Source organism: Podarcis tiliguerta (genome assembly GCF_965153285.1).
Source record: "Podarcis tiliguerta genome assembly, chromosome: 14".
Lineage (NCBI taxonomy): Eukaryota > Metazoa > Chordata > Lepidosauria > Squamata > Lacertidae > Podarcis > Podarcis tiliguerta.
In genome coordinates, this window is record NC_139547.1 from 18,642,843 (window position 1) to 18,702,862 (window position 60,020).

At 44.1% G+C, this 60,020-nt stretch overlaps 2 protein-coding genes across 5 annotated transcripts; one reads left to right on the forward strand and one right to left on the reverse strand.

Moving 5' to 3' along the window:
• The first annotated feature begins 2,643 nt into the window (after positions 1–2,643).
• POLG (DNA polymerase gamma, catalytic subunit) lies at positions 2,644–32,220 on the forward strand. The gene is made up of 23 exons (XM_083411847.1): positions 2,644–2,979; positions 3,902–4,523; positions 6,208–6,394; positions 8,081–8,248; positions 10,310–10,456; positions 10,763–10,842; positions 12,070–12,252; positions 12,947–13,098; positions 14,001–14,124; positions 15,262–15,486; positions 16,996–17,116; positions 17,433–17,498; positions 18,038–18,142; positions 18,843–19,003; positions 19,469–19,522; positions 20,594–20,711; positions 21,121–21,256; positions 21,941–22,187; positions 23,663–23,785; positions 26,492–26,660; positions 27,811–28,019; positions 28,618–28,778; positions 30,522–32,220. The coding sequence occupies exons 2-23, from the start codon at positions 3,940–3,942 to the stop codon at positions 30,584–30,586; spliced, it is 3,585 nt and encodes a 1,194-aa protein (XP_083267973.1). The 5' UTR covers positions 2,644–2,979; positions 3,902–3,939; the 3' UTR covers positions 30,587–32,220.
• On the reverse strand, positions 30,234–59,397 carry FANCI (FA complementation group I). Of its 4 annotated transcripts, none has more exons than XM_083411844.1 (39): positions 59,312–59,397; positions 58,947–59,017; positions 58,351–58,445; positions 57,123–57,195; positions 56,252–56,382; positions 54,817–54,973; positions 54,666–54,723; positions 53,587–53,628; positions 52,956–53,079; positions 52,389–52,474; positions 52,076–52,208; positions 50,700–50,792; positions 50,382–50,518; positions 49,856–50,036; positions 49,275–49,362; positions 47,668–47,798; positions 46,998–47,068; positions 46,069–46,183; positions 45,833–45,955; positions 45,391–45,459; positions 43,556–43,657; positions 41,780–41,977; positions 41,563–41,684; positions 40,910–41,074; positions 40,527–40,706; positions 38,570–38,736; positions 38,037–38,116; positions 37,613–37,729; positions 37,294–37,345; positions 36,235–36,362; positions 35,812–35,880; positions 35,312–35,402; positions 34,505–34,689; positions 33,996–34,052; positions 33,828–33,887; positions 32,938–33,024; positions 32,435–32,530; positions 31,472–31,597; positions 30,234–31,052 (listed from the first exon to the last, which is right to left on the reverse strand). In XM_083411844.1, the coding sequence occupies exons 3-39, from the start codon at positions 58,432–58,434 to the stop codon at positions 30,987–30,989; spliced, it is 4,044 nt and encodes a 1,347-aa protein (XP_083267970.1). In that variant the 5' UTR covers positions 58,435–58,445; positions 58,947–59,017; positions 59,312–59,397; the 3' UTR covers positions 30,234–30,986. The 4 variants fall into 4 exon arrangements, with proteins under 4 accessions (XP_083267970.1, XP_083267971.1, XP_083267968.1 ...); XM_083411845.1 differs by having other exon boundaries at positions 59,210–59,332; XM_083411842.1 differs by having other exon boundaries at positions 30,234–31,597.
• Positions 59,398–60,020: the final 623 nt, after the last annotated feature.

A 60,020-nucleotide genomic window follows, 5' to 3' on the forward strand; every position in this document is an offset into this window, starting at 1 on the left:
ATTGCAATATTATTTGGTTTCTAAATATACCTGGGCAGCACATGACACTCCTCACTACTAAATAATAAAAACAGAAGAGAAAAATAGAGGAAGAGTGTGTAGTAAGTTCTGATTTTCCCTATGATTACTATTTCCATGCTTAAAAGCATAAAAAAGCACATATTTAGCCTGCCTATTGGGTATTCTAGCCCTGACTAGTAAGGCAAAGGTGGAGCCAGAGCCAATGAGAGGCAAGCCAATGGATTATATTTTTGCCCCCATCACCTACTGAGTTCTAATCCTAAACACACTTGCTAGGAAGTAAGGCTTGTTTCAGGTGATGGGGATAAGCTGGAAGTGCAACAGCTGGGATCATTCCTTTTGTAACTGAAGGGTTAATTAACCAAGGGGGTGTGATGGAGGTGATGCTTGGAGCTGTTTGCAGGAAGCTTGAAGGGCTCTCCAATAAGCAGGAGGGAACTGAGGAAACAATCGTGGTCATTCATATGCCTTATTGGCAGAAGCAGCAAACACCCCCCCTGGAGGAAAGGGATCAATTTCACTGCATGTACGGTGTTAAAGGAAAATATTATGAAAATGATGCATAGATGGTACTTAACTCCTGTAAAATCAGCAAAGATATATCATAATAGTGATAATCTATGTTGGAAATGTAAAGAAAAAGAGGGTACCTTTTATCATATGTGGTGGACCTGCCCCAAGGTGAAAGACTTCTGGGAGAAGATTTATAATGAATTGAAAAAAAATGTTGAAATATATATTTATTAAGAAACTAGAGGCCTTTCTTCTTGGAATAATAGGTTTGGAATTGCCCCCAAAAGATGTTAGACTGTTTCTGTATGCCACAACTGCAGCTAGAATTTTGTTAGCTAAGAATTGGAAAACACAAGAAGTCCCAACAGTGGAGGAATGGCAGATGAAGGTGATGGACTTTTCGGAGCTAGCCAACCTGACTGGAAGAGTCTGTGACCAGGAGGAGGAGAGGTACCAGGAGGAATGGATGAAATTCAAAGACTATTTCGTTAAATATGCTAAGATAACTTAATTGGAAAAACTTACAAATATCAGATAGGCTTAGGATTTAATTATGTGATGTTAGAGAATAATATGTTTAAAGTCAAAATGAAAACAAAGATGTTAAGTGATTAAGTTAATTTCATGAGAAAATTGGTTTTGGAAAACTGTTACAATGATATACACTGAAATTCAGCCAGGGGGTTTTGAGGAAGTCACTTAACAATGTCACTAAGATTGGATCAAGTACAGTTAAGCTGTATGTATGTTTAAAATTTTTGGAAAACCAATAAAAAATTTTGAAAAAAAGAAAAAGCAGCAAACACACACCCTAGAAAGAGAACACAGATAGACATAGAGAACCTCTTGATGCCTCCACCAACTTCTCAGCTTAGATGAGAACATACATGGACAGTGGCTTCCAAACTTTCAGCTTTCAGGGTAATGCTTTTCACATCAGCTTTGCAAAGGGTTCTGGGGCACATTGTCCGCAGGGAGCATTGGCCAGGCCATCAGGGCAATGTCGCTGCCCACTTTGGAGAGCCTACCTTATAACAGACCCATCATCACGAACAGCATAAGGGCCAGCAAATGCTTTCTTATAGGATTCCTCAGGTTTCTGTAGCTTGAAAGTTAGCAGAGAGTGTAAAATACCAACTTAGTGTTTTTATTATTAAGTAGCAGACAACACTGCCACCTAGTGCACAATAGGGAAAATACTTCCTGGTGCAACAAAACTTAAGCACCCCTTGATTTCAGACTAAGTGCAATTCAGACGACTACGCATCCTGATATGCTTGCACAAAGCTTAGGCAGAGGTTAGGTTATATCCAGTCTTTATTGAGCATTTTTCCTGATTTGTTTGCAAGGAAGGTCAGTCGACACTGAGCATTCATCTTGATTTGCTTGCAGGCTGTTTACACGCCTTCCCACACTTTCCCACAATCACATGCAGAGTCGTAAACTGTTACGGAGTTGCGAGCCTTGTTGAGCGCACGAACACTTCCAGCGCAATCGTGTCTGCTCAGAAATAACCCCGACTGAGTCCAACGGCGCTTATTGGGGCAACAGCGAAAATGCAAAGGTATCAAATGTTAGCGGAGGAGAACAAGGTGATTGCTTAATTACGGAAGCCAGTGATTGTTGCCAAGATGGTGAAAAAATATATATAGTGTATCTGCACAGAAATCGCTACTGCATAAAAGCAGCAAAATACAATTTTGCCACTAAGTCCCTCCTACTCAGCGGCGAACCTGCAAGCCCTCTCGACCGCGGCAGGACTCGAACCTGCAATCTTCTGATCCGAAGTCAGACGCCTTATCCATTAGGCCACGCGGCCGCGCTGGAGACATGGTCTCCGCTAGACCTATAGGAAGTCGAGAAGCCGGGAGCTGGTTCTAAACCATCCTGGAAGATACCATTTCCTAGCGAGTGTCAAGGGGGGAAAGGGAGGGAAGAAAGTGGAGGTGGGTGGGAAACAAAACCAGCACAGCCTGTGTCTGAGGCAAACTCATTGCTTTCTCTATTTTCTGCTTGTTCTCTCAATATTTGGGCTGTGTTTAAGACGCGAAAGGACACTTTGGTAGCTTCGATATAATAATCCCCCCCCGTGTCGGGCGAGCTCACTCCAGTCGCGCGCCGGCGGAAGGTTTGCCTCGTGAGCTCTGGGGCGGGGCGGAGTTTGGGGTCGTGGGCAAAAATCACCTCATGGTGTTTTGGGTGCTTCGTGTACCCACGAAAGGGGGCGGGCGGTGGGGGCTGCTGGTGGTGGTGCTGTATAGCTTCTTCCCCCTACCACCACCCTATTTTTGTGAGGAGGGGCAGCCCATTTTGGGGGAGGGGGTAAAATAGCCCAATTTAGGGAAGGGGATAATTTGTGGGCGCCCCTTTTGGGTTGGGGTGCTGGTGAGGAGAATAAATATTAACTCCTTTGGGTGGCATGGAAAAGAAGCTAAACTGAGGGGGGTAGGTAAATTTTGAGATAATATGCCTCTCTTTTTCTTTTTTGGAAGGGGGGTGGGAATTTGGGAATCAGAAATATTGTCTTATGCCCTCTGGACGTTTGGTGTCCAAAGTGTTGGTGGTGGTGTTTTTACTGTGTTTTTAATATTCAGTCAGGAGCCACCCAGAGTGGCTGGGGCAACCCAGTTAGATGGGTGGCATATACTAAAATTATTGTTATCATCATCATCTCAAGAAGACAAGTATAATCATCATTGTTTTCATAGAATTGTAGATTTGGAAGGGGCTGCTCTTAGCAGTCACAGATATTATGGACTGCTTTTGTATTTTACCCTCCAGAGGGCTCGGGACACCCGTATTTATTTACGTGGCACATAGTTAAAACTGGGGAGCTCTCCCATAGAAGGTAGTGATAGCCACCAACTTGGTTGGCTTTACAACAGGATGAGACCAATTCATGGCGGCTCTCCATGGCTAGTGGCCATGATGACTATGCTCTGCCTCCACAGCTGGAGATAGCAATGCTTCTGAACACCAGTCGCCAGAAACCAGGGGAGAGGAGAGTGCTCTTGTGCTTGGGTCCAGCTTGTAGCCTTCCCAGAGACATCTGGCTGGCCACTTTGAGAACAGGATTCTGGGCTAGATTGGCGGTTGCCCTGATCCAGCAGGCTCATCTTCCATTCCTATACATATCCCCATTTACACTCACAAGAACCTTGGGAAGTCAGTCTGACTGAAAGATAGCGATTTGACCAAAGTCATTTTGCAAGCTTTGTGTGAGGTTTTGAATCCTTTGTCTGAATCTGGAACACTTGTCTAGGCGCTTCACAACTTTAAACACTATGTGCCCAGCATCTTGGGCAGGAAGATGGCAAAAATTCAACACGGAACCTCAATTCTGTTAATACTTTTTGTCTCCTGATAGATCTTCGGTATCCTCCATGCTGCTCATTTCTAGTGAAGATGAAGCGCTTGGTGTGGAATACAGGTCCCTTCGGATTACGGGGAATACAGAGATGGTCCTCAGGTTCTTCTGCCAGCCGCCTGGTTCAGGAGGAGATGGCACAAGATACTGGATCTGTCCCCAAACAGCAACGCATCAATCCACTTGGCATTCAGATGCTTTCTAAGCATCTTCATGAGCAGATTTTCCGGGGTGCCCAGATTGAATATTCAGAGGAAGACATCCAGAAGAGTGTGGCACACTTGCAGAAGCATGACTTGTGGGGCAAAGAGACAACTACTCTTCCTGATGTGGAATTGCAGCTGCCCCAGTTGTATGGGGCCAACATCGATGAACACTTCCGCATCTTGGCACAGAAGCAGAGCCTCCCATATCTGGAAGCTGCTAAGGAACTTCTTCAGTTTGGGATCCCACCAGTGCCCCAGGAGTGGGCTTGGAAAGCTGGGTGGACACGATACGGACCCAGTGGGGAGAAGACAGCTGTTGATTTCCCTGATGAGCGGGCCTTGGTGTTTGATGTGGAAGTGTGCATGAATGCAGGCCAGTGCCCTACGCTTGCAGTAGCTGTTTCCTCAAATGCCTGGTAAGATGCCGACAGCTCTGGTAGAAGGGTGAAAGTTTTTGTTCCTACAAACTTTGTATAAAAATAGAACCTATTAGGCATCAACAACATGACCTAGTCAGTGTCTCGCTACTTCTGTCCCCAGTGTCCCAAATACTTTTTTCATTGTTCATTGGTTTATTCCTATATACCACTTTTTGGCCAAAGGCCCCCGATCAATCAGCATCTCACATCTATTAGACCACTTCCTGTTCTTATTCAGTTCTAGGTCTCATACCATAGGGCAAGGCTGGAGAGCCTCAGTTCCATGCAGCCCTCTAGGTCTCTTTCTGGCCCTTGAAGGCTACACCGCTCCCTGGCCCTGCTTCATATCCCCCCCCCTTTTTTTTTTGAATGATTGAAATGTGTCCTTGCACTTTGATAATGTTTCTTGCTTTCCTGTAATTAGCTTATGGTACACAAGTACAATTTGTATTTGTTGCTCTGCCAGTGTTTGCCTTTGGTCCCACCCACCACTGGCATGTGGCCCTCAGAAGTTTGTCCAGAGAGAAATGTGGCCCTTGGGCTGAAACCCCCCTCCCGCTTATACATCATGCTGCTATCTTTTCTTCTGGGGTTCTGTTGTTGAAAGAGTGCCAGAAGAGAATAAATGTTTCCACCTAGAGTTTCCTGGGCTTCTGTAAAAGAGCAAGAACAAGAAACTGTGCTTATGAAGAGACAATTAATGTTGTATTGGGGGAGGGGGTTGTGTGACCTTCCATTATATATTTGGAGGAAGCCCTCTTTGTTGACTCGCAAAATTCCTAACCAGATGTGTGGGTTGTGCACAGATGCGGTGGGACGGTCAGAAAAGTGTTAAATTAGAACACTGGAACTCCCACCTCCTAAACTTGTTCAAAGCAAAGTGAGAATTGAAAAAGAGGCTGTATTTTCCTTGTTTTCTTAAACTTCTAAAGAACTTCATCTTATAAATCCTAGTTTAGCTATCCCTTCAGTACACATATATAATATGGGGCCCATGTTAAATTAAAATTTAAAAATAAAATAAATAAATGCTGGTGGTGGTGATTCAAAGTGTTTTCACCCTGCTCTTCAGTTGGAAAAGCCCACAAAGCAACTTAAAAATTAATAAAATAACACATTATTTGCCCCTATGATTACAAAGACGTAGCATGAAAGCAAAAAAGGATTTGGGGAGGGAAGAGCCAAACAAGAGGCACCAAATTCTTGATGTTAGGTTCTTAATATGACCATGTCCTTGTCTTCTCTGGCAGTGTGATAGCTGCTGGGAACTTGATATATTTGGACACTGCTCTCCATGGTTAGTCATCTGTGTGAATGTGCCCATTTGGTTTGGACAAGCTTTACACACAGCGGGGGACCCTCCCCTAAAGCACGGGTGTTAAAATCAAAGTTGTTTTAAAAGGTAGGTGCTCCTGTAGTGTGATCTTATGTGTGCTGGCTCCTGAGCATCTCCCACTAAGTTCAACAAGATTCATTCTGTAGTAAATCTTCTTAGGATTGTAACATTTTTTCCCCCAAAAATGAAATTGATATGGAATTTAAAATGAGTGCAATGCTGCAGCGTTCTTTCTGAAATTACTAAATTTTCAGATCTAGAAAGAAATGAAGGTGGGTTCAGGTGTTCTATCGTGCCCTGGAAAGAGTGCTTTAGTTCACACAGCTGGTTGTGTTTGCTCCCCAGGTACTCATGGTGTAGCAAGCGACTGTTAGAGGAACGGTACACCTGGTCTAGCCAGTTGACTCTGTCAGATCTCATCCCTCTGGAAACGAGCAGCAGCCTTGCCAAGCAGGATTGGCAAGAGAGGCTGGTAGTGGGTCACAATGTCTCTTTTGACCGTGCACACATCAAAGAACAGTACCTGATTCAGGTAAGTCATCTTTGTCTTCCAATCCTTTCTTGTATGCAAGCTGTTATTGGTGGCTGAAGGCTAGATGTTTGTGGTAACATGTATCAATTCAGTTGCTATCATAGCCATGAGCCATAACTTAGAAAATTGCACAACAAACAAGATACAAATAAATACTTGTAGAAATGAAGTTTAGCAGATCAAATAGCAGATCTGTATTGAAGCAAAATTTTCCCCGCAGCAGTTAGCTAGGTGTTTATTTTATTACAAAGTCCTTGTGAATCTTTGATGCTGCAGTTGCAAACAAAGCAGCTGTATTGTTGGTTGTTTGTCCAATGATAGAGCTACGTGTTCTGCTATTGCCTTGTATTTTTAAAACCCAGCCATTGCTTCTCTGCAAACTGCTGTTAGGAGGGTACTATTTGCAAGGGGAAATCCATACATGAGGAGGAGGGGTGATTTTTTTAAAAAAATAATTTTTATTAACAGGCCAATCAAATCACATTAATTCCAAATCACATTAGTTCCTAATTATACAGCCAAATTTTTAAAATTTTGTTGGGGGTACCCATACTTCGAGCTCCGAAAGGGATCCAAACATCACTCTTGCTACTGCTTTAATTACACAGTTCTGTCCAGATAGTCTCTTTGTTATTTTCCTCATCTTGTTGTTGTTATCATATGTTCCTTTCTTTGTGATCTCTGATAATCTTCACAAGCGGGTTGAAAACAAACATATCCTGTGTGGATTTTACTCTCTCCAAGAGCCATATCACATAAAGGACAGACGCCATTTCCACACCTCAGTACAGAACATTCCCACAGTCTGTCCGTTGATTTCCACAGGCCTGCCAGTCTGTCATCAATTTTCTCAGGGGGCCCTGCCAGGTCGAATTCACATTCCAATAACCATACATTCACATTCCGATGACCATGGTCGGAGGAGGAGGGGTGATTAATGCTTCATTCACCTGCCGCTTTTATCTCCAGCAAGGTTTCAAGCTCCTCTTTGGATCAGATGTATGAGTCTGGAATCCTAGCTGGAGAAAAAGTGGTTGTGAGAAGGAGCTGCAGGTGGAAAGAGGCAGAAGAGGGAAGGGTTAAGCACCACCCTTAACCCCCTGCTCCCCACTCTGATGCTGTTTTGCAGGTGAGAAGCTGCAGTCAGAATTTCAAATCCTCAGGGTGGAGATAGAATGTATAGTTTGGGTACGAGCCGTTTGGCTAGAATTTCACCTGATAGCAGGGTAGTTAAATTGTGAACTCTGAGTTTGAATCTTGGCATCACACCCTGCCTGTGATCCCTGCCTGAGGTACCTATATGGCTTCTGTTGGTAAGACATGATGCTGAACTTGACCCACAGTTGACCTGCTCCTAAACATACATCATAGCAAGTTCTATGTAATACTCTTTTATCCTCCAGGCTGCCTCACTATTGTTGTTGCTTACTGGATTTCCTACTTGCACTTCACCATGAGGTCCCAAGGCAGGCTATAACAATATAAAAATATACCTGTAACTTTAAAACTAGTTAAAATAATTTACAATAGGAAGAAGAGGGTTGGCCTTCATAGCATATATCCTAGATGTCGTAGGATAAACCTAAAGAGGTGTCTCTAGCATATAACAAGAGCTATACCATGTTATTTTTGGGTTTGCCATGTATGACTCTTGCAGTGTTTGTGACATTAAAACAAATATTTCAGGGCTCCCAGATGCGTTTCCTGGACACCATGAGTATGCACATGGCCATCTCCGGGCTAACAGGATTCCAACGCAGCCTTTGGATGGCAGCAAAACATGGCAAGAGAAGAGGGCAGCAACAGGTGCAGCAGCATATCAAGAAAACACGGAGTAAAACTGATGGCCCTGAGGTGAGTTGGAAAGGCACGGAGGAGTTGCATGCTAATCCCTCCTTTTATTCACAAGGCCGCCCCAATTTATATCTATAGGGCTTGCAAAGCGGCAGCACTAGATAAGATTGTAATGTACTCCAGCGTATATTGAACTGGAGATGTTTTTCCCCCCCAAAGAGCAGAAGGCAGTTTGGAAGAAGGATTACTGCTTGTGGCTGGATGCTAGCTCCTCTTTGGTCTCCGGTAAACAGATTTTTAGGATTTTATATTGTTTCGCAAACTAACAAATCCCATTTGTCTAGAGGTGACAGTGAAACAAAGATAAATGTGTATGTACACATTGAGAAGTAAAACTCCTTTCAAACCCAGTTTTAGTTTTTTTAAACTATTTTTTTGTTTTGGGTGTCAGTCCTTTCTGGCTCTACATTCAGCAACCTTGATCAAATCATACTTATATATAACATGGGAATGAGAATGTCTGGCCTTGTTGGATTGTTGTGAGAATGTAATGATGGTTGGAAAGCACTTTACAGAACTAAAGTGCTATCTGTATTTCATACATACATCACACTTGAATAACTGGTTTTTAATACTCTGTCCTATGAGAGGAGTGGAGAAAGAGGTAGATAGAGATGTCATTTTTATACCTGAGGTTACATTAGCTAGGACTGAACACTTTATTTCTCTCTTCCAAAATAACTAATTGCCCTCCTTTGCTCACAATTGCAGGTCTTAATGTGTACAATTTTGTCTCTTACTAAAGTTGCAAAATGCAGTTCCACCACCATGGGGTTTTTAGTAGAAGACTGACAGAGATCACCATAGACAGTTGGAAGAAATTTTTTTGGCAAAAGCATTCTGAATTGGTAGTAGAGGGGAGAAGTGCAGAGCCAGCATGGAGGAGATTGGCAACATCCTAGATGTGAGAAAAGTTTTGTTAAGTAATATGGACTTCTGTTGCCTCTTGCGTTGTCTTTGTTTCATAGGCAATCCTCCGACAAAGGCCTTCCAAACTATAGCTATATTTCTGTATGGATGCCACAGTAAGTCTGATCTACAGATACATCAGAATGAGGTGGTGAAGGGCTGAGATGGTATAATAGATGGCTTTACTTTAGACAGAGTGATCATATTTTTAAATAGTCACCTATATATTTTTTAAAAATACATAAATAGAAAACAGACATGGTTGACAAAGTACTAGGATAGAACCTTTTCGCTACTGTGCTATTTTTCTCTTGGCAGGAAGGATTTTTTCTTATGTACAGTAGAGGATCATTCAAAACTGGAATTACCGTATTTTTTGCTCTATAAGACTCACTTTTTCCCTCCTAAAAAGTAAGGGAAATGTGTGTGCGTCTTATGGAGCGAATGCAGGCTGCGCAGCCATCCCAGAAGCCAGAATAGCAAGAGGGATTGCTGCTTTCACTGCGCAGCGATCCCTCTTGCTGTTCTGGCTTCTGAGATTCAGAATTTTTTTTCCCTTTTCCTCCTCCAAAAACTAGGTGCGACTTGTGGTCTGGTGCATCTTATAGAGCGAAAAATGCAGTATTTGTCTGCAGTAATGCAGTTCAAGATTCCATCTCAACTTTCTGCCGCCTCATTCACATGTGTAGACAAGGTCTCATAGGACTTGCCATTCTTGTAAAGATCCTGGACTATGTAGATGTTCTGTTTCATTCTGAGGGTTAGAACTAATCATAATGGAAGTCTTATTTCTATAGATTGAGAAGAGTTTGGATTTGATATCCCGCCTTTCACTCCCTTTAAGGAGTCTCAAAGCGGCTAACATTCTCCTTTCCCTTCCTCCCCCACAACAAACACTCTGCGAGGTGAGTGGGGCTGAGAGACTTCAGAGAAGTGTGACTAGCCCTAGGTCACCCAGCAGCTGCATGTGGAGGAGCGGAGACGCGAACCCGGTTCCCCAGATTACGAGACTACCGCTCTTAACCACTACACCACACTGGCTCTCAATCTGATGGTTTCTTAAATGTTTTTAAATGCTTTCCATCCAAACGTAGGCATTTTTGGGGTTTGTGGACTAGTTAGCCATTACTCTGCTGCCTTACTACCTTGCAGGTTGCCTCCTGGGACTGGGTGAACATTAGTAGCATCAACAATCTAGTAGATGTTCATGCCTTATATGTTGGAGGCCAGCCACTGGAGAAAGAAGCCCGGGAACTCTTTGTCAAAGGGAGCATGAATGACATCAGGAATAACTTCCAGGTAGGGAGATAATCTATGGGATGGTACTTTTTAAGGGAAGGAATCAGGAGACCACTGCTCAGTTGTAGAGCATATTCTTTGCATGTAAAATGTTCCATGTTTAAAGTCTGGCATCTATAGTGTGAAGGAAAGGGTCTTGGTATACCTGGGAATGATGTATGATTTCAGTCTGGAGCGCTTTTGCCAGTCAGAGGAGAATACTAGGATAGACTGACCAATGGCGTGACTTAGTAATATGTGGCTTTTGATACAGGTGTACATAATTTATTCTCCCATTCCCTCTATTGTCTCTGTCTCCCTTCCAAGGACCTGATGAGATATTGTGCCCTTGATGTCCAGGCTACTTATGAAGTATTCCAGGAGCAGCTTCCTCTCTTCTTGGAAAGGTGAGTATTTGTGGTGAGAGGTTCTGAAATGTGGAATTCTTTTTTATGATGTGTCCATTTATGAGATAGCTTGCTCTGGGTTAGCCGATAGTGTTAGGTTGCCTTTGTGTGTCAGAAGCATCTTAGGGACAAGATGGTGTTAGATTATCAATAAACCCCTTTACATTTTACCTTGCTAGGGATTCTGGTCTCACCTTTCTTTAGATAAAACTTGCAAGGTTCAGCGTGGTGGTAAAGTATCAGTACAAATCAACCAGTGTTACAATTTTGTGAGAAAGAAACAAGAAGCAGTATCTCCCCAAACATCTTAATCCTTCAGAAGTGGTACAAGTGCATATACAAAATTTCTCAGTGAAAGAAACACAGATAATAGTTAACCAGAATTTACAATGCACGTTGGAAAACTGAGCCAAATAATTCTGTGAGTTACATCAAACAATGTACAGTGGTACCTCAGGTTAAGAATTTAATTTGTTCTGGAGATCCGTTTTTAACCTGAAACTGTTCTTAACCTGAGGTACCACTTTAGCTAATGGGGCCTTCCGCTGCCGCCACACCGCCACTGTGCAATTTCCGTTCTCATCATGAAGCAAAGTTCTTAACCCGAGGTACTATTTCTGGGTTAGCGGAGTCTGTAACCTGAAGTGTCTATAACCCGAGGTACCACTGTACTAGATTGTCATATTAAATAAAACATCTGTTGTGATGGGCAGAGAGAATGTGAAGGGAAAGCTTGTACAATACAAAAACCTTGGGGGTGGGAGTAGGCACAAAATGTTTTGTCTCTTGTGGAATCTCATTCCGCCAGGTGGGAGGAATAGCCCTTGTGGGCAATCTGTCCTTGCGGACTGCCCAATGTCAGGAGTAAAGAGTACACTTTTGACTTTGCTGTAAAAAAAAGAGTGCCCCAATTCCAGAACTTAATTGGCTTCATTGGAATTAATGACATCCATGCACATATGAGAGAGAGTGAAGGGGTCCATCTGTTACCCAGATCAGTGCTCTCAGATATTGGACCTTGTTCCTAGCAATGTGGCCTCAGCCTTTCATCTACATGGATCCATCCTTGGTTCTGTCCGTTGGTCATGCATAGTGTGACAGGCTCTTACGATCTGCTTCCATTGTATGCTAAGGTCAACAGATGTCTAGTTTACATAGCTTAGTCCAGTTGCTTCCAACATTCTGGCTCCACTCTGTTATTACCCCCCTTTTCTGTTTCTTGGTTAGGTGTCCCCATCCTGTCACATTTGCAGGGATGCTGGAAATGGGAGTCTCCTACCTTCCTGTCAATCAGAACTGGGAGAGGTACCTGGATGAAGCTCAGGTCACTTATGAAGAGCTGCAAAAGGAGATGAAGAAATCCTTGATGAACCTAGCTGACAATGCCTGCCAGCTGCTTCATGAGGAAAGGTGGGGGTATTATCATAATCACTGTTACAGTGCACTGCTGCTTAAGCCAGAGCTTCATAATTGGTGAAAACCTGGCTCTCCATTAAGCAGTGGCAGGAGAGAACACTATGAAGCAGAAACAGAGCTGGAAGGAGGATGCAGCACTCAACCCTCCCTCTGGTTGGGGACCCAATTGCATGCTTGCTACATCTCAGGGAAACTCAGCTGAGGAGGTAGACCAGGACAGAAGATGAAAAGGGGAAATGTGGAAGATTTAGAATGTACGCACATCTGCCACATCTCCCCCTCATCTTTGCAGTTGGAGAACTGGGTTCTCAGACCACAGTTTCAGCTGACATTTAGTTCTGGCATTAAAATCTGTAGTGTGCTTGGGGGGTGGGGGTGGGGCAATTCCCCTTAAAAAAGACTGCAAGGTTGAGATAGAATTGAGACTGCGGGTTTTGTGAAATGCAATACTGTTTCATTAAGCAGACTGCTACTTAGTAAAGGAATTTGTTTGGCACAGTTTCAGCAGTGAGTGCTTCTAGATAAACTGAGACGTTGTTGCTATGACATGGTGGAGAAAAGTACCCTTTCAGCTCCTCTCCCTTGCTGTAAATAAACAGGAGTTTGTAGACCAAGATCTCACTGATGGAAATTGAAAAAAGTATTCTTCAAATTAACCTGTGGTGGTTGGTCTGATGTATCAAAACAGGTACAAATGTGATCCCTGGTTGTGGGATCTAGAGTGGGATCTCCAGGAATTTAAGCAAAAGAAGAAGAAAATTGGGAAGAAGAAGAATGAAGATGGTAATGATGAATTGCCCAAAGTCGTGGAAAAAGCCTCCATGCTAGAGTGGCAGGAAGGTAAGAGCATCATCATAATTGACTAGCACACAGCTACTGTCTACTGGCAGTTGTAATCTTTCTCTCCTAAATCTTAATCAGAGAGAGAGAGAGAGAAAGAATATACCTTAGATGGAATGAGATCTTTTGTCTATCTGGTTTAGCATTGTCTGTACGGATTGGCAATAGCTCTCTTGGGTTCTTTCCAGCCGACCTGGTGATGCTAGGGGTTGAACCTGTTACCTCTTGGATCCAAAGCATGTAATCTACCCTTGATCCAGATCCCTTCCGCTAAGCTGTCTTTGCAATTGGGTAGGAGCAAGCATCTTTTAAAATCTTATTTACGAGCCTGAAATACGTACCTCAGCGTGTGTGTATTGCAGGCAGAATGTTTTGCATCCAGCTCTCAAGTGATTTCAAAGTACGATAGTATTTCCAGAGAATCTTAAAAAGTCCTGAGATCCCAGAGGTGCTGTTTTAAAAAGGGTGTCTGTGGTGTTGCATTTTTATTTATTTCTTAATTACAGTCTTGGAGGATAAATATGGAATACACAGGTGTTTGGAGTGCAATATAGAGGCAGTGGAGGAACATAAGAACTATGGAGTGTTACGGAGCTGACACATTTCAGCAAGAAAACATTTCTCTCCTGACCATTAAAGTTACATTTCTACTCTTCCCTAGGCTACTGTGCATTAAACACTCATGTATTTGAATTCCTCTTGGCCATTAAGAGTTTTAGAAATTTGCTAGCTGTCAAATTCTGCATTGGATTATAGGCTTTGCAGGCCACCAAATAACTGTATCCACGTAGATTCTTAAGCCTTTTGATGTAATATGTACTGTAGTTATAAAACAGCCTTGTCAACAACTGTACTCATTGAAAAAAATAATTCCTTCCTGATTTGTTGTATCATGGAAACAGATCCGGGACCTCCAACTGAAGAGGAAGAACAGCAACTCCCTGAGAGCCGATTGTGCTTGGACCGTCTGAAGGGGACTGTAGCTTTGCAGCCAAAGAGAATTCAGCACCTGCCTGGCCATCCAGGGTGTGTTACTAAAGGGAAGTTGTAGACAGTGACCTTCCTAGGACCTTTTGTTCATCTCTTTGTCAGGAAGGAGGATTCCAGTTTAGTCTTCTAATATGTTAGTTTTGTATGTGCATGGATTTTTTTTTATATGGAGCATTTGCCCACGAGAGCCTCCACCTGTTATCAAAAGTGTGCAGCTCTTAGACATAGATTTACCCACGTTCCTGAGAAGTAGACCTACTTTACAGTTGGCATTTAAAAAAGAGTAAAATAAATTGTTAACATTCCTATCATGCTGAGTGGATGTTTTTTGTCTAAAAGTTAGAACAGTTTGATTTGCAAGACGATTGGTCAAGCAACCACTTATTTGTCTGAATTATTCCATTTGCTGTGAACATACAGAATTCCATTGGCAAGGTCACAGGCCTATGTAGTATAGTGAAGATTACGGGTGGCTAACCGACAACCCATATCCAACCCTCACAAAAGTATTTTATGATCCCTAAGTCTCCCCAAATTCAGCCTCTTTTAAAAATGATTAAATTTAATAATGAATGATGAATAATTATTTTCAGTAGTGTAGAATGGCTGGTGGGAAAGTCTCAGAAGGCAGCTTTTTGAACGGGAGCTCTGGTCACACCCACTTCTTACACTGGCCACACCCAGTTTCACACGTAACCCCTCCCCCCAAGGGTTGGCCATAAGCCAGTGCAGCCCTCAGCCTGAAAAAAGTTTACTACTGCTGCTAACGAAGCATAGCATTGTAGAATGGAAGCCCCCCCCCCCATAATTAATTTCCTGCAATGAGACATGCTTCTATGTATTCAAACTGAGTCAGTGCCGTTCAGATTATAATGTATTGAGAAGAGAGTCAGCAACCAGAGTCTCCCATTAGCAGCTCGATTGGAAAAGTTCTCTACTTTAAAAAAGGAACAGGCCACCTGGAAGCATCAGTGACAGAGGAGGTAGCTTTTGTTAGACTGTGTAAAATCAACTCTGACAGGAGATGTAATTGTTATTTAATGAATTTCCATACAGGTCCTTGGTGAAGGCCTTTGAGCAATTTGGTATAAAATTTAATCTGAACAACCAATTATCTAACATTATTGAGGAAAGCTTTTTGTTGACTTTGTGGTCTACTCTCCCCTTGCATAGGTGGTATCGTAAGCTGTGCCAGAGACTGGATGATCCCAGCTGGGTGCCTGGGCCCAGCCTTATCAGCCTTCAGATGAGGGTGACCCCAAAGCTCATGAGGCTCACCTGGGATGGCTTTCCATTGCACTACTCTGAGAAATACGGCTGGGGTTACCTGGTGCCAGGGAGGAGTGACAACCTGCCAGAGGGGACTCCAGATGCTGACTTGCCTACTTGCCCCTTCAGGTAAGAAGTGCATTCTGGGGTGAAGAGAGCAACAAAGCTGCCATGGTCTATAATTGTTGCTAGTAATAATATTATTTGATGCAGTGCAATCAGTGCATGCATTGCATCATACAGTCACAGAAAAAAGATAGGTCCTTACTCTAAGGAGCTTATAGTTTAAAATTGCTGAGTTTGGAGTGGAAAGCAGCAAAGGAAGGGGTAGGACACAAAGGTAACAAAAGAGGGGAGAATTGTTGATTATGCTTAGTGAATAAAGCACTACTGGGTCTCTGCCACCAGAGCTATACTTGGAACCCAAAAGAGGGGAGAATTGTGAGAGGCACGTTTTAGAAAAAGGATGAAGGTGAGCAAATGCAGTTGCATGCATGGTTCTCCAGGAGATTCACCTCCTTTTGTAGCCCATTTGTTGTACCCTGCAGGTGTGATGATTTTAATCTGCTTCCGACCTAAGCAGTTGCCTCCAAAGACAAGCAAAGAAAGTGCTCTCAGCAGGAGAGAGCTTCATTTATTCACTTTGGTACCTTTCAGGGACCGTCCAGGTGGATTTTTCAGGGTGTGTTCTGCAACATATATTTATGCAGTAGTTGTGGATTTATACTGGATTGTCCACACATCATTCCATTTCATTCATTGTTCTGTGATGCTTTCCGGTTCAAAGAAAGGGGGTGGGAAGAGTTCAGTTTTGAAATCAGTGGCTAAAATCAGTGCAAAAGGTTCAGTCTGCCATCTCGATTCAAAATGACATCCAGTTGTCTCCTGAAATAGATGACAACATACTCTTTGATCTCAGGAACCGTAATGCAAAATTTGCTTTTTTGAGCAGGCCCAAGGTAGATGGTACTTCCTCAGGCTGCCTACAGCTGTGTCCCATTCAGCTGCACTCAGCACACGCAGTTCTGGGTATAGCAGATTTGCTGAGTTTCCCAGGGGCTCCAAAAGATGGGTATAGGGCCCCCCCCCCCCACACAGCTCTTTCTTCTTCCTCCTTTCCTCCTTGTCTTCTTTCAGCCCCACAGTGAATTGCAGTGAGACGTAAGGAATGTTCCCTAGCCCTGGAGAATGACATGTAAGAGCTAGGCCTTGTAAACCAGGGGTGGGGAACTTCAGGACTGGGGGACCAAATTCCAGGCCTCTGTCTCCAGGCCACTCCATCCTCCATTTGTTTTGCTTGAGTGGAATTTGTTCATGAATGGCAATAGTGCCTCTTGCTTGTCTGGGTGTAGAAATGTCGGCATAGGAGCATCTCACTTCTGTATGGCTGAACTATAGCCAATTGCAAAAAGGAAAGCTATTTTTAGGTCTGATATTTGCAAATGAGTAAAGGTGTGAAGTGCTCAACATCCTTCAATGAAAAACTACTTTCATTAAAGTGAGCAGGCCCAGTGCACCAATCTCCTTGTCAGGTAACATTCTTATGGCAAAGTTTAGCATTGCTTTGCAAATGGGATCAAGAAACAGGATAATTTGCTGAATTCAGTGAAAGCAAAACTACTTTCCCCTTAACTGTAGGGTTATTGAGCATCTGTACCGGGAACACTGCAAGGAGAAAGGCAAAGAGCAACCTATCTCACTGGACACCACGCTGGAAGAAGAGCTCATGTTAACAGAAAATAGCGCTTTCTGGCATAAGGTACAAATTGTGTGTCTCACAGCTGTGATACATGATCAGTAGAATTATGTGGCGCAGTTCTTGCTAAACTGTACAATTTCAGGTAACTGGTAAAGGCATTGCATAAGTAATTTTTCTCCATATTAGAAAGAAAACTCACTGGATAAAGAAAGCTAGCATGTCAAGGATGAAGCTAAGCTAGGTTTCTACACGCGAAGAGTTTTTGTTTTGTCACTTGGGAAAGACCTTCTTGGTCAGATGGGGATCAGGAAAATGAGTAGATGTGGGAGGGGAGAATGATCTTAGCTGTTAAAGAGATCTCTTTCCCTCATGCCAGGTTGAAGAGCTCAGCCGTGCGGAGATGGAGATGGATTCAGATCCTGTAACCAAGCAATTTAGTGAGGTAATGGTATACCCCCTCGAGAGAAAAACAGTAATTGAGGGGAAATCGGTACTCATGTATTGCCTAAACCTGTGTGCTTTGAGTAGTGGATCTTGAGACTGCTGGGCGAAAGCCTGAATGAGGGGCTCGTCTGATTGGGGAGGTAGTAGGAAGAGTGTTCCCCAATGCCCCAAACCTTTTGTCTACTCCAGCAAACCTGATGTTAGGTATAATGGGAGGGGAGGAACCATAGCAAATCGGCGGCATCAAGCATTGCAGAATTTTGAAAGCAGCATCAAGAGTTCCTAGAAAGATTGAGAGGGATTTATTTCCACAACTTTTTGGTGACTGTTCCTTTTAAATATGACAGAGGTGGTTGAGACCTTTCTGGCATGGATGGTAAAAACATCATTCAGATAGCTAATCAAGAATGCTTCTCTAAAACTTTTTGCTTTGCCTTTATGAGGTGGGGCATTCCTACATCTTGAGTTGTCTATTTTGTTTTCTTGTACATCCTTGTACATTCAGGTCCAACTAACCCTGCATTGGTTTGCCAACAGGATGAGCTGGACCATTCAAAGAGTCATCCTGATTATCACCATGGCAATGGTCCTTACAATGAGGTCAATATCCCTGGGTGCTGGTTTTTCAGGCTACCTCACAAGGTGAGCAGGAATTTCTTGTGTATAGAAATAAATTGATAATTTTCTCGTTCAGTTAATTGAACTTTAAAACCAGAAATTCATTAAAGTATATATGCAATAAAGTGTCTGTGATATATGGAGGATGTTAAACACCAGACAGGGAATATTCCCCCACCCCTTTAGGATACACTAATTTTTTTCCACTTGATTATTTTTCTTTTTTCTAATATCCTTGGGGGGGGGGAATAAGAGTGTAGTTATGGTTTTATAGACCTCTCAAAGCTATGCACCTTTTCCACTGAAATGAAGCCTCTTATTAAATTCTTTTGGAAATGTAATATTTCTTTTCTGAATAGAACAAAGTATGTGCAAGAGGTGCCAAGTATTCAAATCAGCCTGGAAAATGCAGTTTGTGATCTAGAAGTCTTTATCCCTATTGCCAGATGTTGTGAGTGGTGTTAAGGATTGTTCCTTGGGAAAGGAAATGCATCCTACCCATGCTCCAAAGCATTGCTTCTTTAACATTTCACAAGCGTTAAGGAGGTCATAATCCAGTTATCGGAGTTGCTGCTGGTCAGAATAGAAGCTGCTGGACTGGACCGTTAAGGGTTTCTGTAAGGCAACTTCATATGTAGTAGGGAGGAGGGTTTTACGCTGGCTAATCCCGTTTTATAACCGATACCTTAAGCTAAAGCAAACTTCCATCTCCTGCTGTTAAAAGGATGGGAATGAAAACAACGTTGGAAGCCCATTTGCTAAGGATTTCTTGCCCAAAATGGAGGATGGCACCCTGAAAGCTGGCATAGGGGCCACAGAAGGGACACAAGCTCTTGAAATCAACAAGAAGATCTCCTTTTGGAGAAATGCTCACAAAAGAATCAGGTGAGGGGTGACTGCCTTTAAATTAAATTACCAGTCTGCAGAACTGCATTACACTTTAATCCCCGCTCCCACGCTGTATGGTGATAATTCAAGTTCTTCTTTCAGTACCAAGGTAAATGTGCTTCTTGTGCCATGAACCATTCAGTTTGTATACTTTACTCCAACCTTTAAATTTTAATCTTTTCAACAAGAGAGGAGCCCCTCCCCTGAGTCATCTTCAATTTGCTAAGTGCTATGGGGAGGTAGGTTTTTTTTGGGGGGGGGTGCTTGGTATAGTTCAGTCTTATTACTGGGCTTGTTGAGCCCTGGATAAAATGCTAGCTCAGCTCAATTCTTCCTTTTATGGCCTGCTAAGGGCTTGAGACTTGGTGTGGTTAGGCAAGGAGACAAGGACCAATGCAAGACATTAGTTCTTTAGCTTCTGCTGTTTGCTTTCTGAAGTTTGTTTCCCTTTTGTTTTGTCAGTTCCCAGATGGTGGTGTGGTTGAAGAAAGGGGAGCTGCCTCGATCTGTGACCAGGTACACATACAGAGATGTCATTTTTCCCCTTTTATTTCAGCCAAATTTAGTTACCAAAGTGACTTACAACAACAAACAACACAATATAATTTGGGATGCGTTCACAAGGCTCTTCTGATCTCTAGAAGTAGGTGGTGTGTCTAGGTTCCAAACTTCTGTTTTTCTGCTCTTTCTTCAAAGATCTTCATTCTTACAAATCAGACTAGCAAGTTGCAAAGCTGGCTGCTCTCAGAAGCAGCGTTTTTGTTGATTTCTGTTGTACTACCTCTCAGTTTTCCCTGTTCCTCCCTTTTCCAGCTCCTGCGGAAAAATAGCAGCCCTGTTTTGCTATCTGATCTGTATCGCCTCCAGCTTTTGCCGCCTGTTGGCGGAGAATCTTTTGAGCTCTCAGCAGACAGTTTCTGCACATTCAGGCTGCTCTCCCCTGGCAAGTGTAATGTGTAGCCATGCTGTAAATTATCTGGACTGTGAAAGTAAAAGGATTCTGTTTTGGGAGAGCAGCTGATATTTAAAGAATCATAGAATGGTAGGGTTGGAAGGGACCACAAGGGCAATCTAGTCCAGCCCCCTGCAATACAGGAACCACAGTTAAAGAATCCCTGACCGATTGCCATCCATGTTTTTGCTATTGGGCGTGGGAGAGGGGCTTTATCCCAGATACTAGAGTAATTGCAGGATACATTTCTACTTCTGGCTCACAAAGGACTTGCCTGCTGAGTCTGGTTTATTTAACCAGATTTGCATGCCACTTATTCCATAAGTCTAGATGGGCTAGTAGTATGACTTGGAATAAGTTCTGCGTTCTCTCAAGAATCTCCACCAGGTTATTGGGTTTCAAGCAAATGTCAGAGATGTATGTTACCTGAAGAGTAACAGCCAGTTAAGAGTGATGAATGTTCATGAACAGCTGCTTAGCAGCTACTCCAGCAAAATCTTTTAGAACCCTTCGCCTCTGTAGGATGTGTCGGTTTACCTGCAATCTTAGCTGTTCCTGTCAAGTAGCTACTTGATCACTAGCAAGGCTGGCTTCCTCATGTTATATGAAATGGGCTCGCCCTGATGTTTCTGTAGGCACCCAGACTATGACGAGGAGAATAGCTATGGAGCCATCCTGCCACAGGTGGTAACTGCCGGGACAATAACTCGTCGAGCTGTGGAGCCCACCTGGTTGACAGCCAGTAATGCCAGAGTATGTATGGATTTTCTAATGCTTTTTATGCTTACTGAGAGGGAGAAACTGAAATATAGTTGCCCAAAGATATGTCCATCCTGCTTTTCTTGTCCATAATGAGAATTCCAGTCTATAAGAAATAGACACCTTTGGCTAATTTACAGGAATAGAGAAGCCATTCTGGCAAACGTAATTTATCAGTTCGTTTATTCATTACTACAAAGTCCAATTAGTTCATTAGCTATTTCGATTTTTGGAGCATTGATTTCTAATTACGAGCTCAGGCTATCACTGCTGTAACTAGAAGATTCTGTAATAATATATCCATGAGCAGGAGAGTGCTATTAGCCACTGTGAACAGTGATGGACTAGGTGGGTCTTTGGTTTGATCTAGCAGGAATCTTCTTATGTTCTCTGTGTCTTCCAGACTGACAGGGTGGGCAGTGAGTTGAAAGCTATGGTCCAGGCCCCTTCTGGCTACCATCTGGTTGGAGCTGATGTGGATTCCCAGGAACTTTGGATAGCAGCTGTCTTGGGAGAAGCTCATTTTGCTGGCATGCATGGTGAGCATTTCCACTCACAACGGCCCTTCCCTGTCTGTTCCTTCAGCAGCTGATAGTCAGGGGTATACGTACTGCCTGGGAATGTGAAAGCTCCGTTTAGCTATCATAGCTAATGCTGTGTTTTTGAAATACAGTTTTTTATTGTAAATTTTTACAGTACAGTATGTAAACTACATATTAGAAATTCCACTTTTTGCCTTCTTCAGACCAACATATCTCTTTAAAATAATTTATAGGGGTCTAGAGACTACCATATATTTGTGTCCTAAGCTCACTCAGCCAAGGAGGACAAATGGCTGGTGGTTTAATTCTTTATTGACAAAAGCAGACACTTACAGAAGCTCCTAAGGTGCACAGAATACACATGCACACACACTTCTGGCAGCTACGTAGCTGGCATTTTTTCCAAGCTTGTGCCCTGGCTGAACAGTTGGAGCAACAGTGGGGCATCCCCCAGGGCTTAAGTACCCTTGTCCGACAGTGTGCATTATGGTATCTAGGCAACCATAAGGACTACAAACTTGTTTTTAATTGACATCTGAGGTTCTGAGCTCCATTTTGTATCCAGTGCCATAGTTTGTTCCTGTACAGAATTACAGATACACTTGGCCCCGTTTCACTCCAAGGTCCCTTTTGTTCGCACCCTCTTCAAGACCACACTAACCCCTTCTTTCCCCACCAAAGGCAGCACGGCTTTTGGCTGGATGACCCTTCAGGGGAAGAAGAGCAATGCCACAGACTTGCACAGCAAGACGGCCACCACAGTGGGGATCAGCCGAGAACATGCCAAAGTGTTCAACTATGGGCGCATCTATGGGGCAGGGCAGCCCTTTGCAGAGCGCCTCCTCATGCAGTTCAACCATCGCCTGACACAGCAACAGGCCAGTGAAAAGGCTCGCCAGTTGTATGTTGCTACAAAAGGGATTCGGCGGTAAGGCGCACTTGGGGAAGAGCCCACCTCTGATTAATCAGTTGGATGGTATCATGTTTGTGCTCTGTAGAAATTGCTGCAACCTTGATTTAAAAAGCCTTTGATTAATTAAAACAACAACTTTTAATTGGGCAGTGTATATTTTAAACAACAAAAAAGTGATTAAAAATACTACTGCCTTCAGTTTTTATACAGTGGTACCTCTGGTTAAATACTAATTAGACTGGACGCGGGTGGCGCTGTGGGTAAAAGCCTCAGCGCCTAGGGCTTGCCGATCGAATGGTCGGCGGTTCGAATCCCCGCAGCGGGGTGCGCTCCCGTTGCTCGGTCCCAGCGCCTGCCAACCTAGCAGTTCGAAAGCACTTTCGGGTGCAAGTAGATAAATAGGGACCGCTTACTGGCGGGAAGGTAAACGGCGTTTCCGTGTGCTGCGCTGGCTCGCCAGATGCGGCTTTGTCACACTGGCCACGTGACCCGGAAGTGTCTCCGGACAGCGCTGGCCCCCGGCCTCTTGAGTGAGATGGGCGCACAACCCTAGAGTCTGGCAAGACTGGCCCGTACAGGCAGGGGTACCTTTACCTTTACCTTTTACCTCTGGTTAAGAACTTAATTCGTTCTGGAGGTCTCTTCTTAACCTGAAAATGTTCTTAACCTGAAGCACCACTTTAGCTAATGGGGCCTCCTGCTGCTGCTGCGCTGCCAGAGCACAATTTCTGTTCTCATCCTGAAGCAAAGTTCTTAACCCAAGGTACTATTTCTGGGTTAGCGGAGTCTGTAACCTGAAGTGTATGTAACCCGAGGTACCACTGTTATCTGGAAAGAACCATTCCATTTCATTGGGGGAAATGGCTCTTCTCTGGTGGTGCCTTAGGGTCAGTCCAGTCTAATTAGTATTTCGCTTGTCTTTGAGAATGTCAGTGAACATAGCGATGGGTCAAGTAGACATTGGGTACTTGGACTTTCAAGCAGCTTTTGGTGCAGTACCGCACCAAAGTCCTGAGTAAGCGTAGCAGTCATGGGATAAGAGGACAGGTCCTCTTATGGATCAGTCACTGGTTAAAGAATAGGAAGCAGAGCTCGGGAATGAATGGACAGTTCTCAGAATGGAGAGATGTAGAAAGTGGAGTCCCCCCAAGAATTGGTACTGGGACCTGTGCTTTTGTTCATAAATGATCTGGAATTAGAAGCAGTGGGGAGGCCAAGTTTGCTAATGACACCAACTTTTTCAGGATGATAAGAGGATATTGTGTGAGGAGAGTGGGGATGTTTCTTTCCCAGATCATGTGACTTAGCTCTAAACAGTTTACCCTCAAGGCTATTTGCTCACTCTCAGTTCCTGTTTGGCTCCAACTTGAACTATTGCCTGAACTGCCATGCTGAAGGTCCTACTTAGTTTGGACTTTGGGGGTGTTTTGTGTTGGCAGTTTTGGGTCCTCCCAACTCCTGTGGTTTCTTATTCCAGTCTCCTCTTACAGCTGCTATCTGTCCGAAGAAGGGGAATGGCTGGTGAAAGAGCTTGGCATTCCTGTAGAAAGGGAAGAGGATGGTTCTGTGTCCCTGGAAGATGTGCGGAAGATAAAGAGAGAAGCAGGAAAATGGTAAGGTGTTTTCTACTGGAAAGTTGTGCTTGAGCTAAAGCCAGGGCTGTTGGCACTAAAGTAAAATAAAACTTTAAAAAAAATCAAAATTCTTTGCCATGGTCATCTAAACTCCATACCACAAAAATCTACATGCTTCTGCTCCATTTTACTCAGTTCCTTCTGCTGGTCACAGAGAAAGGCAAAAGTTTATGTGGGCCACTGGAAAAATTATTTAGCCATCCTTGTGGCTTCTGAGTATCACTAAGCACTCTTAGCTAAAGGGTCACAAATGTGTTTTGGAACATGGAAATCCTTGAGAAGCTGAAGCGTATCCCTCCTATCACCACATAATGTCTTTCCCTCCCACCACCCCCAGTGGTGGGGTGGCATATGTGCTGTAGCTATTCAGTTCTCCTTTGGATTTCAGAAAAGTCTCTGGTGCTTTGCAGTTTTATGGGATACCAGAACATAACTGGGTTGTGAACAGCCATGGCCTTTTCTCCAGAAGATGATGAACTTTTAGAGATAATTTTTGACGTTCTCTCTTACTAAAGGAGAGTAACCCAAAACAGATTATCTGTTCCCATTCATGGTCAAGGCACAGTTTTTGCAAATTAGGCAAGCTTGAAGCATCCATAGGGAGGAGTCCTTCCCCCTGCCCCACCCCTTGCCTGCTCAAGACAAGGCATTTATCTGAGCAACTCTTATCACTGGTGTCAGAGCTGGCTCCAGGTCCCAGCTCACAGAGGACCAACGCTAGCAGGTAGTAATGTACAAAAGTCTTTATTGAAGTACAGTTTCCATTTTCAAGCCGGAGCGCCCCAGCTCTACGTCTAGGGTTTAGACCGGCGAAGCTCCATCTGAATCTCCGCCCCCTGTACACCAGTTTAAGACTCTAGCCTTACTCCACCTCTTCCGTCTCTCCTTTCTCCTCTGGGTCCTGCTACCCCCCGGGGTTCCTTCCTTCCTGGATTCTTCTGACGCTGAGGTTGACCCCCCTGACTCCTCCCGCTCTTTTCGGCGGGCTTTGGGACCTGGCTCCCTATCCGGGCTGCCAACTGTGCCGCCCTCCTGTACATTTGAACTTGGCGCGCGCGCCCAGCCTTCAACCTTCCTCTCGACCGTTTCCTCGCTCCCCGATGGAGGCGTGGCCAATCCTGCCTCATGTCCTCCCGCTGTCAGTGCGCCGCCTGATCCCGATGCCTGGGACTCCTCCCCCCTACTGCACTCTGGTGTGGACGCTGGTCCTGATTTCCAACTGCTGCTCTCTGAGTCCCCTCTGGCCCCTTCTTCCTGGGGTGTCCCCCTAGGCACCCCCCTTGCCCTGACCATGGGAGCCCCTTTCTGTGAATCTTCCGATTCGCTGGAAAGACTCAGAGACCTTGGACCGCTGTCATCGCTGACATTTCCTTCGGACTCCTCCCCCTCGCTCTCCATTTCCTCCCTTTCCTGTGCCTCTGCTCCTGAACCCCTGACATCCATCCCCCCCTCGAAGCCCCCCCTTCCCCCCTCCCCTCCTTCAGGTGTGGATGCTGGGTGCTCCGTCGTTGTGGGGGTGAATGGCGGATACAGTTCGTCCCCCTTGGCGTGCATCCAGCCGGATAAGTCCGGCTCGTCCTCCGTGCTCTCGCCGACCTCGATTTCCTCTGCTTCCATCTCTTGGCTGCCGTGCTCGAACCCAAGGTCCTCCCCCAACACGTCCATGTCCGTCTCTCCCCCGGTCACCTCTGGGGCCGTTGCCTGCCAAGGACCCCCCAGCCACTTCCTGCTCCACTGCTCCTCTGGTCGATCGTCCCACCAATAAGAGCGGTCTGAGGCAGACCCCGAGGGCGATCCCTCCGGGGAACGTGTTTCTAGTGCCGGTTCTTCGTCCGAGGTGAACCCCTGGAACGTGCTGGCTGAAAGTGTGGGTGTGAAAAGCCAGTCGTCGAAATACGCGGCTGGCATGGGCCTGTGTGGGAACAAGGCATGAAACTCTTCCTTGAGAAGAGGCTCGTCCAAGGCATAGTCCGGCACCCAACGGTTGGCGCTGGCCAACCCTGCCTCATGTCCTCCCGCTGTCAGTGCGCCGCCTGATCCCGATGCCTGGGACTCCTCCCCCCTACTGCACTCTGGTGTGGACGCTGGTCCTGATTTCCAACTGCTGCTCTCTGAGTCCCCTCTGGCCCCTTCTTCCTGGGGTGTCCCCCTAGGCACCCCCCTTGCCCTGACCATGGGAGCCCCTTTCTGTGAATCTTCCGATTCGCTGGAAAGACTCAGAGACCTCGGACCGCTGTCATCGCTGACATTTCCTTCGGACTCCTCCCCCTCGCTCTCCATTTCCTCCCTTTCCTGTGCCTCTGCTCCTGAACCCCTGACAACTGGGTTTTAATGCCTTGCTTTTGATTAACTTGAATTTTTCTTTCTCCACTTTAAGTACTTAGTGGTACAGGACCCAGGGTTTAATTTTGGATGGTGGCTTTAATTTGTGAGGCCTACAAGTAGAGACTGCTACAAAACTTCTGCAATGTAGGTGGGAGAAAGAGAGATGTCTAATAGAGAAGAAATAGGTGGGCTGGAGTTCCAGCTGCATTTTCCATGCTGCAGAGAAAAATGTCAGGAATCGGGTAGCTGGTGACGGAGTAAGCACAATCCATGCACCCTGGTACCTGCACCTTGACAAATCCCTAAACAGAAGTCTGTTGCTGAATGACTTGTTCAGTTCTTATGTTCTTCATATTGCAGGTCTCGAAGGAAAAAGTGGGATGTGGTGAACCGACGAGTGTGGGCCAGTGGGACAGAGTCTGAAATGTTCAATAAACTGGAAAGCATTGCCATGTCAGAATCTCCTCGCACCCCTGTGCTGGGCTGCCACATCAGCAGAGCATTGGAGCCAGCTGCTGTCAAGGGCGAGGTGAGAGGGAACCCTCTTGACTCTGACCTCTTGACTCTGAATTCCAGCCCTTGCTTCATTACAGTGTGTTTTGGTGGCAGCAGTAATTTGCCCAGCTTGCATTGCGAGGGTTTTCACTGGAAAGGTGGTATTAGGTGAACGGGAAAGGAAAGATGGAGGTATCTAGCCAATGACCAGCAACACGTAGGAACAGAATTTCATTTAAATTCTCCAGCTGCCTGTATGAAGCAGAGCATGCAGCTAAAACTCTTGCTGTTGGGTGTTTTTCCATGGTGTGCTTCATGCCACACAGAGCATGCCAATATTCATGTACATGATGTTATTGTGCATGCTGAAGGCGGGTGGGGGGGAGGTGCATTCCTTTCCTGGTCTATGATTGTGGAGAAAGGCTGAGAATGATTCTGGCAGCCTTCCCAACAAGAACAAGAGCTGTAATGCAGGATTTCACTGCCTGCAGTGAGTCAAAATCACCACTAGACAACCAGGCAGGGGAGATCTACAAGGGTTAGTAATTTATTATATAACAACAGAAAAGCAACACATATTTGCAGGAGGTTGGATAGTAGAAATTGTACACCTAGTATTGTAAGTCTTAAAGTTACAGTGGTACCTTTAGTTACGAACTTAATTCATTCCGAAAGGTCCGTTCTTAACCTGAAACTGTTCTTAACTAGAGGCATGCTTTCGCTAATGGGGCCTCTTGCTGCTGCTGCGCCACTGGCACACGATTTCCGTTTTCATCCTGGGGCAAAGTTCTCAATTTGAGGTAATTTTTCCAGATTAGCGGAGTTTGTAACCAGAAGCGTTTATAACCTGAGGTGTTTGTAACTCAAGGTACCACTGTATTTGGAAGGTGGTTGTACTTTTTGGTTATCTGCAAGTAGTGTAGCAAGCTATGTCGTGGATTAAGTGTTTGCAACAAGTTGTCTTTTCCATGCCAAGTGCTTTCATTGTAACTCTATGAGCAGTGCAGGTTCCAAGCCACCTTAAAAATGTGTTTGGCAAATTCATATATTGTGCAGTAAAGATCAGGGCTCAATAGTTTTCAGTGGTTGTGTACATTGATATGCTGGTCATGCTTTTCAAGATGCAGGCAGCCAACAAGAAAAGCAAGAGGTTTACAATAGAAAACAGTCTCTCTCTCTTCCAGTTTATAACCAGCAGAATAAACTGGGTGGTCCAGAGCTCGGCTGTAGATTACCTGCACCTGATGCTTGTGTCAATGAAATGGCTCCTTGAAGAGTTCAACATTGATGGGCGGTTCTGTATCAGCATCCATGACGAAGTGCGATACCTGGTGCAAAGTGAGGATCGCTATCGGGCAGCTCTCGCCCTGCAGATCACGAACCTCCTTACACGGTAAGCACCATTTTTGTCATGGCATTCCACAGGCCAATGTTCAGGATATCTGTTCAGCTGGAAAATAAGTGATCGCCTGACAGATTTCTTATAATACTTGCCTACCTTCCATGGCTGAGAGCAAATGTATGAAGCAGTTGGGAAAGCAACTACGTAGAGAAGACATAGTATCAAATTTGGGGTTGTGGGGTTCTCCAAATCTTTGCAATAAATACTTTTTCTGGGTAGAGTGAACGAGGTGTCCATCCCATAATGTATTAAGCCGTTTCCACCTGGGAGATGTGAGGAACCACATGACCAGCTTTTATAGACTATCCTTCTCTGGTGTGTCATTCCTGTCCTTGCCTCATGTTTCTGTGAGTTCTGGCTGGGGGAAAAGCGCTGACTGTCCGAGGCATTATGCCTCTGAATATCAGCTGCTGGCAATCACAAGTAGGGAGAGCACTACTGCACTCAGATGAGTTTGGGTGTCTTAAAAAAAAAAAGAATTGTAAAAGCATGTGAGGATTTAGGCCTGTAGTTGATGTGATAACTGAAAGCTGACAGCTTTCAGAAGAATTTCCTAAATCTGTACTACTCGCATTGCTTGTATTTTCAGGTGCATGTTTTCATATAAACTGGGTATTCAAGATCTGCCTCAGTCAGTGGCCTTCTTTAGTGCTGTGGACATTGATCGGTGCTTAAGGAAAGAGGTGACGATGGATTGTGTCACTCCATCTAACCCAACAGGGATGGAAAGAAGATACAATATTCCCCAGGGTGAGTATTGTGCCATTTTCTTAATTCTAGAGAAGCTAGCACCTCCTTTTCTCACAGAAATATTATCTGAATCCTGGTGTGCTACTACTGAATAATAATTTATGTCTACTCATTGGAATAGCCATATAAACCAGGAGCGCCATATATATTGATCCACTTTGCATATAAGACTAAGCCAAACCATGGTTCAGCACCAGTGAGTTCGTTCCTGGAATGAAGATCATAGTTGCTGTGCTACTTCCCAGCGAAGGGTAGCTTGTCTCTCATTCTGGATGAACCAGTTTGTCTAGAGTGAGGCAAACCACAAGACTGGCTTCAGATGCAATACGGGAAGCACAGCAGCAAGACTGACATGAGCACAACAGCCATGATCTGCGCTTTGGGAACCCATGACTGTTCATTTGCACTAAGCCATGGTTTTATGTGCTAACTAGACCATCCCCAGTGTGTGGTTTTGGCCAAAAACTTGTAAATGTCCTTTTAAAGCCTTCCAGTTCAACAAGGCTCTGCTTGGATCTCCTTTCTCCAGAATTTGTCCTCAGAGTGAGTCCAGGAGCCAGGCTTGCACTTGCATGTTCCCTTCGCTATGGGACGAAGAGTGACCAAATAGATCCCTATCTGCTTCTGTAGCACTGGGGCTGCCACTCCTCCTTGTGTTGCTCTGCTACACCTCTTCTTTACACAAGCACCATCACTGTTGCAAGGCTCATTCCCTTAATGACAAGCAGCCCTCATTCAGCCAGGCCACTCACTCATTTAGATCTCGGGCTTCCTTGTTGTATGTGTGTGTGTCCACATGCAAGTAGGCAGCGGTGACACAGGGAACATGGGAAGGCCTTCCTGGGCCACCTGCCTGCTCACTCACCTCACCTGCTGTTGTCATGTTGTTTGTGTTGCTGCCACAAGAACTGCAATATGATAACACCTTACATTTTTGTGCAAGTAGAAAGACAGCCCTATTACCCAGCAGAAAACCTCACTCAATTCACTGACACTTATACTTAGGTAAGTATGCACAGCAGCCTTAGTTTCCCACAGAAAGGAGAGAGTCCATCTTCACAATAACTGTGGGATGTGATGTCCCAGTCAGTCTTTGTTTCTTTGCCCAATGTAACATTTTATTATGCTTTGATACATTTGCATAGGGAAGCCGTTCTGCAACATCTGGCTTTCCCATATTGCTTGTTCTCACTCCATCAGCTCTAGGCTTGTTATCCAGCCACTGACTGGAAATAGTGCAAAGGTACAGTGTAAATAACAGAGTGCTTACAAACACTTCAAGATGAAATCTTGTCTCACAAGTAGTAATTATGCTCAGCACTTGACATAATCACTTTTTAATTGGCGTGAATTAATGAGTGTTTAAACAACTTCTAACTAAAGCTTGTTAATTATTGAGCTGCAATGGCAATTTTGTTCCAACTATGACAGCTTGAGAAGAAACCACTGCAGGAGAAGGGTTCATGTATTTTATTAAATTAAGCTCTGGCAGGAATCCTTTAAAGCAAATCTTTTAGGGAAAATGCATTTTAGAAAAATGGCGGTCAGTCCTAGATTTAGGAATATTCTCCACCATTCTCTTGTAATATCAGTAGTTTTGGAATAAACAGTGGTGTTGATTACTTGTTCTATTCCCTTCCCAGCTTGCTAGCTATTTCAAGATCAACAAGTAGATCTCAAAGTGGTTTTCAGTATCTGTTATGTGGCTGGGGGGTGTAAACATGACTATTTAATTTCTTTCAGGTGATGCTCTTGATATATATCAACTTCTCAAAATAACCAAAGGGTCATTGCAGAAACAAAAATAGGGTGCAAGACTTCAACTGACGGGAAACCTACCAGCTCAGTGAATCCTCCCAGAAGCAGCTTAAGCAAGGAGACCTGCCCACTCCCTGTGATTTGCACTTTTTCACTGAGAAGAGGGAGAAGACTTCAGGGCTATCATTAAAACAGGCTACAGCTGCAAAGGTGAATCAGTGACAGAACATCCAGGAGGACAGATTGCACTTTAACTGGGCTGTGCCGGGATGGTTATTCAGTAGCCTGTTGTGGTACAAGCATTCAGAGAATTGCATGTCATTCGTATGGCAAGCAGAAACCTAATTAAAGCCCATCTTAAAAATGAAACTTTCATCTTTCTCCATTAATGCTTCACAGGGCAAGCAGAACCAAGCTACAGTAGTCACTTGGGAATGACCAAGGCAGCTCTTATTTTTTACGTCGCCTCTTAGTTTTGGGTTCCTGGCTGGTGTTGGATTGGGTAGATGCAGTGCTCTAAAAGAGATGAAAACAGGCTATTAGTAAATGCGCCAGAGGAGTCCTGAGTTACTGAAACACAATTTTAAAACCTGCTGTTTAAAGCAATTTTTACTCTGAAAAACACCTCTGAAAATTAACTTCTGCTAGAAAAGTGTCATGTTCTTCATTTTTGTCATCTCATTAGCATTCATGTGTCTTCCTCACCCCCACAGAGGCTGCTGAGACTCAGTGGTAAAATTGAGTAGTCAGGATGATGCAAAGGGATATTCCCCACACTTCAAAACAAGTTGCCATTGTACAGAAATGGGTATTTACCATTAGCATACAACTGACTAAGCTTCATATGAATTTCATAGAAGGCACTTTGGAAGTGCAGATTTACATTTATATTGGCAGAAAATAGATTGCATCTTTTTAGAATGTCTACTACTGACCTGGCCGTTGGCTGGCTCATTCTCCCTATCTTCAGCATTTTGTTCCTGTAGAGCGTTCTCCAAAGTGGACACATTGATACGGAAGTCCCGGGAGGTGCTCAGTTTCATATATTGCATCAGGTTGACCTGCAGCAAGCAGCCCAAGAGGTAGTCAGAGTGAAAGCTTGCACCACCTATAGGCATAGCTTATGAAAACTTAAATGTAGAAGCAAAAAAACCCCAAGTTTATCCACAACCTTTCATCACAAGTTGCCTCAAAGCCATTTACATACTGAAAATTACAGAACACAAATAGTAAGATATCAGTAGTAAAAATCACAGTGTCAAGGCTCAAAAAGTTAGTGAAAACATGTACTTTTTTGTGCCAAAAGTGACTCGGACCATACCGAACCAATATCATAAATATTGGATACATAAAGGAGCAGGTGTCCCTTGTTCTAAGATCTATATCCCTGATGAACAGCACTTCGAAGCACAGAAGGTATTTGTCTATTTACAGAAAAGATTACTAATTATTACAAACATTACTTTTATTCTTTTTGTGTGTATTCCTTGCAAACGGTAGACACAGGCCTTTCTGGGTTTCATCTTGGGTTCTAACAGACGTGACTCATTGCACCAAAGTATTTGAAAAAGATTACCAATGGCATATACAAAATGTATCTGATAAATGAATAGTCTATTCAGCAAGGACAGTCCTTCATTTGAACTGCTTAGCTTTTTAAGTGTCAATAAAAATAATAATTCAATTTCCTGTTAACTTGCATAATTTTCATGGAATCAGAGTTGGAAGGGACCATGGGGGGCATCTAGTCCAACCACCTGCAATTCAGGAATCTCTTGGCCCAGTGTGGCCCCATGACCCTAAGATTAAGAGTCTAATGCTCTACCAACTGAGCTATCCTAAGAAGTTGCCAAGGTGTGCCCGAAAGTTGCAGCTACATTCTTAGACTAGAATGTTACCTTTGACTTTTTTGAGAGATGGATCAGAAAATTCTCATATTGTTCTATGGCAAAAATCAAGTTAGGAATTGGCTTGGATTCCCGCAACACTTTGGCCTACAGAGGGAAGGAAAGCATTGAAGTGCATTAAATACAGTGGCAGCACAATTACAGGATCTCACAGTAAATAGCTATGTAGGCCTTTCAAATATTTTTAATATCATTTCAGGGTGAGTATTATCCACATGATTAGGGAACCAAATGCTAAGGCGATATAGATGCTCTGAATTTGATTAAACCCTGAGCGACAAAACTGACTTGAAAAACATAGCTATTCAAGGCTTTGTGCAAGTTTATCTGTCCTCCACAATTCAAACTGCACCTGTGAGTATTCAGTGGTAGTTTATGCTGCCATCCTCTGCTACTGAAGGAGCAGAGACTTAAGGCTTTAAGTACATCCCATTGAAACTCAATTAGATAACTAAGGGTCCAGTGTATTTCTGGGCAGAAATAACCATCCTCACCATGACGGTGGACACCTCAGCTGTTGTATTCTCCTTTTTCTTCTTTTTCTTTTCTCCTGCCATGCTCAAGGTTTCACTCTGGATATTCTGAAAGGAGAAGTTGCTTGGCATGTAAAGATAGGGGATTGAGTTTCTGTATTATAGGGTTAACAAGCTGGTATAAAATGTTGGAGCAATTCATAAAAAGAGAAAGCCCCTTTTACAGGGAGTGTTCATTGCTGAATTTATATTTGGGTTTAATCCAGACCTATCCTCCTCTCCCTTCTTGCTACTCCAGTTCTTCCTGTTGACCTTTCCATAGTCCTCACTCTGAAGAAGTCATTTTTTGCAATCGTAATCCATCTTTGCAGGAAATACTGAGCCCCTCATCCATACCACACCTTCGTTAAATAAGGGCAGGATAGTTCTGTAGTCTGCAGCTTTTTGCTGCACAGAACACAGAGTTAAAAGTAGGATAGTGCCAAAATTCACCATATCAGTACCTCCCAGATTTAAAACACGACTTGGTCTAATCAGAAGAATACGTTCCATTCTTTTCTATTATTGTTAGGATTCTCATTTTCCTGTCTTGCCACTGATAACAACATTCTCTGCATTTATGAGCAGGGCTATTTATGCTGAGAGCATAGAAAATTGTGCCGGGTACAGAATTTAGCTTCCTCAGCATCACAGCTTTCACCAAAACAGAGCAGTCTCTTTAAATGAACCTCAAGGCAGCAAGCACAGGTATGGTCCCATCTAGGCACTGACCAGACCCAAACCCACTTGACTTCAGCAAGGTTGATGCCTCCTGTGCCGTCAGCATATGTAAATGCTGTTTTCCCCTAGGTTAATAGATGCACTGTTTGGGATTGGGAGTGTGAAATGGGAAATTCAAATTTTTGGCTTACCTGCACATATGTGATGAAGGCATAACACTGGGGGGTCAAGTGGGAGCCAGAGAGTCTAACCTAGAGAAGATAATGCCACTTATTTCAAGAATTTTCTTCGGAATTAAAGCAGAAAACATTTATTCAGCACCTACTAACAGGCATTGTACAGGATCACGTAACACCCACCAGCTTTTCTAGCCGTCCTGGAATCGCCCATGTTGTGGTTCGGCACACTTGGAGATACTAAAAAAAAAAGCAATGCAAGAGGACATGGTATATGAGCCACAGGAACTCCCTGCTACAGAATGCAAATGGTCTGGGCGTCCTTGCCTGTTGTTAGCATTTGTGTTGTGTAAGATCAGCAGCAGAGATCCTACAGAAATAATACTTTTGGCGACCCCCTCAACTGAAATTTGGCAGGTAGCAATTTATTAAGAGTCAGGATATTCTTAGTAGTGGTGGCCTTCCACTGGGATTTTCTGCCCAAGTAGGCTAACGTAAACTACCATAAGAATTAGTCAGGCTACATAGCAGGTTATACATTTTAGAAACAAACTTGCATGATCTATGCACTACTGGCTACCTGACAGTAGCCCATCATCAGTTTTTAGGCATCTAGGCTAAGTTGGGCTTAGGAAAAGTTGATGATCAGACCCTCAAACCCAAACCTCATGCCTCAGGTCAAGAGCACTCACATATTTTACAAGGCTTGTAAGAGTGGTGTACATCTTGCTGACACTCCTGAGCAGTGTGTCCACACAGCTTCCCGGAGGCAAAGCTGTTTGTACCAGCTCATGGTATGCAGTTAACAAAGTCCCAAGCTGAAGAATGATTGCCTTTTCCAGAGGCTGGGTTGGGTTTGTTGCTTGAGAGGCATCTTCTACAAAAGGAAGGAAAAAGCTTCGTAAAAACCACAAAGACAAAGGTCCTTGAGATCTAGAAATAGTCACATAGCCTGTTTGAATGGGTGTGCACTCCCCTTTAAAAATCAGGTACACAGTTTAAACGTGTTCCAAGTTCAAGCCCAGTTCCTGGTTGGTCAAGTAGCAGCAGCATCAATTAAGTTCACTTCTTACAGCTTTGATTTATGTGTCTTTTCCTTGAGATGCTGGCCTTGATCATCATATCCTGGTCGCCTCGGGAACAAGCTCTACTTGGTGTTGTCCTTGAATTCAGTTTGGAAATTTCAGTTGGTCTAGAATGTGGCTGTCATCTGTACTGATTAACAAATTTGTTCCTGAGCTTAATTCAAACAATTTCACAGAGTTGACCATGTTGACCAGAGTTGACAGATGGACTGTTTTTTGTCCTATGAAAACTTGTTTCTCTTGGGTCTTTTCCTAAAAACTGTGCCAAAAGGCCTTTTGTCCCTGATCCTGTGTTGTTTTTTCTTGACTTGACAATAAGGATGAGAGTGGGAATCGTCAGCTGAGCTGTTCATACTTCTTAACAAGAGACAACCCAATAGGACACCATTTGAGAACTACTGTTCTTTTTCTTACCTGCTGCCTCCAGTCCCAGATGACTCTTCATCTTATTGATCAGCCAGTCCACCTCTTCGAGGACCTTCTCTGCTCGACTCAAAATCAGTAACTAAGAAGAGAAGAAGAGTTTGGATTTGATAGCCCGCTTTATCACTTCCCGAAGGAGTCTCAAAGCAGCTAACATTCTCCTTTCCCTTCCTCCCCCACAACAAACACTCTGTGAGGTGAGTGGGGCTGAGAGACTTCAAAGAAGTGTGACTGGCCCAAGGTCACCCAGCAGCTGCATGTGGAGGAGCGGAGACGCGAACCCGGTTCCCCAGATTACGAGTCTATCGCACTTAACCACTACACCACACTGGCTCTAAGAGAGAAAGAAATTGCTTTGAATAGCACAATGTGCCTTGCAGCCATAGGAAATTGCCAAGTAGAATTTACTTGTCACATTTATGTATCACTTTTCATTAAATTTGAACCTAGTTTTGTGTTGTGTTTTTTGTTTTGTTTTTACACCAACTCACACAAGCTGTAGGAGCTGCTGTCTTGGCATTCACAATAGCAAAGTGGGACTGGTGCTCCATTTCAATATCCTAGGTAGAGAGTGGGGGATTAAAAAGATGAAACAAACAGTAATTTAGATACCTATCTTTTTTATTATTATTATTCCACCATTCCTTTTTATCTTCACAACAACCCCACGAGGTAGGATAGGATAATAGTCACTGGTTCAGTGTCACTCAAGTGAGCTTGGTCTCTAAATGGGAATTTGAACCCAAATTTCTCTGGTCTAACACTCTAACCACTACACCAGCCTGATTCTACGTTCTTTCAACAGCTATATCCAGGAAGGGGATTTGGGGATACAGAACAACCGCACAAGCTCTGCATTGGCAAAAGCATGCAGACTGATAAGCTCAGTCTAAAAGGCTCAACTGATATGTTACCTGGTCTATGTCCCCAAGCTGAGCATGGATATCCTGGGCAAGCTCACGCAATACACTGCCTGGGGTCTTGATGAGAACATGCAGACTGAAGAGCAGGGCTAGCAAGCCTTTGCAGCAAGGGGCGTCATCTGTGGAGAGCGAAAACACAAGTCAGCTTTGGAGACACCATGGCTGGTCTACTGGGTCAGGTCAACAACCAACCCAGCCCAGCATTCCATCTCTTAACAGGCCTTCTGCAAATCTAACACTGCTTAATCTGCTTTTCTCATGTTCAAAGCAAATTAAAGTTAGCATACTCACACTCTATCATAATTTTCACTAACCAGGGCTAAAGGTAAAGGGCAAAGGAACCCCTGACCATTAGGTCCAGTTGTGACCGACTCTGGGGTTGCGTGCTCATCTCGCTCTATAGGCCGAGGGAGCCGGTGTTTGTCCGCAGACAGCTTCCGGGTCATGTGGCCAGCATGACTAAGCCGCTTCTGGCGAACCAGAGCAGCACATGGAAACGCCGTTTACCTTCCCGCCAGAGCGGTACCTATTTATCTACTTGCACTTTGACGTGCTTTCGAACTGGTAGGTTGGCAGGAGCAGGGACCGAGCAACGGGAGCTCACCCCGTCATGGGGATTTGAACCACCGACCTTCTGATCGGCAAGTCCTAGGCTCTGTGGTTTAACCCACAGCGCCACCCGCATCCCGTAACCAGGGCTAAAAAGTGCTATTTAGTGCTGCTTTTGTCAAAAACACCGAAACAGGCATAATGCTGACCACAGTTCCAAAAATGGTAAGTAAGGAAGGGAGAGAGAAAGAAGAGAATGTGAACCCACAGGATAAACCTAATCATGGCAAGGAAATCAAGCAGTGTTGCACTTGCATTGGGTCGCATGAAGATGTTTAGTGGCCTGAACTTCTGTCAAACAACTTTGGGTACCTTATCTCCCATTAATTTATTTAACCCTTTCTTTAAACCTGGATGCTACATTTCATTTGATGACCTAAGCTGCAGATGTCATAAGGCCTAAGGCAGGGGAACGAAGTCTTACCTGGTCAGAAATCTTACCTAGGCTAGTTTCCTTGCAAATCTTGACTGTCCAGGATAACAGCTGCATGAACTGCACAAGAAGAGAGAGGGTGACTTTTCTCAGTACAGAATTATTAGTGTTTATGTTGTTGTAAAGCCACCATGAGAGCTGTTTTCAATGTGGGTTGAAAGGCAGATCAGAAGAGTTAAGAGATAATAAATAAATGATACGTATTAAAAGCAAGAGTTTAATCAGATAGATTGGACTGAGGGCTGGTCCACATGTAACACAGAGACCAGCTTAAACATGAGGAACGGCTGGTGGATCAGGCCAGTGGCATCACTCTGCAGTATATACCTGGAGGGAAGAGGGCTCCAACAGTTTGGAAAGAGTTGCAAGGATGTTGATTAACAGAAGTGCTTCCTTGCTGCTGAAGTCATCGTCAGCGTTGCTGAGCTGGTTCACTAATGACCTCTGAGAAGGAGGGAGAAAGGAAAATAGACTGCATGAGCAAACAACAAATGTAGGAAAGCAATGAAAGGAGGGGAGGAAGGTGGGGTGAACACTTTTTGAGACTCAAACTTTCTGTTCTTATCCAAGTATTCTTAGGCAGTTCCCTAAGTAGGAGATGCTCCTTTCCTAGATCTGCTCCAATGGCTTTGCAAATTGTAAGCAGCAAACTGAGAGCACAGGCCCAGTATCTCTGCCTGCATCCTCCTGAACAAGAGTCGATCCATCCCTTCAAGCAGTTCAACCCTAACATCACCTTTCTGCAGTTCACCTGAAACTGTCGAATCTGAAAGGCTGCTTTCTCAGTGACGTTAACGTCTCCGTCTTCTTCCGCATCTTCGTTTGCAATATCTGGAAAAAAGGAAAAAAAGGAGGAGGGAGAATGGCAACAAGGTAGAAGCTGAGATCAGGAGAGAGAATTCATCACAGCTATGCACATGGAGATTATCATTACTTTGAAAAGCAGTGGCCGGAAGTATATTTGTTTATATTTATAAAAATACTTGTATGCTGCAGTTCCTTTAAAAAATATCAGTAGTCTACAATAATTTTATATGCATATACAATAAAAAAAACCATGCAAAAACTTAAATTCACAGATCATCAGCTCACTATGACAAAAGATAGATTTATTAATTGTCTGCATAAGCTTGGCAGCATAGAAAAGTGTTTAGTAGACACCCGGAGGTCAACAAAGAAGGGGCCTGCAGAATCTTTACAGAAAGAGCATTCCGCAGGAGTGTTCCGATGACACTTCCAGCCCCTTCACTGACAATTCAGCAGAAAACGAGCCTTCATGCTTACCCAGTGCCTGCAGAAACTGTGGGATCTTTGCTGGATACAGCTGTTGCATGGTGTTAAAGATCCGCAGCAAACCCTCCAAGCACAACAGTGAGATGCTCTTGCCCTTCTCCTTCTTGCCTGATTCTTCAGCTGCGGTTGGGATTGAGCTGTATCTCCACAGCAGGACTCTTTGAGGAAAGTAGGGGGTGATTTAAGGCAGGCTTAATGGCCATGTGTGATGACTAGGAACAGCCAACCCTTGTACCCAAACTACTCATCCGCTATTATTGTGCTTAACTCTCTATTCATGCATGCAGAGGAGGGTGGGAGCAGAAGTTCACGTCTCTTACATGCACCTCTTGCTCAGTACTGTCAAAGTTAGTACAGTGGTACCTTGGGTTACAGACGCTTCAGGTTACAGACTCCACTAACCCAGAAATAGTACCTCGGGTTAAGAACTTTGCTTCAGGATAAGAACAGAAATTGCATGGCGGCAGCGCAGCGGCAGCAGGAGGTCCCATTAGCTAAAGTGGTGTCTCAGGTTAAGAACAGTTTCAGGTTAAGAATGGACCTCCGGCACGAATTAAGTTCTTAACCCGAGGTACCACTGTACAGTCAAAGTCAGGCCTGCACAGTTTGTGGCCAACAAAACCATGCACAGCCAGCAAGCCACACACTGGGCATGCCAGCTGCTTGATAATTTCTCAGGTTTCTGCCGTCTCAGACAGGCAGCAAAAACAGAATGAAAATCCAATCCCTGGTCGTCCACTATATATAGCTGACAAGCTGCACCCTGCTGAATGGGTGCATCTTATGACAAGTCCTTCATTATGGCTAGGACTTCCTCAGTCTTCAGTGGCACAATGTGATCCCAGTAAGAACCGGCCAGGAGTCCACCTAGTCCAGCATTCCATTCTCACAGCGGCCAGCCTGTGGGAAGCCTGCAAGCAAGAGCTGAGTGCAAGAGCATTCTCCCATCATGTGGTTTCCAGCAACTGATATTCAGAAGCGTCACTGCCTCTGACGGTGGAGGCAGAAGAGAGCCATTGGGGTTGGCAGTTGTGTACTTAACATGCTGCAGCCTGTGCAGGGAACCTGGCATCCTCCACTAGTGTATCATTCACCATTGTAGCTGGTGAATTTGGGTAGAGAACCCGGAAAAATGTATGTCCTCCCCTGGACTTCATTCCGCCCCTACTGCCGTGGGGCAGAGCAGCGTGGGTGGACACAACTTAGGCAAAGAATTCCTGCCCCAGAGAGATGGAAAACATCTGGTTGCTATTAAGCCTAGAAGCCTACCTCCCCACCCCCCTGGCTTCTGTGGGAGTCAGCAACATCAGCAAGAGGGTAGGGGAGATGATTTTAAGAATCACTGCCTCTGCATTGCCTCCAACAGTCAAGAGTGCTGAGGACTGGGAGTTATGGATACCAGTAACAGCAGAAATGCCTGATGGACTCTTAACTTCCCTTTGCCCCCACTGTCCCTGAGGAAGAGCAGAGTCAGGGGAGGTATGGCAGATGAACATCTGTTCAGGTTTGCTTGCTATCATTGGGAACCACCGGCATACCTAAGACTGGCAGCTTCAAGAAACAGCTCATTTCTCTTGCCTCGGGGATTCTCTCAAGCCAGGATAAAAAATATTCAGAATGCATATTCTTCTTGCCTAGATACACTTTATGATGGCAGTATCTTCTGCCTGTATTATAGAGCTGAATTTATTATTGGAAACCTCTATACGATATTGTTTACAATATTGCAAAAACTGTACAAAACAGTTTGATTTAACTAACTACTGCAGAAGTCTGCTGCTCAGTGGCCTCAAAGACCAAGAGGTTACTTGCTCAGAATCCCAACACTGGCTTAGTTTCAAACTCCTCTTTGTTTTCTTTCTCCATTTTTTAATATGTAAGAGCTTGAGATATTTAAGAGGTATCCTTTACTAATACCACACCAAAGTCTTCAGGCCATGGGACTCACCGAGTAATTCTACAGAGGTTCTGGAACATCTTATCTCTGTTCTGCCCATCAGGCCCATCTGTTTGTCCCGTCTCCTCCAACTGCTGTACTTTCTGCAAGGCCACACTGACAGCATAGCGCATGAACTCATTGCTGGAGCGCAGAATGGCCAAGCTCTCCTCGTGGTTCTGGGAACAGTCCCTGGGGCATCAGAAGAAAGCAAATTCTCAATGGTTGTCAACATGGCAAAAAAGGAATCAGGGATGGAGCCAGAGGAGAAAGTGGTGTACTCTCAGGTCACTTAAGCTACCACTAAAATTGGGTAAAAGCACAATCAGGTATCAAGAGAGATACAAAATTTCTAGATACCCTAGATGAATGTGCCTTGAAACACAGGTCCTTACCTGAAGAGACTTGTAAGTAACGTGCACACAAAGCCCATGGAAAGGAAGCTTCGGGCAATTTTATTTGCCGAAGTGGGTTTGTTCTTCCCAGCTTTCTCTTTCAGGATTTCGCAAAGTTTGGTATAGCACTTGAACAGGCCCAGAACATCTTCAAACTTGCTCTTGCTGCGACACACATTGCAGAAATAAAAATGCAAAAAGCTATGAGACAAAGATTTCAAAACAGAACCAAGGTATTTTTATTTCATGTTTCACTCATGAAACACACAGACAAACATGCAGATATTAGTCATTCACTAGAATGGACAGGTAACTTAGTTGGACCCATTTGCAAAGCTGTTTTAAAAGAAATTGAGGGAGGATAGGACAAAGTAACGTCCATCCTACTGGGATTAAAGGACCACTACTACATGAGGAGAGCTGGGATTAACACCACTGGCAGTCACCTGAACCCAGAACCTCCAGAGACTTAGTCAAGGGCCCAAGTGTTAAGCTCAACAAGACCATCTAGGTTTTCTCACTATTTCTGCTATCAGGAATTGTGCTGAACTTGCAAGCTCTATCCCATGCAGTTTGCAGCTGGGAAGTCCTGCTGGCTGTATGCGTAGATGCTGGTGGAGGGCAGAGGGAGGGAGGATAATTTCATTCCTTACCTGAAATTCCCTATGCTAAAGTTGTACTCAATCAGGACCTCACATACGCCCATCACTAAAATAGCGTAGATATTGTTCTTCAAGCCCACTCCTGTAGACTGAGAGAAGTCTGCTGACTTATCCTGAGTATAAAAAGCAAAGAAATTAAAATCTCATCTCCAGGACTTTGCAGAAAGAAAGAAAGGAGCAGTCTTCTCCCTTCCTGTTCCTAACTTACCAGTTCAAAATCTTCTAATTCACTCTTGATCATTCGCCGTGTGATCGACTCCAGCATCTCCTCCAAGTCTTGCTGGAGACCCTTATTATCATCATCATCTTCTTCTTCTTGTTCTTCTTCTTCCTCAGCCTGTCGGCGCAGGCTTAAGGTGCTCTTATACCAGGTCAGACAATGCTGAATACAGCAGAGTAAGTGAGCCTGAAGGAAATTGCAGCATCAATCATTAATGGTCATGCAGGTTGCTCAGATGCCTCCTCCCTCCTCAGGAAAATGTTCTTGCAACAGATACCAGCTTCATATAACCACCATGCTTAAGTCAAATTAATGCACAGAGGGGTTAATACTATACAGCAGTGGTTTTCAACCAGTGTGCTGTGGCACCCTGGGGTGCCTTGAATGACGGCCAGGGGTGGTGCGGGCAACACTGGCCTCTGTCCCTCTTTCTTTCCCTCCCTACTCTGATGTCCTCTTGCATCTCTGCATCCCAAAGGCTTGTACAGCTGTTTATTGCAGCAGTCCTGGCTATGAGCTCCACATGCAAATGGTGCCTCTGGGAGGCCAAGGAGAGGGGAGAGGAGGCTGAGGGAACCCTCCACAAGGGAGGATGTTTGAAAAAGGGCAAGAGGCTGCCAGCTCTGCAGGCAAGGGGTGACATAACTGGGCTTCTGAGCCCCACAGGGGTGCTGCAGAAAGAATGGAGTTGATCAAGCCGTGGACCCAAAAAAGGTTGAAAACTTCTGCTATACAGTAATCTGTTCTGCCAGGGCCAAGCTGGACAGGACACCATTCACACCATTTCACTAATAGTGCAGGTGGGCCTTTAACCCTCCCCCAGCCTCCTCCCTTGTGCTTCTGATTCAGGCCCAGCAGCTGCTAACCGCTCTGGAAGCTTTTCTTCCAAAGAAGTGCAGAGTAATGCATTGTTTAAGATAAAAGGACCTGCAGTTTATTTATTTATTTTATTTAATAAATTTATATATTGCTTGTTAAAAAGAACAAACAAACCTCAAAGTGGTTTACAAAAAAGATACAACAATAAAATGGAGGAAAAAATCACAACCGTACTTTAAAAACATACAAAAGTAAAAATACTGAAACGGATTAAAATTACCCCAACTTTCTAAGCATCTGGTTAGGCTTGTCTAAAGGTAAAGGGACCCCTGACCATTAGGTCCAGTCGTGGCTGACTCTGGGGTTGCGGCGCTCATCTCGTTTTATTGGCCGAGGGAGCCAGCATACAGCTTCCGGGTCATGTGGCCAGCATGACAAAGCTGATTCTGATGAACCAGAGCAGCGCACGGAAACGCCGTTTACCTTCCCGCCGGAGCGGTACCTATTTATCTGCTTGCACTTTGACGTGCTTTCGAACTGCTAGGTTGGCAGGAGCAGGGACCAAGCAACGGGAGCTCACCCCGTCACGGGGATTCGAACCGCCGACCTTCTGATAGGCAAGTCCTAGGCTCTGTGGTTTAACCCACAGCACCACCTGCGTCCCTTGTCTAGTAGGTGCCAAAACGAGTACAGTGATGGCACCTGCTTGATCTCAATAGGCAGGAAGTTCCAAAGTTCAGGTGCTGCCACACGAAGTGATCAAGTTCTTACAAATATGGAATGGGTATTATGTGGCGTCTGTAGTGGTGCCAGTTCTCAATTTATGAGAAATATGCTGGCACTTTCCTTTGAAAGATGCTAGTTACAAGCTCCAGATATCAGTGGAACTGAAAACAAACTTTTAACAGCCATTATCCAAGTGACTCAATCCTTCAACGCTCTCACCAAAGGTTCTTGCAGGAAGATTTGGTCTCTCTGAGCCAGGATGCATCCCTCTAGTTTTAATGGGGGCAGCAGGTCAGGTTCTGGCTCATAATACCGCTTTATCTGCCACAATAAATAAGGAACAACATTTTACAAGTGAGAATCATCCCAATTTACTGCCAGGCAGGAGAGGGAACAGGGGAGAAAGGCTAAGCATCTGAATTAAAGTTAGAAAGAAAAAATAAATCTTCCCTAGCTTAGGATTGCTGAACTAGGGTGAAAACAGATACATACTTCCTACCCACACTTCTCTGCCCAGGAACAGGAATAGTCTTTTTCCACCACCATGTGTGAAATCCACTGACATACATACCTGGCTCAAATATACATCAGTACAGATTTTCAGCCCTCTCCTCCCACTACCCCCTGCTCCCATTTAAACCAGCATCCCCCCCCCCCAAGGTGTCTGACATGTTTTTCTATTTAAAGAGTTAAAAAACCAACCAATCACCAACTCTATGCTCCTTTGTTTTTAAACTTAAAGCAATGCTCTGGGCAGCGAGAGAGGGAGGTGGAAAGGAAGTGTCTTTATGACTGACACAAAGGGAAGCCAATTAACCTTCTGCACAGACAGCTTCACCTGGAAACAGAAGAGCCAGATTACTCCCAAGTTTGGGAGTTTGTACATCTGTCCAAAAAGGAGGGGGAAGCATGAATCCACATCTCAAGTGCATTGCTCAAGATATGTGCATTTGCCTTCTCTCTTAGGAAACTGATGCACTGCTTACTGACCTTCCATTCGTTTTATTTCCCCCACCACCATGCGGCTTCTAATACTTGTATTGAGTTTCAGGTGCTTTGAAGCAGAGTTGGAGAACTCTCTGGCCACCTCTCTACCTGAGCCCCAGGACTCTCCCCAGGCCACAACCTCCACTGACAACACTTTGCACCCACTTTGAATGATTTTGCCTAGCTGGAACGAGTCCCTGATCTGTGATAATACCTCTTGCTTGCATGGATGAAGGATGGAGAGCAACACACACAGTGTCTACCTTAAGAGTCACTTCTGTTGCTCTGCCCACTTTTGCCCCTGGTCGCACCCACTTTTTACTTCTTACTCTGCCCGCCACAAGCTTGCATCCCTGAGAAGGTTGCCAATGAGGGAATGAGGTTCATGGAAAGGTTCTCCATCCCTGGTTAAACCATCAATGGCTGTACATTTCCCAACGGTGGCAGCCAGAAACGCAGGTATAAGCAGCAGTTTTTAAAAAATGAGAGAGAGAAGGGTAAGATTCTAAGTTGATGCACGTCCTCACTTCATCTTATGAGTTACCTCCTCTTGCTGTGTAAACTCAGCTACCCCACCAGATAGCAAAAGCAATGAAGTGTCCTATGGCATCTTAAAAACTAACAAAAAATGGTAACAGAAAAACCTTCCGGGTCTAAGGTTGCCATTTTGTCCGAACCAGGATGCTCTGGTTTGTGCTTTCCCTATAAACCTGAATTTGAAACCAGAATCAGCAATGAAGTGTCCTATGGCATCTTAAAAACTAACAAAAAATGGTAACAGAAAAACCTTCCGGGTCTAAGGTTGCCATTTTGTCCGAACCAGGATGCTCTGGTTTGTGCTTTCCCTATAAACCTGAATTTGAAACCAGAATCAGAAACTAAGATTGGTAATGGCCCTTGGCTATGCACAATAAAGGCCTGACTTGACTGAGAAGCCAAGATCACACAGGGAGGGGAAGACTGGGGAGAAGAGAGCATGTGAGCCTGGGGCTGGGACATGCAATACCAAACTACGGTTTGTCATACTGTCTGAACCAAGCCTGCAATGTTTTGATCTTGCCATATACCTGAGAGAGCAGCATCTCCAGAATGGAATTACTCAGTTGGGAGTTTCTCCGCAGGACATCATAAAAACCCTGAGAGGAAAGAAAGGTTAAAATAATAATAATAGAGCCTTAAAAACACTCACAGGCAATTTTCATCACTGTAGGCAATGGAAGACAACCATGTTGCCTCTGCTGCCTGCCACTATGCTCAGAAGCAAAAACTGATCCTCACAATATAACACACAAAACCAAATCAGGTCCCATCGCACTGCCATGAAGCACAGCAGAGGTGCGGAAGGGTATTATACAACTAGAGCGCTACAACACACCAGCACACAAACACTTACAGAAGACCAGGAACCAGCTTCCCAAAGGCCTGCAGACGCTGACATTAATCCACAACCTCGACACTGCTTGAACCAAAGAAATTATGTGGAACCACGGCCAAAAGGATCCTCCTTACCTCATAGAGCATGAATCTGACATCAGCCTGCTGACTTAAGCATCGCCTCAAACTGCCCAGGATTTCTAGGCAGAAGGCCTCATTGGCTGCTGCGTTATAGCGGGTATGAACATCCACCTGGACCTAGAAGGCAGTAACAGAGTCATGAGAAATCATCTCCGGTTTATTATGACTGAAGCCACAATCCTATGTGCCTGGGGCTGCACAGGACCTTTGGGAAGCTGCTGGCTGCTTACCTGACTCGCACCAATTGCCTGGCTGCATTGGGAGGAGGTCAAGCTACCCAGAACCTTAAAATTCTTTAAGAGGAGCAGAAACCCAGCAACTGCTGACTTACGGGCCTCCAGCTGCCTGTGATGGAAACAGAGGCAAGAGAGAACAATTAAGGACACCCATGGAGGCTTCTTCTGAGAATTCTGGGGTGCCCTGTCCTCCCTACCTTGTTCATGGTGGACAAAGCTTGATGAGCTGAATTCCCTTAAATAAAAGTTGGAGCGAAGAGATAAAACGACAAACAAACAAACCTAGAGTGGAAAGCCACAAAGGTGTGCAGGGTTGCTTGTTTACGGTACGATCAAGTGGATAAAATGTGCTGTGTGTTGTTTTTTAAAAGACAGCAACCCTGTTTTTTAAAGACAGCTACTTATTTTTACATTTTATTATTGGGACCCATTATAAATAATTATTTCTATCAACCAAGCATGATGAACTTTGGTTCAATTTTTCATGTCGTGGAGAAACTAATTCCCCCGAGGCTTCAGGAAAGGGCTTGCCCACACTTGTCCTGTGCCTAGAAAGTCATGGGTCCAAGCAGAAAACCTACTATTTTGTGCTAAATCAGAACAAACAGCAATCTGCAGAAAACCCAGTTGCTGTTTGCTCTGATTCAGTACTAAAGACTGGGTTTTTTCCAGCCAGGGGGTGGGGAGAGGCAGGGCAAATGGAGTTCTGGGTAAGCCCTTGGGTAAAAAAACTAACGCATGCAGAATTTGGAGCGTATGGCACTCCTGGCGACCCCATCTGGCTCTTGGGACTCTCCTCAGGTTACATCCTCCTTTCCACATGTGTTGTTTATGTGATAAAAGCAGTGAGGGGTGAGGGTAGGGAAACCAAGGAACTCCATAGATGTCTATTTACTTTGAAAGCATAAAAAATGGCAGCTTACCCAGAAAACATTGATTTGCGAAGAACAAGGATCAGAGAGTCCCTCATGGACATGCTAATTTTCAGCAGGGGCTAGGAGAAAAAAAGAATGCATTAAACCAAGTGTTCTGCACTTTCACTAAAGGAGCAGCAGCAGCAGCAGGAAGGCCAAGAAGAGAGGGATGAGGAGGACATTGTATCAGCCTAATCAAAGAGCCACGTCAGTCATTCCCAATCTATGAGCCGCAAGAGAACTGCAAGAAATAAACGGGAAGCCCACAAGCAAGACCTGAGTGTAGCGTTTGGTTGACATACAGGTGAAAGCATCACCTAGACTTTAGAATGCCTTGTCAAGGGGAACCTGTCCCACATTCTCAACAATTTTATGCCACTATGCAGAAACATCAGTTTTCTAGCAATTGTCTGGCCTGCTGAGTTCTTTGATCTCTGAAACATTAACTTTATATCCCATGCCCTTTCCATCTTTTATTGATTTTTAAATATACGGATGAGATTGCAAGGTGTCTCAATGATTTGTTTTAAATGGAAAGAAAGGATAAAAAGCTATTTTAATGAATGAATTTAAGAGTAGTAATATATTTTGAAGTATTTTTTTTAATATGCTGCACTCTTTCGTAAGATATTTTGAGGACTTTTTCAGCTGAAAACTGACCAGTACAAAAGAACTTTACCTGCACGGCCTTAAGCAACCCTTGTACTGTGTCAAGAGGCAGGAATGACAAATGATCAAAGGCCTCTGCGACTTTTGAAGAAGACTGCTGAAGGATGAGCGGGGCAGACAGGATAATACCGGACAACAGATCTGAAAGAGAAAACGGTAACAAGGAGAGCTGCAGCCTTCAATAAGAGAAAAAGAAGGCCAAGATGTCAAGAACCAGGGACAGAAAAAGAAGTGCATTTGATTCGTAGGTTCACAGATCAAGAAAAGACAACTGCACAAATTATGAAGTCACCTTCCAAAAAAAGTAGAACAGTGAAAGATAAGAGGTCATACAACTGACTTCTTCAAATATGTACTCACTAAGGATTGAGGGCCAGACACTAAGTACCGTATTTTTCGCCCCACAGGACGTACCGGCCCATAGGACGCACCTAGTTTTTTGGGGGGGAAATAAAGGGGGAAAAAATATTTTTCCCCCCTAGGTGCGCTGCACTAATCCCGAAGCTTGGGGCATGCGGAGCTCAGCGCGCCCCAAGCTTCTGGGTGCCGGCAAAGTCTCTGCGCACCGACCCCCCTCGCTCTCCAGGCTTCAGCGAAAGCCTGCATTCGCCCCATAGGATGCACACACATTTCCCCTTCATTTTTGGAGGGGAAAAAGTGCGTCCTATAGGGTGAAAAATACGGTATTTCAGACAAAGACCAAAAAGACTCGTATTCAAAGCCCTAATCAGCCAGGAAGCTCAGTTAGCAAACGAGAGTCAGTCTCCATCTCTCAACCTAACCTACATCGCAGGGTTGTTATGAGGATAAAATGGGTGTGGGAAAATAACTTTGTATGCAACTGGGGCTCTAATTGGGAATAAACTGCATTTTGACTACAACTGCTACAAACCACTGGCTTTTAGGTTTGGCAGCAATCTGGTGTGGTTTCCTTTGCATAAACTCCCTTGGACTTTCTTTGCATAAACTCCCTTTCTGTAAATGGAAAGACTGGTATAGTTTTTCAAAAACAACAAAACATATAACAATCATAAGGTACATGAGAGAGTGTCTAAACCACTGAGCCTCTTGGGCTTGCCGATCGGAAGGTCGGCGGTTCAAATCCCTGCGACTGGGTTAGCTCCCGTTGGTCTGACACAGCTCCTGCCAACCTAGCAGTTTGAAAGCACACCAGTGCAAGTAGATAAATAGGTACCACTGCGGTGGGAAGCTCAACAGCGTTTCCTTGCACTCTGGTTTCCGTCATGGTGTTTTGTTGTGCCAGAAACAATTTAGTCATGCTGGCCACAGGACCCGGAAAGCTGTCTGTGGACAAACATCAGCTCCCTCGGCCTGAAAGCAAGATGAGCGCCACAATCCCATAGTCGCCTTTGACTGGACTTAATTGTCCAGAGGTCCTTTACCTTTACATTTTTACACAAGAGAGTATGACTGCTATGTGAGACTTCTACTTCTTAAAGACAGACAATTATGGATCTGGAAAACAGATGGAGCACCACTCCCTTCTGAAGTTGAGGGAGGAAAGAAACCAAGAAGCTGTTTTATCGAACTGTGCAGACATGAGATCATGAGATTTCCCTTGCAATAATGTGCCCCCTTTGCTCATTTCACAGTTACCTAAGAAGTGGCTGATAGGGGAGCCTGCATTTGTGATGACTCTGTTCAGGACCTGTTCCAGTATTTCACTTCGGATCGGTTCATGGACCTGAAAGCAGACAGGACACTAAAATTCAGTCATAGGTCGACTTTTGAGGCTGTAGCCAGACTTGCAGATTTATCAGACCATAAAAAAAGTTTACTCCAATATTGCTGCTATGACTAACATAACCCTAACTATGGAGCAAGTGGAAGGAAAGACCCTCACCCGAATTAATGTCCCTCCGGCAAAGGATGATGGATCAGTCACTTTTGGTGCAGACAAAGGCAGCTAGCCAACCTCAAAATGTGTGCATATCACTACTGTGTGCTTAGCTCAGCCTAATCATAAGTTGTGCTCAGAACTGTGACTCGTGCAGGAACATACAAGGGGTATGCAATTCCTTCTCTTATATGGTGTAAAAGTAAACATTTTTGGATTTAAGGAAGAAAGGTGTGGCTCCAATTTTAACTGAAAGATTCAACAATGCTTGAAATGTTATCAAAGAACTGGAGAAGACGATATAAATCACAGCTGTTTCCCTATAATGGCATCTCCTTACCTTGAAGGCTTCCAATAGGAGATCAGTTCCCAACTTACAAGCTTGCTGGGCTGGAGTTTTAGAAAGGCCGTGGTTCGTTTCCATGACTTTGCCTCCCAAAGTTCTTTTTGGCCCATAGGAGTCCATCAGGATGAATCCAAGATCCACCAGGCCCCGAGTCACATGATCCCAACCGAACACACTGGATGGAGTCATTAAAAGAAGGGAGAGGGAGACAGCAACTTTAAAAGAACATTTACTTTTTATTCATTTGCTTACAGGCTTTGCATATGCATATGGTTCACCACTGTAAGAATAGGTTGCAGAACCAGATGGGCATAAGCAGATTCTTTTTATGTACATTCTTGGGCATGGGCAGAACCGGGCATTTTTGCAAAGGCAACAATACTCTACAGCATCCTTATCTCCCCACTTACTAAATGTGTGCATTACTATCGAAGAATAATGCCAGGGGTTGAGGAGAGAGAAGAGAAACGGTGAGAAATTTGTCCATCAAGTTCTTCATTGGTAGACTGCAGAAACTCACCTGTTTGCCACAACTTCCAAAACCACGGCAGATATGTCATAGTTTTGAGGAGCCAATTCCTGCAGGAACTTGGAGCCCTGAAGAAACTGCTTGTCCTTGAAGCTCCTCATAACTGAAGATTTCAAAAAGTCAAAGACCTAAAGCACAAAAGTTGAGTGGGCAAGAGAGATTACGCTTGTCCAATTTCCACCACTGAGAGTCCCAGCCAGAACCAAACATTGCGTGAACAAACCTGCCAACTAAAAGCTCCATCAGCCCACCTAAATATTCTCTATCAGGCTCACTGATGTAGTCAAGCGCTAGCAGGGAAAGACATACCTGGTCTTCAAATCGGTGTATTCTGGTCACTGAGAGCAGAATGGTTATGCTGAAGGGACACAAGACCTTGCTAAGATCCCCTTGTTGCTCAGTCTACAAAGCATCAAGCAAATGGAGAAAGTTAGAGGGCTTCATATTTATAATGAGATGATTATATATATACTCTGTGTGTGTGTGTGTGATTTATAAAGTAAATGTTTCCTTTTTTATTTAAAACTATAGTTAGAATGGAAGTTAGACCAATAATGGATATGAGTGTTCCTCTTGTCTCAGCGGACTAAGCTTGGCAGCTATGTCACTGAATCTGTTTCATCATGTAATTTATTCTACATCAAGCTGTCTTATAGGGACTCAGACCATTGATTCATGTAGCTCAGTGTTTTCTGCAACAGCTAGCATTGGCTTAGTTATTCGGACACATAGTTCTCAGCTTTGGTTGAATGTTCAGCTCTTCTAAACAAAAGTCAAAAGCCAAGTTTGCACTTGGATGGCAGAAGCCATCACAGCATTCTCCAAGCCCCTCTGGTTCCTTGTGCCCCAAATACTTTTCTCTCCAAAACTTCAACAAAAGATGGGGATGGTTAGGCAGCAGAGTTGGTTCAAGCCTGTGTAAAGCCTTTCGCTCTCCTTTTTTACAGGAAAAGAGACCATCTTACAGATAGCCTTCCTAACGCAGTCCTCTTTGAGAAACTGCTTGGCTATAAATGCAGCGCTTGGGACTGTTTTGCTCCCACAGCTGTGTAAATGCTGCAGAGCTGAATTCTGAATCTCCCTTCTACCCCTTTCTCTTTGTCTTGCAGGGAGAAAGAGCCAAAAAGAGGACACAAGTCCAGCCACTAGGTCCATGTGGTTGGGTTAACATAAGCAGGGCTGCCAGATTACGTTGATTTTTGTGCCTCTCTTTCTGCAAAAGAGGGGCTCCATTTGGATGTAACATTCCTGATTTAATAAGTCATCATTTATTAACCTGGGAACAAGCATCAGACCCACAGAGCCACACCCCCATTTCAGCTGCCAGTTTCAGCAATGCAATTGTTTAATGTGGTAAGATGACATTACACCACAGCTCCCTATAAATCAGACATAAAGAAGTGTGGCTTAAAACAACCAGGAACACAATGCCAAAGCCAGCAAGCATTTCACCCAGCTGGAAAAAAATGAAAGCAGGTAAGACATCACAGAATTCTAGGAGTGACTGGCATTCAAAGCCACAATTAGCTTAGGTCAGAACAATGTCCCAAGCGGTGAGTTCAGTCCTAGAAGACTGTTATCAACACAGACCAAACTATATCTAGCATTGGCATAAACAGATTAATGCTACCAATATCTGGCATATCAGCGACATCCTCAGCATCAACATTATGCATTTGATATACCTTTAAGTATTTTATTAGCTCTTTTCCCAAATCCTGGTCCAGAGTAATAGCCAGCACGATATGCAGAATGACTGTGCCTTCCACATGGCGAAGTTGGTCCTGGGGCACTGTGGCTTCTTCAAGGTCCATTGATCTGAAAAGAATCAGTCACAGAGAGGCCAAAGATAGAAAGACAGTTGTGGCAGGGATGGAATAAGGACAACCGCAGAGAAACTAAAACAACACATTTGCCCCAGAATCGAAGGTGTCCTTACAGGGAAAAGAGAGTAACAAATATCAGAGCAGAAAAATGAGAATATAAGAGGGGACTCACTCTGAATTTCCCTGCTCTTCTTTTTGCTTCTTATCCATCTGATTGAAAAAGTTGATTATCCCTTCCAAAATGTTTTTCTTGCTGCCCTGAAAGATCACAAGACAAAGTAAACAGAAAGTGCACCACAGTATTACGGTAATAAAGTACAGTAACAATAAACATTCATACAAACATTTGGAGAGAGATTATGTCTCAGTAGTGGAGTGCATGTTTAGATGCAGAAGGTATCAGATTAAAACTTTCTGGCATCTCCAGTTAAAAGGACCAGGTACCAGGAAAGATCTCTCCCCAAGACCCTGAAAAACTTCTAACAATCAGACTAGGCAATGCTGGGCTGAATTGGAAGTTGTTAATGTTTAATGTTAGATAATGTTTTTATATATATTGGAAATCGCCTATCCAGATGAGAAGGGTATAAATAATAATTAGTAGTATTATTACTTATTGTTGTTGTTATCATCATCATCATTATGTGATCTGACTCATCCACAGAACCTACTGCATGTCAGTTGCAGGGTCCAGGTTTTGAGATTTGCGGAGCCTGGTCAAATTTTCCAAAAAGCTTACCTTTGCAGAAAGCAACAGAAGCTGATAAACTAAAGGAGGGATTTCTTGGAGGTCCAACTGAGAGAACATCCTTAAGACCTTTTCCACCACAAACTGCAGCTCTTCTGCACTCAGTGGGATGTCCCTGCAGAGTAAAGATGAAAGCCAGTCCAGATCATCTACCCAAACATCAGTCCAAAACAACAGCAGAGAAGCCTCTGGATCCACAAACACCACGGTACAAAAACCAGCAAGTATTATTTATGATTTACATTCATAGCCCAACTTTCTTCCAAGGGGCTCAAGGCAGCCCCACCCCTCAAGTTATCTTCACAACAATCCTGTGTGGCAGGTTAGGTTGAGACTGGCCCACAATCATTCATGGTTAAGTGGGGATTTTAATCCAAGTCTCCATGCTCCATGTCTGATACTGTCTCCACTACACTGGCCCCCAAATGGTATATCCCAGAAATTAGCCTTGGATCAAGAACCTTTCCCACTTAGGAAACACTTGGCCAACTAGAACTTCTTCCAAAGTGCAAGCATGGATTATGAATGACATGCCTAGTCAAACTGCTCTCCCCTCACCTCTGTAAGTGCTCCCCAAGTCAGCAATGAAAAAAAGAAAATAAAAAAATTGTAGAGAGGCTACCTGAACATGGAGGAGAGATGTATCACATGTTGAGAACTCCACCTGCCCATATAAAAATCAATCAGAAGGTTTGAAAACAGAAAATAAAGTACTAACAAAAAATACTTCCAGCAGGGATAGTTGTGTTACACATGACAGTTTGTGAAATAAAGGGGTGGTGAGACAGATGTCTGCCCCAGTGCACCTACAGTTGGATTAATTGCAATAGCTGCCCTTGAAGATGACTCAGAAACTTCAATAGCCAGATTACTGGCTGGGGTCCTAGTTAGAACACATATAATTGCCCCCCTTTTCTAAAAAAGAAAGCAACAACCCTGTACAGGTTGCCAGTTCATTTCCAGATGTGATTCACGGCCCTCATGTGGGTGTTCAAAGCCCTAAAAACTTAGGCCCCAAATATCTGAAAAGACTATCTCCTTCCTTACAGACCCTCTTGGGTGTTAAGACTGGCAGAAGGAGCCTTCTTTGTTATTCTGCCACCCTCAGAAGTTCAGTGGTGGCAGCCCAGGAGAGGCAATTCTCTGTGGCAACCCCTAAGCTGTGGAATTTCCTCCTGAAAGAGGTGTGCCTGGCACCTTTATTGTATAGCTTTTCTAAAATGATACAGGCACACTTTACCGTGGTCTTTGACACCTCAAAATATATATTTAGGACCCATGTTGCAGGCTAGACAGTTGGTTTCCTGTGCTGAGATGGTGCAATACTGAAAAGCAAGATTTTATTAAACTTGTAATATTTCCATGTACATGATCCTGAGAGGCTTGAGAGGCTAGTTGACTGCTAGAGGAATGTGATTTGGAAAGCAAAATACTAACACTCAAACAAAAAGAATATTTAGGACCCACCCTTGTTCTTTTGATTGTAAAATGTTTTAACTGGTTTTGCTATTGCATTTTTATGTTGTTGCAACTCACCATTTTGGTGGAAGTCAAGTAAGAACACCAATAAAAACCAGTACCAGAGTTTAACATTTGACTGGGTAAAACATAGCAAAGAGTTGCTTACATAAAACAGGTGCATTCTGAACAATTCTAAAGGCAAGCACAGAACTGTACATGACCTGCTGAAGACATGCCTACCTGCTGGAACAAAGTGTATTGATCAGCTGTTTCTTAAACTCTTCCCCACTCAGCTCACCTGGAAAGGGGTGGGAAAGCACACAGTACAAGTGCACTTAGGACAAGTTGCTAGTCAAATGAAAATAAGGAAGAAAGAAGGGATAGGGCTTACCTGCCCCATAAACCAGTGTCTCTTTAGCTGTCGCTAGTGCAGTCAGAACTGTAGGGAATAGCTCCAAAGACCTGCCACTGAGCAAGATGCCACCTTTGATAGCTTCAACAAACGAGGTTGCCAGGTCAGCCAATGCAGACCCTGGCAGCTCATGAGCCTGAAAAATAAGGGACAAGATATGGGAAGATGAATATGAAAATATGCACCAAGGGGGGGTTCCAAACTAAAATAACAAAAGTATTTTAAAAATACAATCTCAAGTTGCCAGTGAAAGCTGCATTAGAAATAGTTGTTGCATGAACACACAGGGGTGTCTTTCCTCGGGTGAAAGGAAGTTAACGTTATCACTTATTTATTACATGACACCATTAGCCAAAAACAACCTGAAGGCCTAGAATGTTGTAACTATACAAACTACCTTTGATCGTAGACTCAAGTAGGTAGCCGTGTTGGTCTGCCATAGTCAAAATAAATTACAACAATTCTTTAAAAAGATAGTTAAAAAGACTCTTCTTAAAAACCTAAAAACTCCCTTAAAAGAATCAAGTCTTCAAAAAAGTTATATGATCTAAGAAAGTCTTTAAAAAAAACCTTCCAAAAGAATTTAAAAATTATAATGTAGCACCCTACAGACCAACTGAGTAGTTTTAGGTATAAGCTCTCGTGTGCATGTACACTTCTTCAGATACACTGAAACAGAAGTCATCAGGCCATTATATATAATGAGAGGGAGGGGAGAGGGAATGGGTGATTGGATACCTTTGATCATGTTAAATATGCACACGTGCAGTGAGGTCCCGATCCTGTACTTCAAGCACAGAAACTGAGCAGATGAAAACTTTCCTGTGATAGACCTAAGCGGTAGGAGAAGCCTCACTTACAAAATTACACTGTGCTGAACTGTTGTCAAAGGCAAAAGGAGTAACACCAGGAGGAAACCTGTGACCTAGAAATTATTTCATCACCAAGGAGATGAACAGAGTAATGGCGTGTGCGTATGTGGGTAGAATCCGTGTCTGGGGAACAAGGAGGCTTTGGTTTTGGAAAAATCACAGCCTCCCCACAATGTGTCCCATTCATGGCTCCACCACACACAGAGCATTGGTGGCAAGTCAGTGACCACAGCACCGCTTTCTTCCACCACACTGGGGACTCCTCCATCTGCAGAGAAGGAGGCCCACAGTATCAAATAGCCCCTTCCTTACCTGCCCTTCTTAATAGTTAAGGATTGCTCTCTAAAGCTGCAATCACACATAGTGTCTTGAAAATCAGCCCCACTAGATAACATGCATGTTCTGCAACATGCATAGGGTCAGGATTCTCAGGAGATGACCGCAATGTAATTTAAGCGTGGAATCTAGAAGTGGAAGGGAACCATCATCTCCATAACACTTTGCAGAGCTGGAGAAACCAGTCTTGATAACTCCATTCCTACCTCTAACATAAGCAGCCGTATAATTTCAGATGCAACTTCCACATGCAGGTCCCCCGACTCCACCAACTGGACACAATGCTTATAAACACTGAGCCTCCTAACAACACCCGCCTGTTGGAAGCAAGGAGAACCTAGAGTGGAATTCCCAAGGGAAACAAAAACAATAAAGAAGTTACTTGAGCAAACATTTTAAGACAGCTCTTACAAGAGATAAAAGAGAAGCTGATGGCCTAGACTTCACCAACACTCTCAATAATTTTTCTGACCATTTACTCACTTTCTTCTGTGCAATTTAAACAGCTAAAGGGTTCTGCATGACTCCCAAATTCCTTTATTAATAGAAGCTCCAAATTAAAATATCCCCTTTCATAGTCTATATTTTTGTATCTTGTTCACAAATAAACATCAGTTGTGTCCACATGGAATTACTTAACACTGGCACATTTAAGTGATCAGGAAACCCAACTGCTGGGACAAGTTCAAAAGAACTCTCCCCACCTGCAAGCAATACTGTCTAGAACAAGGGTTCCCAAACTGGGCACTGGGGATCACTTCATTCAGTTGGTCCACCGCATGTCTCTAAAAAAAACAAATAAAAATCTAGAAGATTGTTTACAGCACAGTCCCATATTTCTCTGTTCAGCAGCAAGTCCCACTGACATCAGCTGAGTTTACTTCCAAGTAAATGAACATAGGATTGCAGCCACACTCAAGTACTTGCTTAAGGCTGCAATCCTAACCCAATTCAACAGGACTTGCTTCTGAGTAGATATGATTAGGGTTGCACTGTAAGATATCAATGTCATACATGGAACAGTTAGGTAAAAAAACGGATTCATCGATCAGTCTATCACAACTCATTGTGCGGTACCTTTGAAGATTCCTCTCAGGAGGGCACCAATCTCCTTTCCCTTCAAAGCCTGCTTTGTGATTAAGCCTTTCAGCTGCAGCAAGAAGGGGGGGAAAGCACAAGATTCATTTATCATCACTTTAAGCTTCTACATCCAATGATAATAGAAACACTGAAACTAACCAGGTACTAATTTCCATACAATCATCACTAAGGCACATAAATTTACCGTCCTCTTAATACGGCCTTACAGATACATCCAAAATATTTACTAGCCTACACATACTTACATTAATCATTTGTGGCTGCCTAACCCTAAACTTTTTTCAGTTCTCCATGCCTGGTCACCTGGAAGCAACCTCCACTCATCACAGATGACTAGATGAACGGCCTGTTACTAGATAGCCTGACATGCAGTTAAAATACACCATGTTCATGAAAAGGGAGAACCACAGAGGAACAAATGCTCCCAAAAACATTTTTGTGAATTATATACAGTACTACAGTAACCACTTGAAGGCCATGAAAAACTGGAAGTGACAATCCACTTGCCTATGATTTCTAAGAGGAGCAAGAAAGGCATTGGATATACTTGTCATTAGCAGTTAGTAAAAGGCAGAAGACTTGACAACCTTAACACAATGATGAAAAATGGAAGCAAAACATTATCTAGCTGTCATAAAATTGTACAGGAGGTAACATTACAGGAGGAGGGAGACGTATAAAAACATACAAAACATACAAACATACTGTATAGTGCAGAATGCAAAAGTTGCAGCACTTTGGCATACGGCAGATGCATAGCTGCCCACTGACAGAGTCACCACAATTTTTACCATTTTCCCGATTGCATGGGAATTCCCACAGCTATGAGTTAGTAGAAGGAAACAGAAATACAACAGGAATAAATACAAATATCTAGCAACTTGCAACTCGTGCAATTAGCACACTATGAATAAAGGTCCATTAATGTACTACATATGGATGCCTCACAATTTGGACACAAAAATACTGATCATGGAAGCCATGATGGTGAAACAAATACACTGAAAAGAATGAGCAATGTCCAAAGGTAGGGATAGGAGTGGTTCTCTATGTGTTTTGGGTTGATGGGAGTTGCGAGTTCAGCTACATACAGAGGACCACAGGTTCGCTTTTCCTCTTTACAATCAGTCCCAAACAAGGGCAAACTATCAGTGGATTTCCCCCCCCCCCCAACTGAAATACTGTGGGAATCACAACAGCTCACCTCATTTTCTTTCAGGCTTTGCAGGCATGCCTGAAGTTGCTCAGCTTTTTCATGTGCCGCTAAGGTCAGGATTTTCTGGTCCATTGTTAATAGAGCTGGCGAAACAAAACAAAAAACTTGTGATCTGTAAAATTAGCAAAAAGAGTTTAACCTACAGAAACAAACAGAGGAGACTCAGATTGCCTCCGTATCTAAGGCCTCGAAAGGTAAATTGATGCGAATAGCAGCCTCAAACTGTAAAGCTTTTTGTGGATTGCACTACAAGCAGGGATGTGTTTGAATCCAATTTAAAAAGCGCATTACATATGTTGGGATGGGGTGGAACTGAAGTTTGGATGACTCCTTAATGACACGCTGGGGTTGTCTTTGTATTTTTGTATGACTGCAGCGAGCGGGAAAGTATTCAAATGTACAGCCACTTGCCACAACTTTGCTGCAACCGCTGGGCTTCTTTTCACGTCTTCTACCAAACTTTCCTATCTGGGGCGACACAGGTGTATCCATGATGGTGCAGCCAATCAGGAAGACTCTTGTTTCAACACAACACCACATTCATAAAGCTCAATAGGCCAATCTCAACCCTCAGCCAAACCTACCTCACAGGCTTGTTACGCTGACAAAACTGGAAATATAGGGAGTGGGAATCATTTATGCCACTTTGAGCTCCCTGTAGGGGGGGGAAATGGTACAGAAACCGTTATAAACAAAAGAGACACTCTCCACATGCTCAGAGACACAGTTTCACCTTCCCCCTTTTTTTCTAACCTGGCTCAAAGGAAGCCCCCCCCCCCCAAAAAAAATACTTGTCTTTTTTTTTTTGGCTAATGACCAACAATCACCGCTCAGCCTCGTGACCCACCTTCGGCCACGACTCCGGCCACGTGACCCTCTCACGTCCGCGCCCCCTCCCGCTGCCGACCCTCTTCTCTGTTTTGCCTCAGGCGCGGCTTCCCGGCCTCACCTTCCTTCAAAACTTCCCCGAGCGCCGAATTTCCCGCCTGGAACTTCGTCGGCGTTGCCCCGGCAACGGAGTCCCGCCCCTCTCTGAACAGCTTCCGTTTCCCTAGGCAACCCATGCGCCGCCTCCGCTTCGCCGTTGTTCTCCCCCCCCAACCCCCCCCCCCGCTGCAAGATAAGTCCCCGGATGGTGCTGTGGCGCAGCGCGTAGGGTGGCCGGCGCGGTAATGGGAAGATGGCACGTTCGAGACTTGCTGCCTGCCGATTTACGAAAACGGTGGGGACAGGGACAGAAACTAGATAAAAGGGGCGCTCACTAAATAAAAGCCCAGAGAGACTCTCCTATGAAGAACGGTTGCAGTGCTTGGGGCTTCTTGCTTTTAGCAAGTTCTTGGTACTTTTTATACAAGTATGCATGGATAGAGAAAAGTGTTTCTTCCTCTGAACACAAGAAATCATCGGGTGAAGCTGAATGCTGGAAGATTCAGGACAGATAAAAGAAATTACAATGGTACCTTGGTTCTCAAACTTAATACGTTTTGGAAGTCTGTTCCAAAATCAAAGCGTTCCAAAACCAAGGTGCGCTTTCCCATGGAAAGTAATGTAAAATAGATTAATCCATTCCAGACTTTTAAAAACAACCCCTAAAACAGCAATTTAACGTGAATTTTACTATCTAACGAGACCATTGATCCATAAAATGAAAGCAATAA

What these genes read in the sequence shown, in the direction of transcription:
- POLG (XM_083411847.1), top strand. Translation starts at nt 3,940, where the DNA reads ATGAAGCGCTTGGTGTGGAATACAGGTCCCTTCGGATTACGGGGAATA. An exon ending in ACATCAGGAATAACTTCCAG is followed by an intron (nt 10,457 to 10,762) that starts GTAGGGAGATAA and finishes CTCCCTTCCAAG; the next exon opens with GACCTGATGAGATATTGTGC. An exon ending in CACCTGCCTGGCCATCCAGG is followed by an intron (nt 14,125 to 15,261) that starts GTGTGTTACTAA and finishes CCCCTTGCATAG; the next exon opens with GTGGTATCGTAAGCTGTGCC.
- FANCI (XM_083411842.1), bottom strand. Translation starts at nt 58,434, where the DNA reads ATGGACCAGAAAATCCTGACCTTAGCGGCACATGAAAAAGCTGAGCAA. An exon ending in GAAGAGCAGGGAAATTCAGA is followed by an intron (nt 52,209 to 52,388) that starts GTGAGTCCCCTC and finishes GATTCTTTTCAG; the next exon opens with ATCAATGGACCTTGAAGAAG. An exon ending in CCCTATCAGCCACTTCTTAG is followed by an intron (nt 47,799 to 49,274) that starts GTAACTGTGAAA and finishes TTTCTCTTTCAG; the next exon opens with ATCTGTTGTCCGGTATTATC.